The 72,089-nt window shown below is 36.1% G+C and overlaps 6 protein-coding genes and 1 non-coding gene across 7 annotated transcripts; 4 read left to right on the top strand and 3 right to left on the bottom strand.

Annotated features, from left to right (window-relative positions):
- The first annotated feature begins 4,646 nt into the window (after positions 1 to 4,646).
- On the top strand, positions 4,647 to 4,752 carry LOC133308617 (small nucleolar RNA R71). The gene has a single exon (XR_009751186.1). It is a non-coding gene; the product is annotated as a small nucleolar RNA R71 (small nucleolar RNA).
- Positions 4,753 to 9,729: 4,977 nt separating this feature from the next.
- On the top strand, positions 9,730 to 11,851 carry LOC133308613 (cytochrome P450 93A3-like). The gene is made up of 2 exons (XM_061509255.1): positions 9,730 to 10,653; positions 10,972 to 11,851. The coding sequence occupies exons 1-2, from the start codon at positions 9,730 to 9,732 to the stop codon at positions 11,599 to 11,601; spliced, it is 1,554 nt and encodes a 517-aa protein (XP_061365239.1). The 3' UTR covers positions 11,602 to 11,851.
- A 25,119-nt stretch (positions 11,852 to 36,970) lies between these two features.
- LOC133308607 (cell division control protein 48 homolog C) lies at positions 36,971 to 41,828 on the bottom strand. Its single transcript, XM_061509249.1, has 10 exons — positions 40,788 to 41,828; positions 40,059 to 40,669; positions 39,612 to 39,764; positions 38,750 to 38,866; positions 38,547 to 38,651; positions 38,108 to 38,170; positions 37,944 to 38,008; positions 37,657 to 37,858; positions 37,350 to 37,481; positions 36,971 to 37,252 (listed from the first exon to the last, which is right to left on the bottom strand). The coding sequence occupies exons 1-10, from the start codon at positions 41,707 to 41,709 to the stop codon at positions 37,202 to 37,204; spliced, it is 2,421 nt and encodes an 806-aa protein (XP_061365233.1). The 5' UTR covers positions 41,710 to 41,828; the 3' UTR covers positions 36,971 to 37,201.
- A 7,427-nt stretch (positions 41,829 to 49,255) lies between these two features.
- LOC133308602 (uncharacterized) lies at positions 49,256 to 52,437 on the top strand. Its single transcript, XM_061509244.1, has 4 exons — positions 49,256 to 49,743; positions 51,012 to 51,299; positions 51,621 to 51,843; positions 52,213 to 52,437. Exons 1-4 carry the CDS (start codon positions 49,262 to 49,264, stop codon positions 52,435 to 52,437), a joined length of 1,218 nt encoding a protein of 405 aa, XP_061365228.1. The 5' UTR covers positions 49,256 to 49,261.
- Positions 52,438 to 59,709: 7,272 nt separating this feature from the next.
- On the top strand, positions 59,710 to 61,862 carry LOC133308609 (pentatricopeptide repeat-containing protein At1g59720, chloroplastic/mitochondrial-like). Its single transcript, XM_061509250.1, is given in 2 exon segments — positions 59,710 to 61,440; positions 61,442 to 61,862. Coding segments are annotated over 2 exon segments (1,869 nt in total). The 5' UTR covers positions 59,710 to 59,791; the 3' UTR covers positions 61,662 to 61,862.
- A 1,679-nt stretch (positions 61,863 to 63,541) lies between these two features.
- Positions 63,542 to 66,752, bottom strand: LOC133308611 (uncharacterized). Its single transcript, XM_061509252.1, has 3 exons — positions 65,974 to 66,752; positions 65,482 to 65,773; positions 63,542 to 63,992 (listed from the first exon to the last, which is right to left on the bottom strand). The coding sequence occupies exons 1-3, from the start codon at positions 66,571 to 66,573 to the stop codon at positions 63,958 to 63,960; spliced, it is 927 nt and encodes a 308-aa protein (XP_061365236.1). The 5' UTR covers positions 66,574 to 66,752; the 3' UTR covers positions 63,542 to 63,957.
- A 3,816-nt stretch (positions 66,753 to 70,568) lies between these two features.
- Positions 70,569 to 71,174, bottom strand: LOC133308601 (uncharacterized). The gene has a single exon (XM_061509242.1). It carries the CDS (start codon positions 71,172 to 71,174, stop codon positions 70,569 to 70,571), a length of 606 nt encoding a protein of 201 aa, XP_061365226.1.
- Between the last annotated feature and the right edge of the window lie 915 nt (positions 71,175 to 72,089).

Below are 72,089 nucleotides of genomic sequence, written 5' to 3'. Positions count from 1 at the left end.
ACAGTTGTCGGATTGACTTCATTATTGTTGGGTTTTTCAGAAAACGCAGAGGGCTACGATTCTTATGCAGAGCTCGAAGCCCAATTCGGACTGGAAGCTGGTCGATTTCAGATGCCAAGTTGGACGCGTTTGGGTTTTGAATTTTGGGATCAAAGGATTTTCTCTGAAGCGTTCTTCGCGTTCTTCGTCTTTTTCTTCTTCTTATTTTTATTTTATTTTAATTTTTTAATCATGTTTATCCTAGCCATGCTAGGCTAAAACCCCTTTAATCAACCTAAGGGGAAGGGATTCCATGGATCTGCCTAGAGGATTTGTGATCATTCTCTAACCAGATTTGTTTCTTTTCCTTAACTCAGATCGATATCGTGCGATTGTGGATATTCGATCTGAGGTTCGCGATTACGATTATAGAAAAAGAATGATCATCAGATTTGATGATCAAATTGTTCTCAATTGAAAATAAGGATTCTGATTCAATTGAGATTAATCGCAAATTTGGTAATTTTTATCCAAGGAAGGATATCCTAGGAACCCTAACCTTAGGTTGGTTAATTTTTAATACCAATTTTTATATTCTGTCTTTTAATTATTCAACCGAAATCTAAAACCCCCCTTTTTATTTTCTGTTTTTATAAGCGATTTTTACCAAAACAATTTTCTTGAGAGACGACTTAGGGTTTCCACTTTACTGCAAATTTTCTGAACCCTAAATAAAAATAATTTTTAATTTGCGCAGTTCGACAGCTCACGTCAAATTTGGCGCAATTGCTGGGGAAATTGCATCGGTCTAAATTGTTCACTGTGATAACTCATTTTCTGTTTGTGTTTTGTGATTTTGCTGGTTTGCAGTTCGGGTTGCAGGATTCTGATTTCGCAGGCTTGCAGCTTGTCTGGTTGTTCGCGAGTTCTTAGAGAACTCTGCACGTCAAAGCGTTCTTTCTCTTTCCCTTTTCTGTTTTCTTGATCTTCTTCTTCTCCTTTAATTTTCGTTTCTGTCTCTGAAAAAAAAATGTCGTTTCTGTTTATTTTTTTGTTTTCGTTTTCATTTTCCATTTTCTTTTAATTTTCGTTTTCTGTTTCTGTTTAAAATTTTTTTTTTTGATTTATCTGTTTATGTTTTTCTGTATTCTTTTGCGTTTTGTGTTTCGTTTCTATTTCGTTATTTTCTGCATTTTTTTCTGTGCGTTTTTCTTGTTTCTGTGTTTGCACTCATTTGTGTTTCTGAATTCGATTTTTGCACCTTTGTTTCTACATTAGAATTTGCATCTGCATCTGCATCTGCATCTTGTCTCAGTTTTCAAAGTTTTTGCATTACGGTTTACGTTTTTGGGCAATTTGTCGAAATTTGGGGAAATCGGTAAAACTTCTGTTTGAGGGATTGGCTTCGGGAGTTCTATTTCCAAAGGAATTCAACCTTCTGAGCATAAGTCATGCCCTAAGAGGGCGTAAGGTGACCTTTATTTTTGCCAAATTCTGTCGTTTACTAACCCGTTTTAGTGTTTCTTTGTCGTTTCAGGACGTATCGGGTATTTTTGTACTTGTTCAACTTGCTCCGATTGACCTGAAAATTGGTGACGTGAAGGAGGAGGCCATCCCGGTCAAAAGTCATCAAGGCATAGCCTTTTATGTTGCAGGGCCAATTTTAGCCAAATTCAATCGTTTACTATTTTATTTTATATTTTGAAAAAAATTTATTTGATTTTTGAGTCCGTAGGGTCAATTAGAGTTTAGGAGAGTTGGTCCCATAGCATTCTGAGGTCATTTAGTATTTTTCGTAGATTTAATTTTGCTTCTCTTTGCTATTTTTTACAATTTTTGTGTTCTATTGTATGTTTTGCGACTTTACTGCTGTATGCCTATACCTATGATGCATGACTAGGAGTACTACCAGTGTTGACGATTTATATGCATATGACCCTGAGATAGAGAGATCATTGCATGCTGCTAGTAGAGCTCGTAGGTTGACTTACAATAGAGCTGTTCCTGAGCATACCTTAGAGTCTGAGTCTGTTGAGTCTGTTTGTTCGAGTCCTTACATAGTGTTTATTCGTTTGGTAATTTATTTGATTATGTGACCATGGATAATAGGACTCTTAAGTTATTGGCTGCACCTGATGCTAATAATGAGCAGCCGCTGTGTATTCGTTATGCTAACCCTGATATACCTTTTGAGCTTAAGTCTGGACTAATACACTTGCTTCCCAAATTTCATGGTCTTACAGGTGAGGATCCTCACAAACATCTGAAGGAGTTCCATGTAGTCTGCAGCACTATGAAGCCACCAGGGGTGGATGAGGAGCAAATCAAGCTGCGTGCCTTTCCCTTCTCTTTGGACAGTGGAGCTAAGGACTGGCTGTACTACTTGCCACCTTCCTCCATTGTAAGCTGGAATGACATGTCAAGATTGTTTCTGAAGAAATTTTTCCCTTCATCCAGGACCATCACAATCAGAAAAGAGATCAGTGGCATAAGGCAGGCTAATGGGGAGAACATGCATGAGTATTGGGAGTGGTTTAAAAGGCTTTGTGCAAGCTGTTCACATCATCAGATTCCAGACAATCTCCTGATTGTTTACTTCTAGGAAGGGTTGCTGCCTATGGATAGAAACCTTTTAGATGCAGCTAGTGGAGGAGTCTTGGGAAATAAAACACCTATTGTGGCAAAAGAGTTGATTGCTGAGATAGCGGCCAATGCTCAATAATTTGGCACTAGAGCCAACTGCAGTACAGTGTTCCAAGTGCAAGCTTCTCCAATGCAAAATCCAATAGTGGCAGTGATGTGCCTCTAGCAGATGTAGTTTCTTAAGTTAAAATTGATAAGAACTGAGTCATAAAAGAGCAATTTAAATACATATTTGCTTATTATATTGATTCTTTCTATGTTAATAATATTTCTCACCTATTGGTTGTGTTTATACAGGTAAAAGAAGTGAAAATTACAAAATTATAAAAAGCCTGTTGACGCGTCTCCACACGGTTGTAGCACGGTACAAATTCCAGCAACATGGCGCAAGTTGGCGCCACTACGGCTCCAACCCACACCATTTTATGAGTTTTCAGCGGTGTCTTTGAAGTGGCGCAAGTTGGCGCCACACCGGCGCCGGTTTGCAGGAAAGATGCACCGTGCTGTCCGAGGGCATTTTTCGAAGAAGGAAAAGAGGCGTATAAATAGTATGCCTTTTACAGAATTAGGGGGATCCTATTCTAAAGACCAGAGACGACGGTTGTGCTCAGAGAGAGTTATGAAGGATCTATTTGTTCTTCCATTCTTCCTCTTTTCATTTATCAAATATGTTGAATATTGAATTTTTAGTCATGATAATGATTGGCTAAGTTATTTTTATTGTAGTTAGGGTCACAAACCCTATGTGAACCTTTGTTACGACGGATTGGTTTACTTTTACTTGTTTATATAAATTATCTTTATCTATACCCTGTGCGTATTTTATATTTTCTTTATTAGAATTGATCAATCTGATAGTTGAGGATAGTTTGAGGGTTAGAACCCTAGATAGGAATATTGGGGTTTTGGTCTTGAAAGGGGGTAAGATAACAATTTATATGCATGCTAGAAATAGATGTATATTTAATTGCAGATGCTTAAATTATTGAGTTCATTGCTTAATGCCATGAGAAACATTGCAAGGAATTAGGGTTTCAATTGGGATTAAAGGGTTAACCTTGCAAGGAATTGAGGGTTAACTATTAATGTTTTTAGATAATAATTTATCTGAGGAATTATATAATTGAATATTGTAAATCAATCCAAAGTAAGAAGTGGGGATCATAAGGTGAGTGCACTCTAGCAACGATGTTTTCTCTTATTTACAAAAATCACTCTCTGTTCTTTTTCTCATAAACAAAAATTCAAAAAAAAAAATACGTTTTACTTTTAATTCTTATTATTCTCAAATCCACAACAATTTTCACACACCTATTTGAACTCTTCAGTCTTAAAAGGAACAATTATTTGATATACGATCACAATTCCTGTGGAGACGAACTTTTCTTATCATTATATTACTTGTGCGATCGGTACACTTGCCGGTGAGCATCAAGTTTTTGATTTGTCCTACTAACTTCTCCAACTCAGAAGGTTCCTTAGGCTGAACCGGTGGAGGTTGTAAATAGTTATTTGACTTGAAGTCCAGACCAGCTCCTTGCACCCTCCTCTGAAAATTATTACTCGCAGAAGGATAATTCTAATTCCTTGGAATATTTGGTGGCAAAGGTCTTTGGTCATACCAAATACCATTCACATACACTTGTTGAGGAGAATCCGAAGCCAGCAAAGAAGAACATTCATTAGATTCATGGTTGCCCTGGCAATGTTCATATACAGCAGCAACAATTTGAGTCTGAACACCAGCAAGCTGCATCTTGTTAAGCTTTGAGGTCAAGTTTGCTATCTGCTGAGATAACAATTTGTTTTCAGCCAGCACCACATCATTACCTTCCAGCTGAAGGATACCTCTCTTAGGCTTTGCAGACAACACTTCATTTTCATTCGTAGCCATCCTTTCGATCAACTTAAGAGTCTCATTTGCTCTTAGGGATTTGATCGTGCCACCTGCTGCACCATTCAACACCATCCTCACCTCAGGTTTGCAACCATTGAAGAAGATTCTAACTTGATTACCAGCAGTCAAGTTATAATGAGGACACCTCCTCATTAAATCCTTGAACCGGTTCCATGCTGCACACATTGATTCACCCTCGGATTGAGTGAAATTGGTGATATCATTCACCATCTGGTTGTATCTCTCCATTGAGAAGAAATCAGCAAAGAACTCAGCAAGTGAATGACATTTGGTATGATCAGAGACCTTAGCAGCAAAATGTTCAAAGAGGTCAAAATTTTGCTGCTGGAGGTAGTAATTATCAACGGAAGATTCAAGGCACAGGTCTTGATTTCAATTCAAACAACTACTTGCAACCTCCACCAATCCAAGCCAAGGAACCTTCTGATTTGGAGAGGTTAGTTGGACAAATGGCTCAACATTCTAGTGCTTTCATGGAGGAGACTAGGGTCAATACCAAAAATACAAATGAATCTATCAGAAATTTGGAGAATCAGATTGGCCAACTGGCTAAGCAAATTGCTGATAGAACTCTAGGTACCTTCCCTAGTAACACAATTACTAATCTGAGGGAAGATTGTATGGTCATCACAACCAGAAGTGGTAAAGTACTTCCATCACCAGAGGTTGAAGAGAAGCTGGATCCTACAGGCAAGCCTGAGAAAGAAATTAAGAAACCTGCTGAAGTGGTGAAGCCAGCTGAAAAAGCAAAAGCAAAAGAGAAGCATGAGTTGAAACCTAATACATGAGAGCCATGACACCTTATCCGGAAAGATTCAAGAAAGATGCTCAGAAGCAACATTATGAAAGGTTCCTGGATATATTCAGAAAACTCCACATTAATATTCCATTTGCTGAAGCCTTGGCTAATATGCCCAATTATGCCAAGTTTATGAAGGACCTTTTGTCAAGAAAACACAAGTTGTAGGAATGCCAAACGGTGACATTCACTGAGGAGTGTAGTGCTATTATTACAAAGAAGTTCCCGCCTAAGCGTCATGATCCAGGGAGCTTCAACATTCCAATTGCTATTGGTAATACTGATGTCGGCAAAGCCTTGTGTGATCTTGAGGCAAGTATAAATCTGATGCCCTTGTCCGTGTATAAATCGTTGGGCATATCTGAGCTTAAACCTACTATGTTTTCCTTGCAACTCGCTGACAAATCTTTAAGGAAACCTAGTGGTATAATTGAAGATGTTCTTGTGAAAGTGGACAAGTTCATCTTTCCGGTAGATTTTGTAGTGTTGGACATGGAAGGGGGAACTGAGATGCCTCTTTTGTTGGGTAGACCTTTCTTGGCCACTGCTCGGGCCATGATTGATGTTGAAAATGGAAAGCTTGAGTTAAGGATGAATGATGAGACAATTACCATCAACGTCTTTGACTCTATGAAACAATATTCTAACAAAGACGATTGTTTTAAACTTGGTGTTTTAGAGCAAGTGGGGAAAGAAGAAAAATCTTCTAGTCAAGAGATTGATGAAGAACTTGAGGCGCATAAGAGTGTTCCTGTTAAGGAAGGAAAGAATGTAGCGTTTGAAGTTCTTGAGGAAAAGAAAGATTCTGACAAAGAAGATGATGCCCCAAAAATAGAGTTGAAGGAGCTTCCTGAAACTCTGCAATATACCTTCTTGGGTAATAAGGAGGCGGTGATTGAAGTATTGAAGGAACATGGGACTACCATAGGGTGGTCTATTTCTGATTTGAAAGATAAAGATCCCTCTTCTCGTACCCACAAAATTCTTAATAAGGATGAGACAAAAATGTGAGGAAACCTCAAGGGAGGCATCATCTTACAATGAAGAAGGTAATGAGAAAGGAAGTGGTGACACTCTTTAATACTGGTTGGAGGATGTGTGCGGATCACCGGAGGATGAAGGCTGCCAAAAGGAGAATCTGTGAGAAGAGGCACCGAGACTCTGTCTCTCAAAGGAAACAATACTTCAAAGAGTTCCTCACATGGATTCACGGTTGGAATCAAATCTGGGAATGGTGGTCTCATCCACTGATGCATCTAGAACTACCAGATCCTCCATTTGCTGAGTCATCCCATGCTGTTGATGGGGATGACATGGAGGATTGATTAAATCTCCTTGCTGACGGAGATTTAGTGTATATTAGTTTATTTTTCTTTTTAGTACTTTGCTATTTTAAGTTGGTATATTTCCCAAACACTCTGATGCTTTATTGTGTGCATTATAGTTATCCTATATGCCACAATTTTTCCCATAGTGCAGGTTTATTATCCATCTTTTGGTTTGACTATTGCTGGGGATAGCAATTCTTTAAATCTGGGAATGGTGGGCTTTTCGAAATTCCCAGAATATCCCGATATATGTCGGGGCCATATCCGGATATCATATCCGAATATTTCACGACAGAATGCAGTTCTGCATTTTCGCGAAGATATCACTCAAAGGTTGCTCTTTTAACACTTATACCTGTTAAAGCATGCATATCTGTAGCTCACGAGGACTCTACCTTGCATCTCTATGCAAGTAGCTGAGTTGTGCTAGTCTTACTCGAGATCACCAATGCCCATTCTTGATATCTCTAAACTAGGAACATATTTCTGACAATGGACGTGTGGTGTCATTGAGCCCTCGTGATCGTAATCCCTATCACAAATTCTCAATGTAACACTCGTTTCATTCCAAGGGCTTTATCCAGTTGCTCATATTCAATATTTGAGACATGTAATATGAAATAAGATAAAAATACTTTTATTTATAACAATAAAAAAGTACATGGATCCATCTGACTTGCAGATTGTCTATAGGACACCTATATACTAACAAAAACATCATGCATAAACCTAGTCTATTTAAAACAAAATTTAACGTGACTATAATGTCCCGTTGCTGAGCCTAGTGTTGGTTTCTCTCTCTAACTTGCTAATGTACAAAATTTTGGTTACAAATTAAGCGTGAGTGCGCTCCCATCAGCATGTAAACGGTCTTGGATTGATCTCCCTAAGGCAAAGATAAGGAATAAGCCCCACAAAAGGCCAAGTTGAAGATTGAGATTACATAGTTAATCGATTTACAAATGAAAGAGGACAAATGGAGTAGAAGATTTGGTTCTCATTATTCATACAATAATATTTCCAGGTGATGCAACGTAACAAATAATTATTCGTACAAAGGAAATCTCTACATTACAAAATTCTCAATAAATTTGAAATATACCAAAGACTATGATTTAATATATAAATAATACAAAAGCACATCAACGAGGATTTCTTAGTCCCGGGACCAAGTAGATGGATGAGTATGTATTAAAAACAATAGAGACACACACATATATATATATAACCTTAAAAAACAAAAATAGTTTCTGTAGAATATTACCTATTATTGTACCCTCCTTACATGTATTATGTTGTCATCATTAAAGAAATAATAGTGATTGCTAATATGCAATATACCATAAGATTAATATGTATGTACATTTCTTTTAAGTGTAGGATTAAACCTTGCTCGCTCATGCCTCACTTGACGTCTTGGGCTCAATCACATGGACTCCGGTTAATAAAACAATATTTTTCTTTTTACAATGGGATTAAATTTTCTCAATAGGAGAAAATATTTTTCTTTTATTGACCCTTCAAACTTCATGCCTTGTCTTATGTTTTCTAAAAAAATGGTGGGCCCACCATTTTGTCCTCTCCGCAGGAAAATGGAAGTCTCTCCTATAAAAGAAGAGACATAAAGCATTTTTATAATTATATGATTGATTTTAATAATGATTACGTGTAATGACTTTTATAATGTTTTCTACTCAATTTGATTGAAACTATTCATCATTTGAAATTTAAAAAAATATTATTCAATATTCAGACGACTATCATAATGATAATTTCTGCAACATATTAGTTTTATTAACCAAAAATACTATTGCAGTTGCAGACAGAAAGGACCACATGAACGAACGAAAGAAACCAAAAGATTTTTCAACAAAAAAAAAAATCTACAAAAAAAGAAAGAAACCAAAAGACAAACTATTTAAGGACCACAAGCACGTAGGAACTAGGAAGGAAACCAAGAAGACAAACTACTTAAGGACCACTAGTACGTAGCTAGGAAAGAAACCAATAACGGGAAAAAAAAAAAAGAATAAAGGAAAAGATCTAAAAGGTACGGACCACAATTTTTTAAGACAAGTTGGTTTATATTATGTTTATTAATTAAATAACTCAATCTTATTGCAGTTAATTGGGGTTTGATTTATGAAATAATTTATCAACCTCTCGAATTCTATGTTATACAAATTTCTCTGAAAACTTACTTAACAAACATGTTATCTGGTTGTGCTTCAATAATTACTTGATAACTTATAGGTAAAGCAATCCGGTTCGACTTTATTACAGGATCACGCAATTTCATAAAGAAATTGGTTCTAATTTTTAGTAACAATTACGCTAACTGCTCCTAAGTCCTAAAGCTATACTAATTACACTTGTATCTTTTTACTTTTGTTTTGTTATTTTTAGAGAAACTTACTTTTTAGTAGGGATATATTTATTTCCTTTACTCAAACCGGATTAATCAAATAATTTATTTACCGGTGGAAAAAAAAAACTAAATTTGTCTGTGGTTCATTATATCATGAATAATAACACTACATAAAGTAGATACCAAAAAAAAAAAAAAAAAAAACACTACATAAAGTATAGTACGAGAGGTAGATATAATTTTTTAAACAAGAAGGGTGTTAGTATAATTAACACGAAATTCTTGAGAGGTTAATGTAGTTATCTCTTTTGATTAAGATTTTTTTTTTTTGGCTATCAAATATACCTAAAATTAATATTTTTTTTGGTAGGCATCAACTGCTGTCCAAAACTTAACTGCCCCACTAATTAATCTGATTTTATGTTTGAACTTATCTAATCTTTCAAAGTTGCGATTCTCGTGAATCGAACCAAGTATCTTTTGAAAAGGTCAAATCTTAAAGTCTAACTAGATTGACACTGGATCAACATTTTTTGGGTCTGAAAATTATTATTAATTAATGTATATAGCTAGCAGTATCATATCATAAAATATTTAAAAATAAAATAAAATGTAAAGCAAGTTGGCCACCCATATAAGAATAGTTGGAAGTTTAGTTTTGTTGTTCATAGTTAACAAAAAAATTTCAACATTAATGGCTGATTTTGGTCACTATTTTGTGCTACTTCTCATTTGGCTAGTGTCAATCTTCTTATTACGATTGATCTTAACCAAGTCTCGCATTAAATCACGTCTTCCACCAAGTCCTCGTGCTCTTCCGGTCCTCGGCCACCTCTACCTCCTCACCAAGCTCCCTCACCAAGCATTTCACAATATCTCAACACGTTATGGCCCTTTGGTTTATCTCTTGTTTGGTTCCAAACCATGTGTTCTTGTTTCCTCGCCAGAGATAGCAAGACAATGCCTCAAAACCCATGAAACTTGTTTCTTAAACCGACCAAAAAGAACCAACGTAGACTACATCACATATGGTTCTTCAGATTTTGTATTGGCACCCTATGGACCTTATTGGAGGTTCATGAAAAAGCTTTGCATGACTGAACTTCTTGGAGGTCGCATACTTCACCAGCACCTTCCTATTAGGAGTGAAGAAACAAAGCTTTTCTTGAAGAGTATGATGAAAAAAGCTGAATTGAGAGAAGAGGTGAATGTAGGGAAGGAGTTATCAATGCTTGCAAATAACATAATCACAAGGATGGCTTTGAGAAGAAGGTGTTCTGATGTTGAAGGAGAAGGGAACAAGTTGATTGAGTTGGTCAAAGAGATGACTGAACTTGGTGGGAAGTTCAACTTGGGAGATATGTTGTGGTTTGTTAAGAAGTTGGATTTGCAAGGGTTTGGTAAAAGGCTTGAGAGTGTTAGAAGTAGGTATGATGCTATAATGGAGAGGATCATGAAGGAACATGAAGATGCAAAGAGAAAAAAGAAGAAGGAAGAGGAAATTGGTAGTAATGGAGATGAAGCAGTGAGGGATTTACTTGATATTTTACTTGATATCTATTCTGATGAAAATTCTGAGATTAGATTAACAAGAGAAAATATCAAGGCATTCATTATGGTAATTAACAATTCCGCTCTGCATGTTTAATTTTTTTCATGCTTACTTTAGATATTTCTTATCTTTAAATCACAATCTTAACGAACATGGAGGAGAGAGAAAATATGAAAATTACTTGAGATTATAATGTAACTGTATTGGAAAAAAGTAGATAAAGTAGACATTAAAAAAGTAAGCATAATATCACATCCCTATCATGCACTATTTTTTCTATAATAGTTTATGCATGATTCTTTCCATACTAGTCAAATTTTTTTGTTGTTGATGTTTTTGAGGAAAAAGGAAACTAATTAAGTTTTTGGTCATGTAATTTTGTAGAACATGTTTGGTGCTGGAACTGAAACATCAGCTTATACAATAGAATGGGCTTTGGCTGAGTTAATAAACCATCCAGAAATGATGGGAAAAGCAAGGCAAGAGATTGATTCAGTAGTTGATAAGAGAAGATTGGTGGAGGAATCAGATATTCCAAACCTTCCCTATGTTCAATCAATAATTAAGGAAACAATGAGGCTTCACCCCACTGGACCCTTAATAGTGAGGCAATCAACTGAAGATTGTAATGTTAATGGGTACTACATTCCAGCAAGGACTACTGTGTTTGTAAATGTTTGGGCTATTGGTAGGGACCCAAACTATTGGAAAAACCCACTTGTGTTCCAACCAGAGAGGTTCATTGATAAAGAGGGGTTGAGCCCTTTGGATCTGAAGGGCCAGAATTTTGAACTTTTGTCATTTGGGGCTGGAAGAAGAAGTTGCCCTGGTGCTTCACTAGCTTTGCAAATTATTCCCACAACTTTGGCTAGTATGATTCAGTGTTTTGAATGGAAGGTTGGTGAAGGGAATGGAATAGTTGACTTGGAGGAGGGACCTGGAATGGCCCTTCCAAGGGCACATCCCCTTCTATGCATCCCTGTGGCTAGGCTCCTTCCTTTTGCATCACTATGATTTGAGTTGATTTAGGTTGAAAATGCATCCTCACATGTGAGATGGTCAACTGAAACGATCTCAACCGTTTTAAATAAATTAATGGTTATTATTTTCTCACCATCTATCCATCAGATTGTTTCACACGACCTCTCGTGTCTCACATGGGAGGATCTATTATTGTTTTAGGTCATCTATGCATCAAAACACTGTAAAAAGAAAAATCCCCCTTCTCTCCTTCTTGTGTGTAAAATTAGCATGAAATGTTGATCGTGGGTGTGTTCCTGTGTTTGTATTTGTTTTTTCTTTGTAATGTGTACGAAATGTTTGTTTTGCTAATAAGTATCTAGTGCTAATCAAAATTGCAGTTGAAAATGAGACCATGTTATTGATAGCAATAATACAAACATGGGAGGACAAGGAAGATCAAATATTACGTACTCCTTCGATCGCATGGACCACCAAGAAGGATTTCATCTGAATAATTAAAGCCTAAGTTGAAAACTAGTCAATAATATAAACTATTAAAAAAATCCTCATAACACCTTAAGATTCTGAATTGAATTGATTATTTACATGATATGAAAGTCATAAGTCAGGGATTCGATCTCCACCTCCCTTTCCACTTTCTAATGGAATTAAATAAGTAAAAAGTAAATCAAAAATTGGGCTTGTGCAATATTCATGCTTCAAGTGCAAAGGGTTCTTGCGTGAGGGGATATGTTAGAGAATAATATAAACCATTAAAAAAACTCTCATCCAACACCTTAAAATTTTGGGTTGAATTAATTCTTTACACAATTAAATAATTATTTCTGCGGGTGATAAAGTTATGTAATTACATTTAATCAATTTTCTAATGATATTATTTGATTGACGTACTTTAAAATATAAACTTAATCCATTATTATTTTAACATATAAACTTAATCCATCGAATATAATAGTTTTCAAATTATAATGGATTGATAAATAATTTTTAAAATTATATTATTTTAATGAATAAGCGTAAAAGTTCCCTCAACCTCTATTGTTCATTCTTGGGACTGCTTTATTCTCTGGAAATAATCCAAATCGATGCAAACCGCAAAAATCGAAAGAAAAAAAAAATCCAAAAACTAAATAAACTAAAAATGAAACAAAAAATAGTATTTGCTATAAAACTATAGGAAAAGATTTGAGGGAAATAGAAAAAGAAGAGAGAGTAGGATGCAAGAATCTTTTTATTCACCGATCATTTACATTCTAACAAGAGTCATGTCTTTATATAGCACTTTGAACATAATGAAAGAATAAATACATTGAATACACTACTGATGTTGCAGTTAAATAATACACCAAAAGACATTGGCAACTAATGAGTCATCCTCATATTAAACTATATATTTTACAACACTCCTCCTTAGATGACTATTCACTATGAATATACCTCATTAAAAATCTCTTCAATAAAAACCCAGGTGGATAAAAACCTAGTAAAGAAAAAAAGAGTGCAATGTTAATAACTCCCCCTCAATTAAGGGTGTGCATGACAATCTTCCCGGATTTTTTTTTTAATTCTTGTTCCCGTAAACAGAAATGGATAGAAAACTCGTTTGGTAAAAACAATTTATTTTTTTTTGTTCCCGGGATGAATTTAATTTTTGTTCTGAGAAACAAAAAAAGAATCAAAAAATTTCTTTCTTTTTTTTGTTTCCGAGCACAAAATGAGAAACAATAGTCTCTCTCAATCACTCTTCACAACTACCATCGTTCATCACCAGAACAACCACCATCCTGACACGACCACTGCTACCATCGGCGCCATACCAATAGTGCCGTAGTCACCACCATGCCACCGTCACCACCACCAGTACCATCATCATCACCACCATTATCATCGTAGCCACTGCCGTCACCATCACCACGTCATCGCCACCACCACCACCATCACTTCCATCCCCATGCCACCGCCACCACGCCACACCACCACTATCGCTATCACCACCACCACCACCACGACACTACCACCACTACCACAGTCGCAGCCACTACCATCACCACGCCATTGCCATGCCACCACCATCGCCACCACTACCACAACTGTCACCATCACCACTATCTTCGCAGCCACTGTCGTCGCCACCACAACCACCACTACGCCACCACCACTGTCGCCGCCACCACCACTGCCGCCGCCACCACCACTGGCTAAAACAATAAAACAAATAAAAAGAAGTAGAAGTCATGTAGAAGAAGAAGAAAAGAAATCAATGTTCCCAATTCTTCAAGTCTTCTCTCTCTCTGAAATTCTCTAATATCCAGCAAAAGCTCCTCTCTTTCTGAATGTTCCCGTCTTCTTTCGATTTCCAAGAGCTGCCTTTTTATAGTGATGAAACCATATCTTTAATTTTTCATAAGATCTTCAATGGAATCTTCACTAGAATCTCCTATCATATCTTTAATCAAATCCTTAAAATCTTCCTTTTTTTATTTAAAGGAAAACTTTTCTTAAAAATATTCAAGAGAATCTTTAATAATATCTTCACTCAATTATATGATTCAGAAATCTAAAACAAATATACTTGAGTTCTCCAATTTATCTATTTATTGAGTTGAAAATTATTGCAAAATAAAAGAATTTTTATGAGAATATTATTGAGTATAAAATAACACTTTAATTATAATTCTCAAAACTTTTAATTATTTTTAAATCAATTTCATGTTCTTATTAACCCTTAATACATAATAAATTGGAGACTCATCATAATTTTAAGTAAGTTAAAACTTGACAAAACTATGCCTAAACTTGAATTAGATGGCATAATTAAATTGTGTAGTAAATTTCATGGGTTCAAGGTGGTCTTATATTAATCTAATTATAGTTAGATTAATTATTAAAATTGAGTCAAAGTTCTAACTAAAATCAACTAATAAGAAGCCTTATAGGTAAAAGCGATGACTAGGTAACAAAGTAAGCTTAATGGTTAAGTTACTTAGATATTTTCATGAATCAAATCAATTTTTCCTCTTCAAAACATTCCTTGGCTGACCTACAACAAAAGTGGCTAGAAAGCTTTTATATGTTTATAAGTTGAATTGTCATCTTTCTTAACTCATCTTCCACGAAATTTTCTTCCTCTTTCTCCTTTCCATGACCAGCCACCATTGAAAACCTTTGAGAGCTCATTTCTCATAAGAAACCTCACAAAAACATCTTGACTATTTCACAAGAAATCTTCCTTACAACCTTAGGAATCTTTCTATGATTTTAGTTTCTTCTTTGAAACCTTCAATCCTTGGATTTCTCCTTTTGAAGTCCACGATCTAGGCACTATTCATGGGTCTAAAGTCGAGTGTTTTCATGGTTTGAAGCTTGGAGAATGATCTCTAATTTGTTTAGAGTTTATTGGTGCCAAGAAGCTCAAGTTTAAACGGTTAGTTTTGAAGTTATGATTTTAGGGTTTTCTTTTAAACATGGCCGAACATAGATGATGTTAAATCATGTTTATATGTTGTGTGTTGTGGATCTAGTAAGTGTACTAGTCGTACAAGTAATAAAATGATGAGTAAAGATCGTTCCCACAAGGATTTGTATCAAGCACTGACTAACCATATGTACTTGAGTTGAATCAAACAAAAGTTCATAGATTGCATAGATTTCTTGTCACCAGAAACTACACTGAATTGAATTAAAACTTGATAAATAAATAAAATGTAAATTATAATGTAAACAAGTAGTCAGATGTCATTTTCCCTCAAACATGAATTTATAGATGAACCAATTTCCATTATGAATTATCTACTATGTGATGTTGATCAACCTTTTTCTTATCATCTCAAGATGTAATCCCTTACTACCCTGATAGACACATTAATCAGAAACCCCAATCCCTTGGTGGTTCCTTTCTTAATACATGCATTAATTACTAAGGTCTTAAGATCACATCAGAATCCTAGCATCAATCCCTTGACTACTAAAACACTGATGATGAAGTTGTCAAAAATAGAGAAACAATGTAAACATGTATGTTCTACACTATTCCTCAACATGAAGAATTAATCAAGACAACTTCATACAATCACATAATAGATAAACAAAACATCTAATTAACCATTCATAAATTCAAACTTGAGTTCCATTGAATCAGACTACAAAGGACTCTCCTAAGACATAATTGAAATACAAACAAGAGAAGAAAGATCAAACTCCATTGACATGATAGTTGAGTCTTCAATCTCCAAGTGCAATTACATAGGAAATACTAACTATTACAAGAACTAATCCTAAGAATTTGGAAATTCAGAGAAAATGAGGAGTCAGATCAGATCTATGAAAGACCTGATCTGATCTCCCTTCTCCTAGTGTGATGAGAAAAGTCAGAATGAGATATGATGGATTGGATCTGATCTTTGAGTATGAAGGCCCCTTGTCCTTTTATAGTTTACAAATTACAACTGAAAACTGACTTGGGCGCTAAAACGTTCACTTATGGGCGTTTTAGCGTCCAACTTTGACGGATGCCCAACTGCTTTCAACTGTCTTGGGCGCTAAAATGTTCGATTTGGGCATTTTAGCGCTCACGACCAGAACCTTTTTGCACATCAGAGCGCTAAAACTCTGGACTTGGCCGTTTTAGCGCTCAGCACCAGCACTTTTTGGCTTCATTTTGCAGCAGGGCGCTAAAACGCTTGACTTTGGGCGTTTTAGCGCCCAACACTTAGAATTTTCCCATTCTTCAGAATCTTCTTCCTTCTCTCTTTTGCTTCTTGAGCTTCATTTCCCTACAAAAACAATGTAATTTTCAACATAAGCTTCAGAACTTGTATTTGAGAGATTTCCAGGACATTAACCTCTTTTCCATCCATTTAATCACACAAATTGATATTAATTCATGCTTAAAAACCTGATGAACTAAGGGTTCATCATTGTGTTTTAATGTAATTCATTTAATTGTTAGATAACAAGTTTATGATGTGATTGAAGCATTTTAAACGGATGAAAGACCTAAATAAGATTTAGGGTTAAGATATTTATGATATTAAGAAAGATTAGGGTTAATGTTTAAATAATGGGCTTTTTGACCACCGTAGCCTTTATTTAATAATTAATTACCGAATTGACCTTGATTAGAAACTATTTCGAAAAATTAACCCTACCAAAAAACATAACACCAATCTATCCCTGTTTGACCGTTGACCATGCAGCCTACCCGGGTATCCCCCTCCCTACCCGGGTATTTTTGAAAATTTTATCCTACCCGAGTAAAGAGGTTAATACCCGGGTAAATTACTTAAATCTAGGTTAATGCTTGAATTATTTACCCGGGTAGGGAGGCGGCTACCCGGGTAAATTTCGCGACAAGATGAGACAGAAACGAGACCGTCTTCAAACAGCTTCAAGGCTCAAGGCATGAACACACACCGAACAAAACGCAAGAAGGTCAAGCTTCAAGGCTTTCAAAGCCAGTGGATCAAACAAAGCTGGATAAACGGTGGAGCAAGCTTCAATCATCACAGACTTAGTATTCCAAACATTTTCACTGAAAATCAATTGATTAAAACCCAACAACCAATGAACAGAGAGCAAGCGAAACACCAAATAATGCTACAATTCTCTTGAAATCAATAAGAGCCTGCGGGAAACCTCTCCCTCTTGACCATCAAAAGCATCAAAGAGATGCAAATACATGATCAAAAAATCATGGCAGAAGATGGGGTTATAAGAACGAATAATTCCAAAAAGCTGCACCTTGAGCATGGATGGCTACAATGGAACGGAGGCATGTTGAAAGGAACCATTGGAACAGAGGTGTTGAGAATATAGACATTGAGTTTTCGATCCAAGATGTTGTGGATCACAGTGGTAAAGAGCAAGATGTAGCATTGCGAAGTGTGTGTTCATTCTGGCAAAATTTACCCAGGTAGCTCCCTCCCTACCCGGGTAAATAATTCAAGCATTTAAGAAATCTACCCGGGTATCCCCCTCTCTACCCGGGTAAGGTCAAATTTTCAAAAAATACCCGGGTAAGGAGGAGGATACCCGGGTAGGCTGTATGGTCCACGATCAAACATGAGCAGATTGGTGTTATGTTTTTTGGTAGGGTTAAATTTTCGAAATAGTTTCTAATCAAGGGCAATTCGGTAATTAATTATTAAATAAGGGCTACAGTGGTCAAAAAGCCTTAAATAATGTGTTGACTTGTTTGGTGTGGCATGGATTAACAAGTAAGCAAACATTGATAAAAGACTACAGTAATGAACTTCAACATATTTGTTGCATTGAATGAACCCTAATGTGTATTCATTGTTATTGATGGATAACTCAGGTTTGAATCAAGTGACATTGGACTTCCAGATCAGAGTTTAGAATGTTGTGCTTAGCTTTCTTGTATATCAAGTAAACGAGATATATAAGCTTCAAGAGGTAAGCTCTTGGTTTAGGAAGTTTCTCCTTCATTGTTGTTCCAACATAGCTCAGTATGGATAATGGTTCAGATGTGTGTTGTAACACCCCGTGTATACTCGGAATATTAACATTACATCGTATTAAGCGGTGCTTAATTAAAAATGCGGAATATTCTTTTTCTTTTCGATTATGACGTCATTATCAATTACCATCTTGGTTACATAAACAATTTCATAAAATATCGCCTGTATGTAAATTGCAATAAGACATCTACTGAAATACCTCAATATATAAATAAAGTGTGTATCTAAATCACGACATTACATCTCGTAATCCGGACAATATCCTGATACTTTATTACAACTCCCAAAAGACTCAAGACAAAACAATACTATGTGTCATGGACAATCCTCATGCTCAACAAATAAACAGCGTAAACAACAAGTCTTAACATAAAACTCCATAACATGAACTGAAGCTATAAGCATATAAGCAACATGCAAATCCAGCATCCAACATGTCAGCATAAATAACAGCAAAACTAACTCAGCTCCGGCCTCTCGCCGCCTGAGGTCTCAACATTACCTGACCCTGAAATAAGCATTCCCCAAACGTGGGGTGAGATCTCTAAACCAGAAATCTCAGTAAGACAAGGGGTCCTCAAGGATCTTCCACCCCAAGCTCACTTACATGTGCAATATAAGTTCTAAAAGCATTTATATCATTATCAGTTCCAAAACTATGTAGTGCAACAGATATCTATGGCATGTGTGTAATCACTATTCTACTGGCCAGAGAAATGCAAGAATACGTCTATACCTACATGTAGTACAAGGAACACCGCTTGCACCTCACCCACAACCTCACCATATTGTATGTTCTACATACTCAGGCTTACCGTATAGGTGGAACTCCTCCATGAATATCAACAAGGCACTAACATATAACAGCTCAACAACATTTCCAAAACATCAAAAGCATGTAACACAGCATGCATATACCATACCCCCATGGGACATGGTGGAACCACAACATGGCTAAACCGAGGACACGAAAGCTTACCTTGCAAGCTCACTATCCAAAGCCAAGAGTCCTCACAGCTCAAGTCCAACATACAGCAGATCACAATCTGATTTAGGACCAGCAAGTGTATCAACATACATAACTCAAAAGCATTAACATAAAAACTACATTCTCCTTTAACGATTTACGTCTTAAGGCTTCCAACAAAGCCACAAGCCCTTAATCACATGATTCTGACTTAGTTCATTAATTACAGAAGTTCAACTTCATCAATCTAGGGTCCACAAACCCCCAATAGCCTACTGTACACACAGCTCAGCTACTGTTCTTCAAAATCCCAGAATATCCGGATATTCCTCGGGGACATATCCGGATATGCAATATCCGGATATCTCACTGACCATATCCGGATATACAATATCCGGATATTCAGATTCCCATATCCGGATATCCAAATCCCATATCCGGATATCACATATCCGGATATTTCTCGGGCAGATATCCAGATATTTCACAACAGAATGCAGAAACTGCATTTCGTGAAGATATCCTTCCAAGGTTGGGTTTTTACCGATTATAAACACTTAAACATGCATTTCTAGGTGTGTTTGACATTACCCAACATTAAGTTATCATCTTTTAGCCTTAACATGCATCAAGCTTCCATTTTTAAGCATAAAACTCAAGATCAAAGGTTGGTACAACATACCAAGGCTCAAAACTCAGAACAAGGAGGCCCTTGGAGCTCACTAGACACTCCCAAGGTTCTGTCTCTCACTGTACACGAAAATGGTGTACAAAGATGGTTCTTTTACACAACAAGGAAGCTCCTTGAAGCTTCACAACACCTAAGGAAAGCTCCCTCCTTCCCAAAACGTGAAAACAACAAGCTCACCCTCTCAAAACAGAAGCCAAACTCAGAAATGAAGTCTCTTTCTCACGCACAAGGATTGCTCACACTCACCCAATGTGTTTACAAGAGAAAAGGTTAAGAATCAAGAAGGAAATGGCCTAGAACCTTAAGAAAAGGAAGAAGAACAGCAAAGGGCTGAGTTTCTGGTCAGCCACCAACACTATTCACGCAGGGATTTCTGTTATCTAGGGCAATGTGCCCTTAATAAGGGTATATATAGCCCACTCAAAGATTAACACGCAGTATTAGCTTTAATTTCTACGCTTAGCATTTTGATCCCAAACTTTAGAACCTGAAACTACACATTTTTTCAAGAATTATCATATTTTTATAATATTTTTCTGAGCACCATTTCGATACGCGCTTTTCATAGCCAGTATTAGTTTTTGGAACCAGTTCTCATTATTTGGACTTGAAACTCGTTTTACAAGTCCTACAAGTCATTTTAGTAATTATCATGCAGTTATTATAATTTTTCGGGATACTTTTTCGGTACGCATTTATACCGACTAGTAGAATCGGTATCTGCAATTTTCTTCCGAAAAGCGACTTTCAGCATTCTTAATCACTTATCATAATTATTAGAGCCTTATAATAATTATTAGGGTCAATTATGGAATCATTTCCTAATTTTGCATAATTAATTAATTAAAATACCTTAATTAACGGTGCGGGTTCTTACATTCATCCCACCTTTTTAGGATTTTGACCTCAAAATCAGAAACATACCTGGTCGAAACTCGGGGTACTGCCGCAGAAGCTCGTCCTCACGCTCCCAAGTACACTCCTCAGGAGTTCTTCCGGTCCATTGCACCTTGACCATGGGAATGATCTTGCTCCTCAGCTGCTTCTCGCCACGATCGAGAATCTTTAGTGGTCTGACGCGAGTCTTCAGGTTCTTCCGAACCTCCACATCATCAGGTTGCACCACGTGCGACGGATCTGCTACGTACTTCCGAAGCTGAGACACGTGAAACACGTCGTGGATGTTAGCCAAGTTCGGAGGCAAGGCAAGCCGGTAGGCAACAGGTCCTACTCTACCAAGAATCTGGTATGGCCCAATATATCGCGGGCTCAGCTTCCTCACTCCGAGTGCCCCACCAACACCGGTGACAAGTGATAGTCTCACAAACACGTGCTCACCCTCACTGACCTCCAGTGGACGATGCTTGACATCGTAGTAGCTCTTCTGGCGATTCTGCGCCTGCTTCAACTTTTCACGGATCATCTGGATCTGCAAGGTGGTATCTTGGACAAAGTGCAAGCCAAAAAGCTCTTTGTCCCCAACCTCAGACCAACAAGTAGGAGTCCGACACCTCCTACCATACAGTGCTTCGTAGGGCGCCATGCCCAGGCTAGCATGAAAGCTGTTGTTGTAAGAAAATTCAACAAACAGAAGGTACCTATCCCATGCCGAGACCTGCTCCAACGTGCAAGCTCGCAACATGTCCTCCAAGGTCTGGATGGTCCTCTCAGTTTGTCCATCAGTCTGAGGATGATAGGCGATACTCAATCTCAACTGCGTACCAAAAGCCTCCTGCAGCGCCTCCCAGAACCGAGATGTGAACTTCGGGTCCCTATCACTGATGATACTCTCGGGCACCCCGTGAAGCCTCACAATCTCGCGAACATAAAGCTTGGCCAACTGCTCTGTAGTGAAGCTCACCTTCACTGGAAGAAAATGGGTAGACTTCGTCAGTCTGTCCACAATGACCCAAATAGAGTGACAACCCGCCTGAGTCTTCGGCAAACCCACCACGAAATCCATGGAAATACCTTCCCACTTCCACTGTGGTACTTCAAGAGGTTGAAGTTCACCAGACGGTCTCTGATGTTCAATCTTCACCTTCTGGCAAACCAAACACTTGGACACAAAGACAGCAACATCTTTCTTCATGCCCGGCCACCAGAAGTTCTTCTTCAGGTCTTGATACATTTTAGTAGCACCAGGGTGGATAGAAAATTGTCCCTTATGGCCCTCTGCCATAACCTCCTCTGTCAATGGACCTCGAGGAACCACAATCCTTTGCTGAAACAAAAGCAATCCATCATCATTCCAAGACACACCGTCTTGGTTCTTCACATAATCCAGGCACTCTCTCTGAACTTGTGCCTCTTTGATCTTTTCTAACAGCTCGTTCACGCCATCTGCTGCTTCCATCTTGAGAAGTACACCCTCACACGGAGCGGTCACTGCCAAGTTTCGAAACTTCTCAACCACATCAAAGTTACCAAGTAACAAACTGGATGAGCTACTGGATTTCCGACTCAAAGCATCAGCTACCACATTGGCCTTGCCAGGATGATACCTCAGCTCGAAGTCGTAGTCCTTTATGAACTCCATCCATCTCCTCTGCATCATGTTCAACTCCTTCTGGTCGAACACGTACTTCAAACTCTTGTGGTCTCTGAACACCACAAACCTCAAACCAAAAAGATAATGCCTCCAAATCTTGAAAACAAACACAATAGCAGCCAACTCCAAGTCATGAGTAGGGTAGTTCTCCTCATGAGGTTTCAACTGCCTCGAAGCATAGGCAATCACTTTGCCCAACTACATCAGCACACAACCTAGCCCTTCCCGGAGGCGTCGGTGTAAAGCTCAAACTCAAGCGCAGGATCAGGAAGGACCAACACAGGTGCAGTAGTCAGTCACTCTTTCAACTCCTGAAAACAGACCTCACACTCGTGAGTCCACACAAATGGAGTCTCCTTTCGAGTAAGGCGTGTCAATGGCAAAACCATGGTGGAGAATCCCTTGATGAACCTCCGATAGTAACCTGCCAAACCCAGAAAGCTCCTCACTTCCGTAACTGTCTTGGGTCTCTCCCAATCCAGTACGGCCTCGATCTTGTTCGGATCCACTGCAACTCCTTCAGCAGAAATAACATGCCCAAGAAACTTCACAGACTTGAGCCAAAACTCACACTTTGAAGGCTTCGCATACAGCTTCTTCTCCTTCAGCACTTGCAGAACAATGCTCCATATGCTCTTCCTCCGTCTTGGAGTAAATCGAAATGTCGTCAATGAAGACGATCACAAACTGATCCAAGTACGGCTGAAAAATCCGGCTCATGTAATCCATGAACACAGCAGGTGCATTGGTGAGACCGAACGGAATCACCAAGTACTCAAAATGACCGTATCTCGAGCGAAATGCAGTCTTCGGGACATCCTCCGGCTTCACCCGAATCTGATGGTATCCGGACTGGAGATCAATCTTGGAATACACACAAGCACCCCTGAGCTGATCCAACAAATCATCAATTCGAGGGAGGGGATACTTGTTCTTGATTGTCACCTTGTTCAGCTGTCTGTAGTCGGTGCACAATCGCATTGTCCCGTTTTTTTCTTCACAAAGATAACTGGTGCTCCCCAAGAAGACACACTCGGTCTAATGAAATCTTTCGCTGAAAGATCCTCAATATGCTTCTTCAGCTCTGCCAACTCCAGTGGCGACATCCGGTATGGAGCTAAAAAAATCGGCCTCACACCATGCAACAGATCAATGGAGAACTCTATCTCCCTCTGTGGCGGAAACTCAGGAATCTCCTCTAGAAACACCTCGAGGAATTCCCTCACCACATGAATGCCCGTGATATCCTCCTGTGTCCCACTCACCAAACCTCCCAACTTGACATAACTAAATGCCCCTGCTCTCAAGGCTCTCCTAGCCTGCAACAACGAAATGTACGGCGAGGAACTGGCTGTGGAATTACACAGAGACAACACTACACGCTTGGCACAATAGTCAATCATCACACAATTTCTGGACAGCCAATCCATGCCCAGAATAACCTCCAAGTTGGCCATCGGTAATCCTATCAGATCTACCGAGAACTAAGGTCGTCCCACTGAAATGCCACTTAGTGATGAACAGTGGTAGCATCACATCTTTCTCCATTGGCGGTGGTCACCCGCAGCGGTGGAGAAAGCACAGACATGGGCAACTCAAGCCCCACATCAATCGGGGTAGCAACAAAAGAATGCGTAGCCCCAGAGTAAAACAAAACATCAACAGCTAATGTACCAATCGTAACAGTACCTCTGACAAGATTCGGAGCTCGATCCGACTGCTGACGATCCAGAGTATAAACTCTCCCAGAAGATGGTGGCACTGCCTGTGCCGAAGTAGGTGGAATGGGAACCATCTGAAGTGGCATTGCCTGCACTGCAGTAGCCCTCGCCGTCGCCGACGGACAGTCTCTGGAGAAGTGGCCCTCCTTGCCACACTGAAAGCAAATCAACTGGCCGGTAGAACACGGCCCAAAATGAGTCTTCCCGCATCCCGAACACCTGGGAGCAGGAGGTCTCGCTGCACTCCCCTGAGCAGAAGTCCTCTTGAACTGATTCGGCGCCTGTCGAGTTGCCATCTGTTTACCTTTACCCTTGTTCCCAAACTTCCTGTCTCTCCAAGAAGTGGAACTACCAGCTACAACCTTCGTCGCCTCAACAACCTTGGCCTTCTTGGCCTTACTCGTGCTGTAGAAATCCTCAATATCACGACACTGCTGAACCAGTGTCCCAAAGTCTCTAGAAGCAGAACCAACTAGGTAACCAGCGATATCCTCACTAAGTCCCCTGCGGAACTTAGCAGCCAGAAATGTAGGAGTAGGCCTCGCCATCCTGAAGTGTGCAAACTTCACCAACTGGTTGAACTTAGCCAGGTACTCGTCCACAGACAACGAGCCCTGAACCAATATGTCAAACTCTCCCCACTGCCTCTCCTGAGCGTCATACGGAAAGTACTGACCCAAGAAGAAATCCTCGAACAAAGGCCACGTCATCACATGACCCTGCATCTCGTAGACATGAGAAAGGTTTATCCACCACTCATGGGCATCGCCTTCCAGCATATAAGTAGCGAACATCAACTTCTGCGGATATGTGCACTGCATGACCCGAAATATCTTGTCCAACGCCTGTAGCCAACGCGCCGCAGCAACAGGGTCAAAGGATCCATCAAAGGCAGGTGGCTTATGCTTACGGAAAGCATTCAGCCGGCGATCTATCTCATCTCGATCCTCAACAAAAACAGGGACGGTCTGCATGGCCCCCGTAAGGTGACTGCCATCACCCATCTGACTCTGAGAGTCATCCTGCAGACTGGGTGGAGGTGGAGGTGGTGGCGGAGGAACATGGCCAATAGCAGGACCATTCCTCATCTCCTCCATCATGAGTCTAAACATCGTCATGTTCGCCAGACGGTTGGCCTCCAACACGTCATCAGTGGCCTTCCTGTTCGCCTCTCTGACGGCGTCCAGCATGGCCTGGTTTGCCATTCTCATGGCCTCCTGGTCGGTTTGTCAGGCCGCCTGCATCTCAGCCAATGCAGCCTGGACAGGATCGGGCTGATCCTCCGAAGTCTCGCGGTTTCTCCCGGGTCTTACCATGACTCTGCACAAGTTACACAAATTATGAGTTGATCAGGCCCACGCAATGTGATCACATATGCATTATCATAATAATACTCGACGGAGCAAACACATAAAACAGACACAACTAAACATCCTAATCATTGCAATACATACAGGCTTCTCCCTTGAACCGTTGCTCTAATACCATAAAATGTAACACCCTGTGTATACCCGGAATATTAACATTACATCGTATTAAGCAGTGTTTAATTAAAAATGCGGAATATTCTTTTTCTTTTCAATTATGACGTCATTATCAATTACAATCTTGGTTACTTAAACAATTTCATAAAATAACGCCTGTATGTAAATTGCAATAAGACATCTACTGAAATACCTCAATATATAAATAAAGTGTGTTTCTAAATCACAGCATTACATCTCGTAATCCGGACAATATCCTGATACTTTATTACAATTCCCAAAAGACTCAAGACAAAAAAATACTATGTGTCATGGAAAATCCCCATGCTCACCAAACAAACAGCGTAAACAACAAGTCTTAACATAAAACTCCATAACATGAACTGAAGCTATAAGCATATAAGCAGCATGCAAATCCAGCATCCAACATGTCAGCATAAATAACAGCAAATCTAACTCAGCTCCGGCCTCCCGTCGCCTGAGGTCTCAACATTACCTGACCCTGAAATAAGCATTCCCCAAACGTGGGGTGAGATCTCTAAACCAGAAATCTCAGTAAGACAAGGGGCCCTCAAGGATCTTCCACCCCAAGCTCACTTACATGTGCAATATAAGTTATAAAAGCATTTATATCATTATCAGTTCCAAAACTATGTAGTGCAACAGATATCTATAGCATGTGTGTAATCACTATTCTACTGGCCAGAGAAATGTAAGAATACATCTATACCTACATGTAGTACAAGGAACACCGCTTGCACCTCACCCACAGTCTCACCATATTGTATGTTCTACATACTCAGGCTTACCGTATAGGTGGAACACCTCCATGCATATCAACAAGGCACTAACATATAACAGCTCAACAGCATTTCCAAAACATCAAAAACATGTAACACAGCATGCATATAACCATATCCCCATTGAACATGGTGGAACCACAACATGGCTAAACCGAGGACACGAAAGCTTACCTTGCAAGCTCACTATCCGATGCCAAGAGTCCTTACAGCTCAAGTCCAACACATAGCAGATCACAATCTGATTTAGGACCAGCAAGTGTATCAACATACATAACTCAAAAGCATTAACATAAAGACTACGTTCTTCTTTAACGATTTACGTCTTAAGGCTTCCAACAAAGCCACAAGCTCTTAATCACATGATTCTGACTTAGTTCCTTGATTACAGAAGTTCAACTTCATCGATCTAGGGTCCACAAACCCCCAATAGCCTACTGTACACATAACACAGCTACTGTTCTACCTAATCCCAGAATATCCGGATATTCCTCGGGACCATATCCGGATATGCAATATCCGGATATCCCACTGTGCATATCCGGATATCCAGATCCCTATATCCAGATATCCCATATCCGGATATCATATCCGGATATCCAATATCCGGATATTCCACGGGCAGATATCCGAATATTTAACGACAGAATGCAGGAACTGCATTTCGTGAAGATGTCCTTCCAAGGTTGGGTTTTTACCGATTATAAACACTTAAACATGCATTTCTAGGTGTGTTTGACATTACCCAACGTTAAGTTATCATCTTTTAGCCTTAACATGCATCAAGCTTCCTTTTTTAAGCATAAAACTCAAGATCAAAGGTTTGTACAACATACCAAGGCTCAAAACCCAAAACAAAGAGGCCCTTGGAGCTCACTAGACACTCCCAAGGTTCTGTCTCTCACTGTACACGAAAATGGTGCACAAAGGTGGTTCTTTTACACAACAAGGAAGCTCCTTGAAGCTTCACAACACCTAAGGAAAGCTCCCTCCTTCCCAAAACGTGAAAACAGCAAGCTCACCCTCTCAAGACAGAAGCCAAAATCAGAAATGAAGTCTCTTTCTCACTCACAAGGATTGTTCACACTCACCCAATGTGTTTACAAGAGAAAAAGTTAAGAATCAAGAAGGAAATGGCCTAGAACCTTAAGAAAAGGAAGAAGAACACCAAAGGGCTGAGTTTTCGGTCAGCCACCAACACTATTCACGCAGGGATTTCTGTTATCTAGGGCAATATGCCCTTAATGAGGGTATATATAGCCGACTTAAAGATTAACACGCAGTATTAGCTTTAATTGCTTCGCTTAGCATTTTGATCCCAAACTTTGGAACCTTAAACTACACATTTTTCCAAGAATTATCATATTTTTATAATATTTTTCCGAGCACCTTTCCGGTACGCGTTTTTCATAGCCAGTATCAGTTTCTGGCACCATTTCTCATTATTTGGACTTGAAACTCGTTTTACAACTCCTACATGTCATTCGAGTAATTATCATGCAATTATTATAATTTTTCGGGATACTTTTTCGGAACGCATTTATACTGACTAGCAGAACTGGTATCTTCACTTTTCTTCTGAAAAGCGACTTTCAGTATTCTTAATCACTTATCATAATTATTAGAGCCTCATAATAATTATTAGGGTCAATTATGGAATCATTTCCTAATTTTGCATAATTAATTAATTAAATACCTTATTTAATGGTGCGGGTTCTTACATTGTACAAAGTGCGTGGTGATGTCTCCGTGTGATTCCACAACTAGTTCCTTGCTGTACATTTCTTTGTTGCAGGCTAGGAAGGCCTTGAGAGCAGGGGCATTTGGCTATGTCATCTTGGGAGGTTTGGTGAGTGGGAGACAAGAGGATATCACTGGCATTCCTGTGGTGGGGGAATTCCTCGAGGTGTTTCCTGAGGAGATTCCTGAGTTTCCGGCACAGAGGGAGATAGAGTTCTCCATTGACTTGTTGCCGGGTGTGGGGCCTATTTCATTAGTTCTATATCGGATGTCGCCACCGGAGTTGGCTGAGCTGAAGAAGCATATTGAGGATCTTTCAGCGAAAGATTTCATTCGACCGAGTGTGTCTCCTTGGGGAGCACCGGTCATCTTTGTGAAGAAGAAGGACAGGACAATGCGATTGTGCACCGACTACAGGCTGTTGAACAAGGTGACGATCAAGAACAAGTATCCCCTTCCTCGGATTAATGATTTGTTGGATCAACTCAGGGGTGTTTGCGTGTATTCAAAGATTGATCTCCGATCTGGATACCATCAGATTCGGGTGAAGCCGGAGGATGTCCCTAAGACCACATTTTGTTCGAGATACGGTCACTTTGAGTATTTGGTGATTCCGTTTGGACTCACTAATGCGCCGGCAGTGTTCATGGATTACATGAACAGGATTTTCCAGCCATATCTTGATCAGTTTGTGATAGTCTTCATTGACGACATTCTGATTTACTCCAAGACTGAGGAGGAGCATGCAGAGCATCCGAGGATTGTTCTGCAAGTGCTGAAGGAGAAGAAGCTTTACGCTAAGCCTTCTAAGTGTGAGTTTTGGCTCAAATCAATCAAATTCCTTGGGCATGTGATTTCAGCAGATGGAGTTGCAGTGGATCCCAACAAGATCGAGGTCGTGCTGGATAGGGAGAAGCCCAAGACAGTTACGAAAGTGAGGAGCTTTCTGGGTTTGGCAGGTTACTATCGGAGGTTCATCACGGGTTTCTCCTTGATGGTTCTCCCTTTGACTCGCCTTACCCGAAAGGAGACACCATTTGTGTGAACTCACGAGTGTGAGGAATGCCTTCAGGAGTTGAAGGAGAGATTGACGACTTCACCTGTGTTGATCCTTCCTGATCCTGAGGAGCAGTTTGAGCTTTACTGTGATGCTTCTAGAAAGGGGCTGGGCTGTGTTTTGATGCAGTCTGATAGAGCTGTTGCTTTTGCTTCGAGGCAGTTGAAACCTTATGAGGAGAACTACCCGACTCATGATTTGGAGTTGGCTGCGATTGTTTTAGCTTTCAAGTTTTGGAGGCATTATCTGTTCGGTATGCAGTTTGCTGTGTTCAGTGACCACAAGAGCTTGAAATATTTGTTTAATCAGAAGGAGCTGAACATGAGACAAAGAAGATGGATGGAGTTTCTGAAGGACTACGACTTTGAGTTGAAGTACCATCCTGGCAAGGCCAATGTGGTAGAAATCCGTGAGTCTATCCAGTTTGATGATGGGTGACTTTGACATCATAGAAACGTTTCGAGACCTGAAGGTGACTTCCTTGTTTGGAGGTTCACTTCTCGAGATAGAGACTGTGAGAGTCAGGAACGAGCTTATAGAGAAGATCCAAGAGGCGCAAGTGCAGAGAGAGTGTCTCGATTACGTGAAGAACCAATATGGTGTGTCTTGGAATGAGGATGGACTTCTGTTGTTTCAGAAGCGGATCATGATTCCTCGAGGTCCTTTGACCGAAGAGGTTATGGCAAAGGCCCATAAGGGACAGTTTACTATTCATCCTGGTGCTACAAAGATGTATCAAGACCTGAAGAGAAATTTCTGGTGGCCAAGAATGAAGAAGGACATAGCTGTGTATGTGTCCAAGTGTTTGATTTGCCAGAAGGTGAAGATAGGACACCAGAAGTCGTCTGGTAAACTTCAACCTCTTGAGATTCCGGAATGGAAATGGGAGAGCATTTCCATGGACTTTGTTGTGGGTTTGCCGAAGACTCAGGTTGGCTGTGACTCTATATGGGTCATTGTGGACATACTGACGAAGTCTGCCCATTTTCTTCCAGTGAAGGTGAGCTTCACTACAGAGCAGTTGGCCAAACTGTATGTTCGCGAGATCATGAGGCTTCACGGGGTGCCCGAGAGTATCATTAGTAATAGGGACCCGAAGTTCACATCTCGGTTCTGGACGGCGTTGCAGGAAGCTTTTGGAACTCAGTTGAGACTGAGTACAGCCTATCACCCTCAGACTGATGGACAGACTGAGCGGACTATCCAGACCTTGGAGGACATGTTGCGGGCTTGCACGTTGGAGCAGGGCACGGCATGGGATAGGTACCTTCCGTTGGTTGAGTTTTCGTATAACAACAGTTTCCATGCTAGCCTGGGCATGGCACCCTACGAAGCATTGTACGATAGGAGGTGTCGTACACCTACCTGCTGGTCTGAGGTTGGGGATCGTGAGGTGCCGTACACCACCCTGCAGATCCAGATGATCAGGGAAAAGTCGAAGCAGACGCAGAATCGCCAGAAGAGTTACTACGATGTCAAGCATCGCCCACTGGAGTTCAGTGAGGGTGAGCACGTGTTTGTAAAACTTTCACATGTCACTGGTGTTGGACGGGCACTCAGAGTGAGGAAGCTGAGCCCGCGGTATATTGGGCCATACCAGATCCATGGTAGAGTAGGACCAGTTGCCTACCGGCTTGCCTTGCCTCCGAACTTGGCCAACATCCACGACGTGTTTCACGTGTCTCAGCTTCGCAAGTATGTAGCGGATCCTTCGCACGTGGTGCAACCGCATGATGTGGAAGTTCAGGAGAACTTAAAGACTCCCGTCGGACCACTCAAGATTCTCGATCGTGGCGAGAAGCAGCTGAGGAGCAAGATCATTCCGATTGTCAAAGTGCAATGGTCCGGAAGGACTCCTGAGGAGTGTACCTGGGAGCGAGAGGACGAGCTTCTCCGGCAGTATCCCGATTTCCGAGACATGTATATTCTTATTTTGAGGACAAAATCCTAAAATGGTGGGGTGAATGTAAGAACCCGCACCGTTAATTAAGGAAGTTAATTAATTAATTATGTGAAATTAGAAAACATTTCCATAATTGACCCTAATAATTATTATGAGGCTCTAATAATTATAGTAAGTGAGTAATGATGCTGAAAGTCGCTTTTCTGACGAAAAGTGCAGATACCGGTTCTGCTAGTCGGTATAAATGCGTACCGATAAAGTATCCCAGAAAATTATAATAAGTGCATGAATATTCCTAGAATAATATATAGGACTTGTAAAACAAGTTTCAAGTTAAAATAATGAGAACTGGTGCCAGAAATGATACTGGCTATGGAAAAGCGCGTACCGGAAAGGTGCTGCGAAAAATATAAGAAAAATATGATAAATCTTGTAAAATTGAGTAGGTTAAGAATCCTGAGTTTGGGATTAAAATGCTAAGCGTAGCTATTTATGATAATATTGTGTGTTTAATTGTTACGTGACTATATATACATTAGTTTGGCACTAAACCTCAGGCCATACACTCTTCATACGTGACTCTTGAGGGGCTGGTTAGCTGGTGCTTGGTTCTATTGTCTTCCTTCACCATTTTCTTGACCAAGTTGTCACCTTTGCTTAAGTTCTTCACCTTTGAGCTTGTATACACTTGAGAGCTATCATTGTGAGGGGGTGAGGGTGCATATTCTGAGTTCTTGCCACTGTGTGAAGTCAGTTTTGAGAGCTGAGTTTGAGAGTTGGGTTGTGGGAACCTTGGTGATGGCATTTTGAGCTTCAAAGTGTCACCTTTGTGAAGAAATAACTCATCTTGTGTGCCATTTTCGTGCACCTTCTTAGTCTGCATCTTTGGGAGCTTCAAGTGAGCTCCAAGAGCCTTCTTTTCTAAGTTTGAAGCCTTGGGTAAGTGTTAAACCTTTGATCATGAGTTTTAATGATTAAAAGAGGTGTCTCGGCATGTTTAATGAGTTAAATAAGTAACCAAGTGGTATGCGGACTTAAAATAGAATAAAAATGCATGCTTTAACATTGGAATGGGTTAAAAACCCAACCTTTGGATGGATATCTCGCGAAATGCAAAAACTGCATTCTGTCGCGAAATATCCGGATATGGATATCCGGATATGGGGTCTTGTGATATCCAAATATGGATATCCGGATATGCATATCCGAATATTGATATCTGAATATGTACCCGACCAATATCCGGATATTCTGGGTTTTCGAGGAACAGTAGCTTACTGTTCATCCAGAACTGATGTTTGGGGTTTGTGGACCCTAGTTTGAGGAAGTTGAACTTCTGTAATAATTGAATTAAGTCAGAATCAAGTGATTAATGGCTTGTGGCTTTGTGTGAAGCCTTAAGACGTAAAACGTAAAAGAGAAACGTTGTCTTTATGTTTAAGCTTATGTGCTATTATTATTGATGATGAATTATGATACAAACAGATTGTGATTGTGCTGTTTGTGGGCCTTGAGCGGTGTGTGAACTCTTGGCTTGGATTGTTAGCTTGCAAGGTAAGCTTTCGTGTCCTCGGTTTAGCCATGTTGTGGTTCCACCATACCCCATGGGGGAATGGTTTATATGCATGTTGTGTTATATGCTTTGGATATTTGGAAATGCTTTTGAGCTGGTATGTGCAATGGGTTATAATATGTATGTGTTTTTTCCACTTAGTCGGTAAGCCTGAGTATGTAGTGTCATACAAGATGGTGAGTCTGTGGGTGGGTGCACGCAGCGTCTTGCATATTGTGTGGGTAATAGATGTATTCTTGAATTTCTCTGATCAGTATAATAAAATTGACACACATGACATGATTATCTGTTGCATTGCACTATTTTAGAACTTATGCTGATAAACTGCTTTTGAACTTATATTGCACATGTAAGTGAGCTTGGGGTGGAAGATCCTGGAGGACCCCTTGTCTTACTGAAATTTCTTGTTTAAAGATCTCACCCCACGTTTGGGGGTGCTTATTTCAGGTTCAGGTAATTTGGGGGCTGATGTCTCTGGCGGCAGCAGGCCGGAGCTTAGTTGATGATTATTGTTATATTTATGCTGACATGACTGGATTGGATGCTGTTTATGTTTTCCGTCTTATTATTATGTTGTTGATGTTGAGACTTATGTTGGGTTTGATGCCTTATTTTGGTGAGCATGAGATTTGTCCATGCCACTTTGATTCTGTTATGTTTAAGTTTAACTGGGTTGTATAAACTATCAGGGTTGTCCGGTCTACGTGTTGCAGTTCCGTGACTAGAGACATACTTATGTTATTTATGTTATGAGGTATTTCAGTTAGCTGTCTTTTGCAATTTACATACAGGCAATGTTTTGAAAATGAATTAAGTATTCAACTTGGCTAAGTATAATGACGTCATAATTGAAAAGAAAAAGATATTTCGCAATTTTAATTAAGTGCAGCTTAATACGATGATATGATAACATTACCGGATATATACGGGGTGTTACAGTGTTAGAGGGGGTACATCTGAGGACTTCTTGACCAAAATATTGTGAACTTCTTGTATGCATATGTGCAGATGAAGATTGACCACAATCAATTTCAACATATATCTTAATAAAATTTTGAAATTTTCAGTCAACAATTGCATCTATGAGGCATTCCACATCTTCATCATCACATATATCGTTCCTAATGTAGTATATAACATCCTTACCCACTGTAGACTTTATCTTGGCTATCATCCGATGAATGCATTGGTTGCTTTGTAGCCCCAATTTTGGGTAATTCTCTCCTTGAGCTCGTTGTATGTAGTGCCTCTTTTGATTTTCAACATTTTCGTTTTTCCTTCAAATTGAACACCATTGGAACTTTCAAAATGCCTTCCATCGTGGTAGATCACTGTAACATACATGTTTGAAATTGAGCTCATCTTTCATACGAATTTGGGACTAGGGTTTGGATTTTTGGGTTCGAATTTTTCCAACAATAAAGGAATATGTAAATGCAATGACAATGATTTCACAAGATTAAGGCTTTCGAGATGGTGGGATGAAATACCCTCTTGATAGGTTGGATTACATATGAGAAACAAGAGAGATTTTGGTATAAAAAATGGATATAGGTCAAATAAGATCGAGAAATGTAAATATAGGGTTTCTGGCGTGATTTAATCGATTAAATCACGGATCAACGTTTTATGCATTTTTTAACCGTTTAATCGATTAACTTATGAACTTAATCGATTAAAGAGAGGCATGTTGGTGAATAGTTTTGGGTAAGGGGAAAAATGATTATTATTTAATTAATGAAGGGCAAAAGGGTCAAAAAACCCTTTGAATTTCAAAAAGTAAATTCAAAGTAACTACACATTAATTATCTATTCAACTATTTAATATTTATTTTAAAGAATTTAAACTATTATTATTATTATTGAAAAAAATATTTATCCTTTTAAAGGATATAACTTTGTGTCATTTTAGATCCTAATCGTTAATTAATTAGTAATACACAATAAACTACAATCATTGATTGATGAAAATTAACGGTTATGATCTAAAATAACACAAAGTTATATCCTTTAAAATGACAAATATTTTTTTCTTATTATTATTATTGGTATAAATGTGTTTAGGTAGCATTTATAAAGAGAATAATCACGAGAAGACAAACCTGAGATAAAATTGAAACGAATTTAGTCAATGGTTTTAGTGAATAAAATAGAATGATAATGTAGATGAACGGGTAAAATTTGCTTAAAATGTGCCTTATATCAAGCCATCATTTCAGAATCTTAAAAACTTTGGCTGCATTTTGTTTTATTTATGTGCCAAATGTAAAAAGAGACAAGCTAGATGAAAAATCAGAAGGGTGAATTGGATTAGCTTAAATGTAAATCCCTAAAAGCTACTAAAGTTGGTCTGGTGCTGAGGGGTTTGGGTGGTTTATACTAGATTATGTGTTCAATTTCTATCAATAATTTCAAATAAAAAAAAATATAAATCCCAAAAAAGATAGAGCTGAATTTTTTAGATAGGATTAGTTAACCCCGTAAACATAGAAATGTAGAGTCTTACAGCTAAGATCTAACCTACCTTAGTATTTTTTCTGGATACGCATTTAGGCCTACCAAGATTGGACCCCATGTTACTAAGCTCACAATCTAAAACCTTCTAGAGGGCTCTCATGGCAAGCCATAGAGGCTCATCATTAGGACATTCTCTTTCCTTGTACTGCTGCCCCTGTACATTACAGTGGGCAGCATACCTTGTCTCAAGACAAGACATGGTTTGATGAGACAACTCATGCAATTGACCAGTTTGCTCTCCCATACTGGAAAAGACTTTCCTCTCTAAATACACCCCTCACACACGAAGGGAGATCCTCTCTTAGACTCTCTGCCTATGTTATTACTCTGCCCCTCTACAAAGTCATCTTTTCCATACACACCCCCTCTCTTTATGCACATCATGGAAAGCATCTACAGTGCTTTGGTCTCTACTATTGTTACTATAGATACCCTTATATTAATATACTTCACCATCTTTGGGACACATCTACATACCACCAAAAGTACAATATTGATAAAAATATCTTTCGGTTCATATATTTTAGTCACTGAAAAAAAAAAGGGAAAACTTCAAAAACCCCCCCTACAAGTTTTCTCAAAATCACTTAACCCCCTCCCCGAAATTTTTAATCATTTACCCTTTTACTCAAAAAAAATTTATCACTTACCCCCCTAATTTGGTTTTCCATCCAAAATTTTGTTAAATTTTTTAAAATGTACCAAAATTACCCTTAATAGAAAAAAGAAAAACATAATTTCCTCACAAACTACTTTGTAACTAGTTTAATATGTCTTTTTAATTTAAGGGATGATTGCTTAATTTTAAACTTGCAAACAATTGGTACCTTTTAAAAAACTTTATGTTTTATCATAGCTAATTCTCAAACAACAAGGTGATTTAAGGGGACTAAGTGAGAATATCTCCTTGTTATAATAATGATAACAAATGATTTGATATAAAACTTAAAATTAAGCAATTGTTTGCAAGCTTAAAATTAAGCAATCATCCCTTAAATTAAAAAGACATATTAAACTAGTTACAAAGTAGTTTGTAAGGAAATTATGTTTTTCTTTTTTCTATTAAGGGTAATTTTGGTACCTTTTAAAAAATTTAACAAAATTTTGGATGGAAAATCAAATTAGGGGGGTAAGTGATAAAAAAATTTTGAGTAGGGGGGTAAATGATTAAAATTTTTGGGGAGGGGGTTAAGTGATTTTGAGAAAACTTGTAGGGGGTTTTTTGAAGTTTTTCCAAAAAAAAAAACAGGTAATATTAATTTTGTTATTAAAAAAAAAAACTGACATTAATTTTGTCTATTGATCAGGAAAATTAACATTAAATTATGTTTATGCATATGAATCGTGAAAACATCACTAAGAGTTTGAGTTAGAGATCAAATTCCTTTCAGCATTAGTTCTAATTTTAGTACCATATCAAGCATGAACTTAAAAAGTGCAACAAACCTGTGTATAAATAGAAAATATGAAATATACATCCGCTAAAGCTCACGAATAAATCAAAAAACTGAATCTGTGAATTAAAGAACAAAAAATTGACCAAGAAAATTAATAGGATAACCACACAGGCCTTGCCCGTAACTTGAGAGCTTAGTAATGATAAGACGTTAGTTAAAATTATATAATTTGTTATAATTGTGTTAATGAATTTCAAGTTTGTCAAACATGTCGATTTTGATTTTCCTGGCATTGAACCTTCATTTATGTAAAGTTTTACGTCAGTATGTAGATGGACAACTGAAAATAGCATGAAGTGACATTTGAACCAAAAAGAGCTAAAATTAACATTAAATTATGTTTTATGCATATGAAGCAAAAAGCATCACAATACTTGTTTTCCTTATTTCCGATTTCAGAATGGTATAAGCAGCCGTAAAAAATGCATTTGTTTTAACTCGGCATCCAACTTATGCCATCACTCTTATTGATATTCAAGTAACATTGACTACAACAAATTCTAACCAATATGAAATGATAAAAAGAACCATAAATTACAACCATTCACCAAAAATTATATCCTGATAGCAGGAATCATGTCCATCTCATACAGAAGCAAATACACTCCATACTTCACCATAATAGAAATGGTTTCTTCCACCATATCCTGGAAGCAATGCGATCACCTACTATAAAAAGGTCATTGACAATTACCGCTTCCACTCCTTCCTCATTGACAATTGCTGGTAGTACTTATTTTGCTGCAAAAATACGAAATAAATTCCACTGTAAATTTTTAAAATTAATTTATCCACAGTAAGAAAATGTGTAAAAGAAATACAACAAAACGGGTTATACCATGTCTGACACAGAGGGAGAGACTTTACTCAGTGCTACCTCAAAATGACTTGTCTTGATAGTATCTCCATCACTAATTGTCTTAGTTGAGATCAATATCTCTTCAAGGGCGGCCATTGCTGCTTGGTGCATCTGTACAGTCAAGAAAATAAGCAAAAGTTCTTTAAATTTACTCCCCATTTTTTCTTATAATCCTATCCAGTATCCACATTCCCTCCTATATTCAAACATGTATCGAAGAACATACACATGACATGCACTATTGGTAAAGTAAGGGATGAAACAGACAACATAAGCAAAGACAAACCAATGCGGCAAGATCAGCTCCGCTTAAATTATCACAGGCTTCCATCCTTCCTATTGCACCGAGATCCACACTGGCATCAACAGGCTTCTTCCTTGCAAGAGCTTTCAATATCAAAACTCGCTCCTCCGGGCTTGGAAGAGGAACATAAAGACGTCTACCAAACCTACCAGGTCGGAGGATAGAATCATCTATCGCCTCGGGCCTGCAAAATGAGAAACCGACTTGAATACAACGTGATGTGATGTTAAATAACTAATAAGAGAATGGAGGTAATGAACAGAATTTACCTATTTGTAGCACCAATCACAAAAACACCTTGCCGCGGCTCTGCACCGTCTAACTCGGTAAGCAACTGCAATTTCATATAATTTACATCATTTTATCCAAGTTATTGAGGGTATGAAGTCAGCATAAGTATTTTTTTCATTCTACAAACTAGTAATTGTTTGACCTGTTTCAATAGTCGCTCAGTAACCCATCCACCTTCTTTACCCTTGGTTGTCAAAGCATCCACCTTAAAATGGCAAAAAATAAATCTCACAAATAATGAAAGTACTAAATGACTGGTTGTAGGGAACTCCAATCCTTCATGAACCAAGGAAATTAATATGGGATAACCACACAGGCCTTGCGCATAACTTGTTCATTAAGAAAAAAGTAACTTTTCCAAACACACAATTATCAATGCACATACGTTAGAGATTAAGAGAGCGAGAGAGATTTAACAATTAATAAACACAACAAAATCGACTTGGTACATGATATTTCCTTCATAGAAAGAAAGTTTTAGATAATAATCTTTGCCTCAGGTCACAAATTTGAAATCAAATGATTATGCGATGATAAAGTATTTGCTTATAGTTAACCAACATTCTTAGAGAACCACATACCTCATCAAAAAAAACTATACAAGGAGCACAAGTCCTTGCACGACTAAACAATGTCCGAACTGCAAGCTCACTTTCTCCAACATATTTATTTAAAAGTTCAGGTCCCTAACAATAAAAAAAGAAGCTTAAATCATTTAAAAAATGGCTTATTCAAAAAGGATAAACAAAAACTAATGAGAAAATGACGGAGTATTTCGACAGACCTTAATATGAATGAAATTAGCTCCAGCCTCATTTGCAACGGCTTTTGCAATCAGTGTTTTACCACAACCTGGAGGTCCATAGAGCAAAAATCCAGTCTCATGATCTATCCCTAATCTCTGAAATAGATAAATCCAAGAACACTGATCAGTGATCATCCTGTAATATACAACTTCCAATAATTTTTCATGGAATAGTGAAGACAAAAATCAATTGATCAATTTCTAGAACAAGAAATTTAGTATGAGAAATGGAGAATACAGTTACTAAATTATTGATCATCTATTTTGCAAATACTATTACGCAGACAAGGAAGCTCAACTAACTGTAAGTTGCTCGACAAAAACAGGCTCATAAAAGTAATAGATACAGAGGATCTTCACTCCAATTATGACAACTATTTTGACCTATGAATTTGAAGAAAGAAAAATGGCTGAAATGAATATTGTTTTAAGAAAAAACAGAATTCAAATTGATTATGGTGCAGTTTGCAATATTCTTTTTTGTAAAGCTGTAACAGCAGCAAAACAAATAAAATATACAGGATCCTAACTCAAGTCTTCCCCAACTCGTTCTCTAGAATTATATCCCAGGAAAGAAGTAGACTGCCTTGATGTTTTCCTTTTTACAAAATACAAGCAATGCGTTGTAAATATCATGCATCACCTATTTTATTACAGCTACATCTCTCTATTTAATTACAAGAAAGAAAAACTCAACTGAATCATGAGGCTCAACAACAGAAAGGATCATAAATATATTAAAGTCAGATCAACTGAATATTTTCTAAATTGCTTGATCCATGAGTTCGCTTTAACACAACAGAAATCACAATTTTTAAAAAGTGTATTATTTAAACATTACCTCATAGTTCATGGGCTGTTTTATACGCCCTATAATTTCGCGTTCAAACTCCTGTCTTAAAAGATCAAGCCCACCAACATCTTCCCATTTTACATTAGGAATGGAAGAGAACCCTTCTCGTTTTGATGAAGGTTGCACCATTTTGACTGCTTCCTGCATAAAGATCCAGATAAATATAATTATTATCATCTTTTATGCAGACATATTTTCAAGGTAAATCTAAGACTAGAATATAAGACCTGTAACAACAATTTTTTTCTCTTTTATAGAATAAGAATTCATATTAGAGAATAAAAGGTGGAGGTTAAGATCTCCTTCTAAACATAGGATAGTAAAAATTGGCATTAACAAATAGATGTAATGGTATGTGATACAAATCTAGAAAAAGGCTCCCGAGGATTACAAATAATAATAATAAAGGTAATCAAAGACAAAAATCTAGAGCACCTCAAAATCAGACATTTTGATGGCAAGCTTATCCATTTCTTCAGACAACCAAGGTTCCCTCCACCAGTCTTCAGTATGCTCATGCTCACTCGTGAGATCTTGAGATAATTTATGTTTCCTTTCGTCAATTATTCTCTTCATCGCCAGATTACCAGCCTTGTTAGCCAGAGCTGCCAAATCAGCACCAACAAATCCAGGCGTAGACTTGGCTATTTTTCGTAGATCAAATGAACCATCAAGTTTAAGATTGCGAGTAAGCACAGAAAGGATCTCCTCCCTTGCAGATTCATCAGGAAAACCAACCATAATCTCACGATCAAACCGACCAGGCCTTCTCAAGGCAGGGTCAACAGCATCAGGTCTATTCGTAGCTCCAATTACAAGAACATACCCAGGACAATCATGTGAACTCTCAGAACCATCAGCCGGTTGCAGAAGCCTGTTTGATTGATCCATGCAAGTCATCAACTGCGTCACAATTCGTTTCTCCATCTCCCGCTGTAAATTCTCTCTCTTTGAACCAATTGCATCAATCTCATCAATGAAGACAATTGATGGAGCAGTCTTGTGTGCTTTAGAGAAAAGCTCTCTAATATTTTCTTCAGATGCACCTAATTAAGAAAGACACAGCTATCTATTGAATCTGATAAAATACTAGACTAATCTAAACCTAAAAGTAACAAAATGCAACTAACTAAAAGTTGAACCATGTGATTGATTTCATAATACCTGATACTCCAGAAATCACCTCAGTAGCTGAAATCTGATAAAATGGAAGACCAGTCTCATTAGCTATAGCATGAGCCAGTTTAGTCTTTCCACAGCCAGGTGGTCCATGCAATAAAATTCCAGTTATTGGCCTCACCCCTAACTCTCTAGGCAATTGTGGATGAAACAATGGCACAATCACTTCCATCTTCAATTCCTTCAAAACCTCCTTCATTCCACCTAAATCACTAAACTTCGGTCCATCTTTCCCCTTCACCTCAACATCACTGCCCCTACCGCCGCTGCGTGCGTCGGAAACAGACCCCCTCGATTGCTTCCTCGTCGACTTGGCCTCACCTCCACCCCCATTCACAAGAGTAGCGACCCTACTACTATTAGGAACCTCCAATTCAACGTTCTTTTCCTCCATCACAACCTTCGTTCCAGCATACGAATTCCGCAACATCGTTTTCATCAAATCAAAAGCAGGTTCCACCTTCTCCGCGTAAACTGCATCCTCCTCCGACGTCGACACAGAAACAGCCTCATCTTCTTCGCTCTCCGAAGCTGAAGCAGAGGATGTCGATGGAGGGCCATGAATCTGATTGATCCGCATCCTACTTCTGATGTGTAATGCTTCCATCTTTTGCAATCTGTCTTCGTCTTCATCGATTTTCTTCCTTCTCTTTCGAGACGCACTTCGATCCTCATTGTCATCATCTTCGTCATGCTTCAGTTTAGAAGTATCACTGGGCTTTTTGCTCGATTGAAGAGCTTCCTGAACAAATCGAGTTAAAGTTTGGTGCTTCGTTCGCTGGTAATCAGGGTAAGTTGAGCGAAGATGGGTGACGAGTTCATCAACGGTAGAATACTTTAACTTGCAAGAATCCAATCGACGACGAAGGGTGTCTTGCAATGACCTTCCACCGTTTCTTCTTCCCATCTTCTCAACCCTTCTTCCCTCTCTAATTTCTCACCTCTGTTATTCAGCTCATAAACCCTAGCAAAACCGTTGTGTTTAGTGAACCTTTCGTTCTTAACTTCTTATTGACTTGGGCTCATTATTTGTTAGATTGTTAGATTGTGTTGGGCTAGTTTGCTACCTGTGGTTATAAAATTAGCGATGATTGTAACAGTTAATTAGGTTACTGGTATTATCAATCAATTTCAATTGTTACTTACTTTATATTGATCTAACGCTTATATTTATTTTTATTTTTATTTTTATTTCAGTATGATTATAATTCTTTATATTTTATATTTATTTCTATTTTTGTATAGTTATGATTTTTCATATTTGATAAAAAGAAAAAGTTCACCAATATTTCTGTGGTTTACTTCAGAATCACTTATACCCCTGTGGTTTTTTTCTTATCACATATGCCCCTGTGGTTTGTAAAAGGGTATATTTTTTTATCACATATACCCCTATGGTTTCTTATTTTTTACAAAGCACAGGGACATATGTGATAGGAAAAAAATCACAGGAGCATAAGTGATTCTGAAGCAAACCACAGGGACATTGGTGAACTTTTCCCTTGATAAAATTGATTGATAATAATCCTAATTAGTTGTTACAATATTATACTCCATAAAATTATAAGAAAAAAATTCAAAAACTATATAATTTATCTTTAACTTTTTTTATTACTTATTTCATATGTAATTTATTTTATCCAAATTCATTTTAATTATATTAGAAATTGGGTTATTTCATCCAATTAGCCTCTGCGAAACATAAAATATCCAGGGAGAAAATAGGTGATTGAGAAAATAAAGCATAGGGTTAGTAAGTAATTTCAGAATAAATTACATGGACATGTTGATTGTGTTCTACTTTTTTTATTTTTTTCTTAAAAATATTTTATCGAATAATTAATGAAATATTTATTTTCTGTGTTTTTTATTTTTAAAGTTAAAAATTAAAATTTAAAACAAAAATAACTTAAATATGTTTTCTAAATTTGATTCTAAAAATTAAAAACAATTATAAATTTTAGAATTATTTTTACAAAACAGACATTACCAAATAGGTTTTTTTATTTTTTTTGTTCAGAAATTTTAGAACTATTTTTTTTGAGAACTGAATTCAAACGGACCTGGTTTTGAGTTTTCCATTTCTCAATAATTAAAAAATATTCAAACGTAATGCAAGAAAGTACTAACTTAATATTGTATCACACAATCTTATCAAACTCGAATCGATTATCAATTCTGTTGGGGTACTTAGTCAATAGATCACTGGTTCAATTAGTGGTTGTTGGTCCAACTGCATGAATGAAATATATATTAAAATTAATAAATATAAAATTAGAAGCATTTTCGCTAATAAATAAAGTTAGATCAGTGATAAGTACTATAAATTATAATCCACGTGGTCTAGGTTTGAATCTTATTAGTGGTATTTTTCATTCATTTTGTCTAAAATTTTACAAAAATAATTTTTTTTAAAAATTGATGCCTATTTATTACCAGTTTGAACCTTGTCGAGGATCGGTTCAACGGTTACATACCGGGTCAAAAGCATAATAGGTAAAATAAAAGAAACACACAGCTAAACTGAATATATATATATATATATATATATATATATATATATATATATATATATATATATATATATTCATTGGAACTACAATTCACAACTACAAAATATAAGAACGTTCCACATTCATTATGGGACAAACAAAATACATCATCCACTGAATAAACATAGTCTCGTCTTTATCTGAACTGCTACGGCTTTTTTACCCTTATAACTTTTAATTAATAATTAATTATCAATTTGACCTTCATTTGAAACTAATTCGAAAATTTAACCCCTTCAGAAAACATAACATCAATCTGCCCATGTTTGACCGTTGACCATGAAGCCTACCCGGGTACACCCCTCCCTACCCTGGTATTTTTTGAAATTTTTTATCTACCCGGGTAGAGAGGGGTGTACCCGAGTAGAGTTCTTGAATCTGGAAAAATGGTTGAATTAGTTACCCGGTTAAGAAGGGTTGTACCCGGGTAAACATCCAGAGTAGGGTTTTTATATAAATGAAAAAAACTGTGACAGACATGGTTCATGGACGATAGCAACGAAGATCCAAGGCTTCCTTACCATGGCAGCCCTAATGAATTTGTTTCCATCAACCAATTAGCAGGTCATTACTCTCTCTCTCTCTCTATCTATAGTTTTACTTAGTTGTGACGTTGCAGAAAAATGGTGAGTTTTGCAGAATTGGGACTCTTATACTGGAAGCTGAATCCAAATAATTATGAGAACGATGAAGAGTTGAGGAAGATTAGAGAAACTAGGGGATACAATTACATGGTAATGTTGTATTAATTTTTTACTAATTTCATTTTGTTTTCTGTAATCAGAAGGTGCTTCAATTTTTTGCGTTTTCATTAACCTGATAGAAATATAAATCCGAGGAGAATATGAATTGGAAAAAGAAACTTTTTAGCATCTCGGTTATATAAAAACGCTACTCTGGATGTTTACCCGGGTACAACCCTTCTTACCCGGATAACTAATTCAACCATTTTTTCAGATTCAAGAACTCTACCCGGGTACACCCCTCTCTACCCGGGTAGATAAAAAATTTCAAAAAATATCAGGGTAGGAGGGGTGTACCCGGGTAGGCTTTATGGTCAACAGTCAAACAGGGGCAGATTGGTGTTATGTTTTCTGAAGGGGTTAAATTTTCGAATTAGTTTCAAATGAAGGTCAAATTGATAATTAATTATTAATTAAAGGTTATAAGGGTCAAAAAGCCGAACTGCTACCCTTGCTAGAATTTTCTGAAATGAAATCCCCAACAGAAGTGAGATGCAAATTCCAGTAAATTATAAAACTACTAATAGGTAATGAAACAAAACAGATGATGACTACATATTTACTTGCATTCATAATTAATCTCTATATGTTGATCCCGTGAAACAAGTACCTTTGCTGAGCTCCTCGCTAAAGTGGGCTTCATCAGTGAGGAAAACCCGAGGAGAAGCAATCCATAGGGGATGCTCGCTGGACCGCTCACTAGTGCGAGGAAGCCCAGCAAAAAATGGCAGAGAGCATTCCTTTCGGGCTACTCATTGAAGCGAGCAAGCTTAGTCAGCTACAGTAGATGGCGAATTCCAGTTTTGCACCATGCTATAACCCAACCTTCACATCTATTCAACCCTACCCAACAGATTACCATGTCTAAGCAAAGGAAACATACGTGCATTACCATTTTTATGTTAATTAGTATGCAAAGCATGCATAATACACATACAAGGTCTCAAATCATAAATAATCTCATATGCATTAATCTTAAAGCACCGACTAGAATTTAGAACAGAGGAAAGAAGGTAGTTTTGATAACTTACTTGGTTGAAGGGCTTAAGCTTTCAAAATCTCTTCAAATCGGTGTTGATATTTGCTTTCTTGATACGACCCTTTTTTCTTTTTCAGCAACAAGTACTCCCAAAATCAGCTTTCTCAAAAAAGGGAGGAACTTTTAGGAGGTGGAGTAGGTTTTTGATACTCTTTCCTTCTTCCTTTTCAGAAATGGGGTCTTACAAACACCTGAATCGGAATGATTCGGGGTCTGATTTACGGGTTAACCAATCGAATTAATTGGGTCGGGTCAATTTTTAGAACACTGGTATCACATTCTAATTAAGTGTCTTCACTTTTATTTAATGTTTCGATTCAATGGTAATTTGGTAAGTGTCTTAATATAGGTTAGTATTAGAGAAATATAAAATTATTAATGTAACCTAATCTAACAACTTAAGCTTTTAGGTTGAATTGGTGTTTTACATGATATTTGAGCCTTGATGTCCCAAGTTCAATCTTCACTCCCTCCATTTAATTAATAATTAATTACGTCTTGTGGACTTTATTAGAACAGGTAGTAAGCCTATTCACTATCCACTCTTCAATTTCAGTTGGCTTTTGTGTGAGGGGGTGTTGTTAGTTGTTTATTTTCTCAAAACAGAAAATTAAAATTGCTATGTTCTTGTGCTAACAATCATAATGGTAGTATATGCATTCAAAGATGAGGATCATCCCACCAAGAACACTAGTTTCAATTTTCTTTATCTAACTTGTCCTAGTTTCTTGAATTGCAAGTAATTAACTTTCAAATAACAAAATTCAGCAATTGAATTGCAAATCAAGTTTTTACCAAACAAATGACTCTACTCACTTACAAACAATTAAGATGTAATTATCTGGAATATCAAATTTCATGATTTTCCCTTAAATTTTGCATCCCTGCATTTTACATGTTGTAGCACCAAACTTGATCAAAATTGAGTGTTGTAGCACCTAGTTGAATTTTTCCAAACCCAGTAACGAACGACTCAAATTAGTCCATTAATCTTGAATCTAATTCATTTATGACGTATCCCAAATTTCTACTCCAGATTATCCCTAATCTTGGATTGTTCAACTAACAAAATCACAAACCTTTAATTTCCCAATTGAAGATTCATGCAAATAAATGTTCAAGACCATTCCCATGGCTCTTAACAAGAAGACGATGCTAATTAAAAGTCAAGAAACATGCACAACAAGTAATGTGATTAAAAGGTACTCATCACTACATTCAATATACCAGAAAGAAATTTAGAAGCTCTTGTTACCCGAAAATTAACAAAGAAAATCTTGAAGAGAAATGACATGTTCGTTTCTTACCAATATCAAAATGCAGAAAACAGTAGAGGGAAAGTAAAGATACATACCAGGTTCTTGAATTGCAAAACTAAAAACTAGAAATATAAGCAAAGTTACAATCGACACTTGAAGAAAACTTGATCTTGACTCCCACCAAGAACTTCGTCTCGCATGTGCCAATTATAACAAAATGAAAACTTCAGATAAACTAAAACTCTCAACAACTTTTAACAAAAAAATAAAATTGATAAGTGTCTCTACTAAACTGAATTTTTTTATTCTTGAACCATTTCAACCAAAAATCTTAAGGTGTTGGAAGGGGCCTTTTAGATGATTTATATTATTCTCTGACAACTATCACTCCCAAAACATTATTGTCCGTCCATCCAAAATGCTCATTCAGGGCCAAGATCCTCCACTAACAATATAAAAAGCATATGATTAGAAAAATCATAAATTAAAGTTAGAAATTTTTTTTTACAAATCAAATGAGTTTCCTTTTTTTTTCTTTGAAAATATGTTTTCAAAATAAAATTGTCAAACAGATTTTTTTCTTTAACTTTCAAAATATTTTTAAAAAAAAAAAGATTTCAAAAAGATTTTTTTCTTCTTTTATTTTAAAAATTGGTTTTTATAAACTAGTCTACAAAATATTTTTGAAAACAAATAAAATAAAAGCACAATCGAACATGACCTCAATTTTATTTTATTTTAACAAAAAACAAAGTCAAATAAAAAAAGAAGAAGAAAAAAACAACAATCAAAGAATAACATGTATTTAATATATATTTAAAAATCTTAGATAGAAAGTATAACTTTTTTGTTAGGAAAATTAATTTTAAATACTTTTTTTTCTGTTTTAAATCATTATTAAACTACTCCGAAGACCGAGAGATAATATTTTCCTACAACAAGTTAAATGAGCTTAACTTTATTTTATTGCAAATGTAAGATTATTCGTATTCTTAGTATTATTATTGTTGTTGTATGATTTAAACAGGCTTTTTTTTAATTTTCAATTACTTGTCAAACATGAGACATGATATAATTAATTAATAACATAACAATGACATGAATTAAAATGAATCATATATTTAACTTTTGTTCGGTTTTCTGATGAGTCTCCTGTCATTCAAGATAACAGGTCTTTGAAGATGAATGGACAAGGGTGAGTTTTATGAAAGCCTTTGTGTCTTCAAGACTCATCAAGCAACCTCAATCCACACTATTGCCTTTGTTCTTTTTTGTAATTCCATTAGTGAAACGTATCTTCAGTAAGTTATTTGCAGTGAAAATGAAGTATTGCTTTACGTTGGATTATTAAGAGAAAACTTTGTTCTTCTGCATATCCTAGCTTAGCTAATATTTTAATTAAGCATTAAGAGATTAGCACGTACATTTTCATTACGAAGCATTGCATGATATGCAAAATAATGAACTTGTTCTATATATGCCTACTATCTAAGTAACTCTCGATGCAGATGAATTATGTCATCAAGGAAAGTAATCTAGAGCATCATTTCTAGTCATCAAAGCTTGGAGAGCCGTTGAAAAATTCTAGCTTCTGCACACTGATTTTTGAGACCCGATTATAACTTTGTTACTAAATGGAAATAATGATTTTAGGATAATGTACTATATATGTTTATTTTCATAAACAAGTCTGAACTATGGTAGTTTGGAAACACAAAATCTAGATAAAAAATAAAAGTGAGAAAAAGATAAAGGTGATAAGATTTAAGAAGGGGACTGAGTATTTCTCTGACAAATTTAATTCTGGTATTGACGACCAGCTAGCAGCAACTTACACCACACAACAAAATGGTTTAAGTGAATAGAATAGAATAGAATAATAACGGAGATGAAATGGATATCTTTTGTTTAAAATGTGGCTTATTTTCAAGCCATCGTTTTAGATTGAGGAATAGTTTTCTCCTGCAAGTGACTCAAAATCCATGATTTTCTCCAACAATCGGAGAAAACTATTCCCTTTTCAAAATAGGGTGAAAAAAAATTCATAGTGAAACCCATATATTATTGTCTCTACAAGAAGAGATAATATTTTCCTAAAACTATTCCCTTTTCAGGATCTCAAAAACTTTGGCTGCATTTTGTTTTATTCATGTGCCAAATGTAGAAAAGACAAGCTAGATGAAAAAACAGAAGGGTGAATTTGGATCAGCTTAAACGCAGATCCCTAAAAAAAATAGACATGTGCATTATTCAAGTAAGGAATGTTAAAAACATTAATATAAAAAAAAATCATTAATGTATATATTATTTATGAATTTAAGCTTTTAGGTGACATGTTGCTGATCAGTTTCGTGGAATATCATGATTATACAAGGGTTGATTCCATATATCCAGTGTGAAAGCTTTGAACGAGAAGCAAATTTTGTTTTTCTTCTGAGGTTTTAATGGCACATCCCTTTCTTAAAGTCAGCAAGATAAATAGGTAATTGATATTATTATTGACTACACCAACCATATATGTTTGTTCTTTTGGGTACAACCCATATATGTCAATGTTACAGTAAATTCAGGTCTTAGAAAGTTTTATTAAAATAGTCATTGTAAATGAGATTTTTTAACACGAACAACAATGGCGCCTTCTATGATGTGAAGATGAACTTATAAAATAACACTAAACTGCTTCCTTCTATTTGTCTTATCTATAAAACTTTTATCAATTGTACTTAATTCAATCCCGGGAAGGTACATAGGAAATAACCAAACCAAATGCTTTCTTTTAATAAGGCCATTAGTTAACCTAGAAATTCAAGCATCCTCCCATTAATTAACCTAGCAGAGCACACAACATTTTGTAATATCATATAAGATGGCATCATCATCATCATCAAGTAATCCTCAAGAAAAGCACGAAGTGTTCCTTAGTTTCAGAGGGGAAGATACACGAAAGACATTCACGAGCCATCTTTATGCTGCTTTTAAAAGGGCAGAGATCAAAACCTACATAGACTACAATCTTGAGAGAGGGGATGAAATATCAGGGACACTTCTTAGGGCCATAGAGGATGCAAAGCTCTCTGTGATTGTGTTCTCCAAAAACTTTGGAACATCAAAATGGTGTTTGGAAGAAGTGAAGAAAATAATTGAGTGTAAAAAAACAAGAGGGCAAATTGTAGTGCCTGTGTTTTATGATACAGAACCAACCCATGTACGAAACCAAACAGGAAGCTTTGAAAGTGCATTCGCAAGACATGAACAAAATTTTCAGGGTAGACTAAACAAGGTTCAAAAATGGAGGGATGCTCTGAGAGAAGCAGCCAATCTCTCTGGCTGGGATTGCTCTGTCGACAGGTACCTAACTATATATATTGCATGGATTTTTCAAACCATTCCTCTAACATTTGAGGCTAATATAAGGTTATTAATGTTTAATTTTTAAGATTTGACGATGATTGCTTTTCAATGTATCATATATATTCTTTAGGAGGCGTTTGGTATAAGAAATATTTTTTCTATTGGGAAAACAATATTTCTAAGAATATGGTAGGAAAATATTTTACACGGAAAAGTATTAAAAAAATATTTGGTAGGTCAAAATATTATCAGAAAAGTAGGGTTAATTTTACTGATGTTATGTTTGGTTGACGATAAAATATTGATGAGAATGTTAATTGAATTTACCAAATTACCCCTCCTTTTGTGAATTTTATACGTCTACTATGAAACGTTCATTTTGATGGAAATTTTGTACGTCTATTACCCATCTCTATACGTCTATTATTATGAAAGGATGTCCTTTTTATCTGCAAAATGCTTTTTAGGGTGTTTTAATACAAAAAAATTTCACTCATAATCTGAAATCAACGGAAAAAATAAATACCATATGTAAAGAAGCATTTTTTTTCCAGTCCTTAGTGAAAAACTCAAATGCTGGGGATGTTTTTTACCTAGAAATTTCTTACATATCTTCGTACAAACATGGTAAAAAGTTATTACCAAAGCTATTTACCCATCATTTCAATCAAAAAACCCATACCAAACACACCCTGAATTATAAAATCAAACTTATATTATGTAGATCATTTGGATGAGACTAATCACTTTCACGACGGGCAAAGATTTTTGTCATCAACTCCAAGTTGTTTTGTCTCTTATTCAAAACAAAGACCTTTCGACTTCCTTAAACACAACTCGCCTATGAATTGTGCCACTCCCTGGGTTATGCATTTTTAGATATCATACTAAATAAATATTTTCAAAACAAAATTACTGAAAATGTTGAATATCTAAAGTTATTTTTTTATCAAGAAAATAAAAAATTATGATAAGATACTTGCTGTTATAAATCAAATTTCATTTTGAAGCCAAATACACATACATATTGAATATTTCAATAAATTTCAAAATTTGAATTTTAAACTTGGTATATCAAACAACTGCGAGTTTGAAACTAATTAAAAGTAATTATGAGCAATGATTTGATGTTGGAATGGTCTTTTTAATTTAGAGTTTTGTGTACGTATTCGATGAATATGGATAATATGCAGCAACTTATAATTTGGTAATTTATTGTCATTTACCTTCTTTTTATGTTGCTGATGTATCTAACTATATGATAGGTTGGAATCTGAAATGGTTGAGGAGATTGCTATGGATGTGTTGCAAAAATTAAATCGTGGATATGTTGGAGATCTAGATCAACAAATTGCGAAGTATGAAAAACTTGCGAAGCATCAAATACAGTATTTTCAAGGTACACCTCATGCAACTCATTGGAAAAATTATGAAGCAACGGTCCAACACATCAGAAAACTTCAAATGGAAAGACATCATCGTTTGCTTCGCATACCACCAAACATGTACTCACAAGCCGATGATTCAAATTCCAACGATGATTTCTACAATATGTTCTCTGACATAATGAGATTATAATATCGTTAATTAGGATCGTCCACACCTCATCCTTGCTAGTCAATATTTAATGGGGTGTGATTTTATAGTTATTTCGATTAAAACTAAATTTGTACTCCTGATGTGTATTGCACTCCATGTCATGTATTGGTAGATATTTCTTTGTCAAATGTCAATGGCTTGCATATTTTATTTTTAGAAATATTATGAAAGTTTCTATAAGACATTAATTTTACAAAATGGATTTTCCAAAGGAAAGGCGACAGGATTATTATGGTTAAGCTTGTAGAGAGTGATTTAATCTTGAATATCCTCAGTGTGTATGCACCCCAAGTTGGATTGCAACCAAATGATAAGAGCCAATTTTGGGAAGACTTGGAGGAGGTTTTGAGGGGGATACCACGAGAGGAGAAGAATTTCTTAGGAGGAGATCTAAATGATCATGTTGGTATAAGGAATGGAAGTTTTGATAGAATTCATGGAGGTTTTGGCTATGGGACAAGAAACGAGACTGGAGAAGATATCTTGAATGTTGCACTAGTCTATGATTTGATGCTAACGAACACATTTTTTCGAAAAAGGGAATCACATCTAATCACATATCATAGTGGCCAAAATCTTAGTCAGATTGATTTTTTTATGGCTAAAAGAGAAGATAGAACTTCTTGTGTCGACTGTAAGGTCTATCCTGGAGAGTGTGTCGCTACGCAACATAAGCTGATTGTCCTGAAGGTTCGGTTCAACAAAGTACTTACAATGAAGAAGAGGGCCCAAAACCCAAGGATAAGATGATGGAAGCTTAAGGAGGAAAAAGAAAGAGAGTTCAATGAAAGAATATTACATGAAGAACCTTGGGAGTTTGATGAAGGAGCAAATGCAATATGAAATGAGATGGCTATGTGTATTCAGTATATGGGAAAGAGGGTGTTGGGAGAAAGCAAAGGAAATAGATTTCATACAAAGAAATCATGGTGGTGGAATGGAGAGGTGCAAGAGGCAATTAAGCAGAAGAAGAAATACTTTATATCTTTGCATAAAAGTCCCAATGAAGAGAACTTGCAAAATTTTAGAATGGCGAGAATAAATGCAAAGGAAGCAGTGCGAGAAGCTAGGGGCAATATTTTCACTGATTAATATAAAAATCTTGGGAGCAAGGATGGTGAAAAAGGTATATACAAACTTGCAAAAATAAGGGATAAGAAAAGTAAAGACCTCACCCAAGTTAGATGCATCAAGAATAAAAATCAAAAACTTTTGATGAGAGATAAAGATGTAAATGAAAGATGGATGAACTACTTCAACAAGCTATTTAACGGGGATAACGATAAAACGAGATGGACTTGGACGACGCTTATGATGATTTGAATAGAAGATTTGTGCGTATAATTAATACATATAAAGTTAAGGAGGCTTTAAAGAGGATGAAGACTAATAAAACCTTGGGACCTGATGGTGTCCCTATTGAAGTGTGGAGAGGCATGGGGGATGTGGCAATAAAATGGTTGACCAATCTTTTCAATAAGATTCTTCAGACAAATAAGATGTCTGATGCATGGAGGAAAAGTATGCTTATGCCTATTTATAAAAACAAGGGAGATATTAAGAATTGTTCTAACTATAGAGACATTAAGCTAATGAGCTATACTATGAAGTTGTGGGAAAGAGTTATTGAACATCACTTGAGGAGAGATACCAAGATTTCTGTAAATCAATTTGGATTTATGCCAGGAAGATGTACCATGGAAGCCATTTCTTGATGCGACAGTTAATGGAAAGATATCGAGAAAAGAAGAAGGACTTACATATGGTGTTCATAAATCTTGAGAAAGCATATGATAGAGTTCCAAGAAAAGTTTTATAGTGGGTTCTTGAGAGAGAGAAAAAGGTACCAATCAAAGTATGTAAAGGCAATCAAGGATATGTATGACGGGGCTACTATATGTGTGAAAGGTTGTAATGGAACACCAAAGTTCGACTCTAAGTCCTTATCTCTTTACCTTAGTTATAGATGAACTAACAAAAGATTTTCAAGAGAAAGTGCCACGATGTTTGCTTTGGCAAATGATATTGTGCTTATTAATAAGAACAAAGATAGTGTTAATAGAAAACATGAATTGTGGAGAAGAACATTGAAATCTAAAGGATTCATGTTAAGTCGGAGCAAGACTAAGTATTTGAAGTGTGAGTTTTATCTGGGAAGAGATGTTGAACAAGATCTCGTGCATCTACTTGGTTAAGAGGTACACAAGAAAGATGCTTTTAATACCTGGGTTCTATTTTGCAAAAAGGTGGAGAGATTGATGAGGATGTAACTCATAGAATCAGAACAGGGTGGATGAAATGACGCAGTGCATCTGGTTTTTTGTGTGATCGCAAAATCCCCCTTAAGTTAAAAGGAAAATTCTATAGAACAACAGTAAGGCCTGCAATGCTATATGGAGCTGAATGTTCGCCAGCATATAGGCAACATGAGCATAAAATGGGAGTGCAGAGATGAGGATGTTAAGGTGGATGTGTGGTTATACGAGGATGGATAAGATAAGAAATGAAGATATTCGATGAAAGGTAGGAGTACTACCGGTGGCTGAAAAGATGAGAGAACATAGATTGGGGTGGTTTGGGCACGTAAATAAGAAAGTCCTTGAATTCTCCCGAAAGAGCAAAAGTTTGTTACCAAGAGCTCAATACAAAGAAAGGTAGAGGTAGACATGAACTTGCTTGAGGGAAGGTAGTAAAACAAGACTTAATGGAGTGAGATATAGATTAGTAGACGGTGTGCCTTAGAACGGAATAGAGAAAAGTTATAAGCATGATGGAGGGTTAGACCCGTTGTTATTCCTATGTTCCAAATGGTCCTTTTTTAGTTCTTTTCCTCTTCGTCTCCCCCTCTTCTTCTTTTTCCCTTTTTTTATTACTTATATATATATATATATATATTACTATTTTATGTATTCATTTTTATTCATTTTTATCTTTTTTCAACCCTTTCGTATCTTTTATTTGGGTTCATTTACCACCGACCCCAATTAATTTGGGATAAAGGTATTGTTGATGTTGATGTTGTTGATTTTCCAAACATGATCTACTGGTTCTTTGCCAAACATTCCAAGTTCATTATCAAGAAATTTTTTGCTTAGATGTTTTAATATTTGCTGCTACTTCAAATTTCTCCAAATTTTGTGATGCATCTTATTGAATATCATATCTCTGCTCGCAACTACAATTCTATTGAAGGTTGATAATTTCGTATCCTTTTATGGTATTGTTGTAGCCAATCGAAATTCCCACTTCTGGCTTTTCATCTAAACCCGGCACATTATGCTAAAATCATCATTGAAAGCAATACAATTGTTATTTCCATTTAGTAACTAAGTTTCTATTGGGTCTCAAATATCAGTGTGCAGAAGCTGGAATTTTTCACCAGTTCTCCATGCTTTGTTGGTTACAAACTCTAGATTGCTTTTTTAGTTGACAAACTTCACGTCAACAAGAGTTGCTTAGATAGAAGGCATATTTAGAACAAGTTCATCATTTAGCAAATAAAGCAATGCCGAGTAATGAAAATATCCTAATATCTTATGCCTTAATTCAAAAAATGAGTAGCTAAGCTAGAATATACAGAACAACAATTTTTCTCTTAATCCAATGTAAATCATGTATCCTCCTTTTTTCCTTGTGAACAACTTACTACTAGCAGGATCATGTATTATGCAAGATTCATCTTTTAAAGTCACTGCATATTTCTTTTTTAGCAACTGGCCAACACTTGGAATATTTTGGTCAATACAAGTACAAATAATACATTTAAAATTAATTTGATACCTAAAGGAGTTTTGACTAACACATCTCTTTTCCTTTAACTTCAATGCAATCTCTCTTTCTAATCCTGACCTTTGAAATGCATGTTCAATCTAGCTCTTTGAACATGTTCTCATTAGAGGTCATATGATGATATGTACAACCAAAATTACTAAGTTGTGCTTCTAATGTCTTTGCTGCATGACAACTGCAGAGGCTGCAGAAAAACGATACTAGGATTTTGCAACTTAAGGTGAAAACATAGGTCGGGCATTGAAAATTCACTCTAGGTTGATCCTATTATAACTTAATTACTAAGTAGAAGACTGATATGATGCCTGAACATACAAAGAAAAATGCAAAACAGAATGTGACTATGCTAAAATTCATGCAGGACAGGATGTGAACTGGTACTAGCACAAACTCAACCCAACATTGAGGGGGAGTTTTATGATTTCCAAATACTAATTATAGAATCAAAGTTGATAAAATTCAATAATCAAGACAACCAATCTAAGAAAGCTATCTGAACTTGCAACAAATTTGTTATATAGACGATAAAGCTTGCATGAAACTTCAATTGAATGATCAACCTTCATCCATTTGAAATCTTTGCTATGAATCATGAATTCTCTACTAAAAAATAACCTACAAATCAACTAAAAAGTGACACACAAATCTGCAAACGCATGATTTGTAACACCCAGTTCTAGAACCAATTTGTTATCATTACATATGATATTAAGCGCAATTACAATCACGATAGTTGATTAAAACAGATAGATTTTTTTCTTTTTAAACAATTATCTTTTACTACTTAAAACATTTTCCGTATTTATAAACAATTCAAACTGTAATTATAACTCAGAAACATCTAATCTCGCTTAAACATATTATACCACCATAAAGTTCTCATAAACAACATGACTTCACATGACAATGAAGATAGTTAATCATACAAGATGATAATCTCCTACCAACATCGCCTAAACAAAATGGACAGAGCTTCGTTTGTTTTTTGGACATCTAGGGATAACTCCCACAGGATATCTCAACTTGATAAATAGTTCAATAAATACTGACATCATCTCAGTCTATCCAATAAGCGTACAAGTCCTTTCATCATAATTGTATCAAAATACATAAATGTCCACAACTTACATAAATGAGAACTTAACAATACAAAACATGTGATCAAAGTCTTTTACATGCATCAACAACATGAAAGATATCCAATAACTTTGATCATAGGCTAACTCCCTCCTCTATGCATCAATAGTATATATTCTCAAAATAAGACTACATAAACATATGATTCTACACTCATCCAAAATAACATGTCATATGCAAGTCCATAAGATACAAATGTAGTCTACTATGGCCTCCTGCCAACGGGTGCTCCTGCATCGTCTATGCCTGAAAGGAGGTTCCCACAACACGGGTGAGATATACATATATATCTCAGTAAACCAGGGGTGTTTGGAGATTCCTCCACCCTCCAAGTTCACTTCAACGTAAAAGAAATAAATAATATGATACCAATATACATATCCATACTATGAAAATAATGCTCATCCAAACATTCCTCCAGAATGCTCATGTCGTCGCAATAACAATAAATCATACTGGCTAGAGAACCTACACTATGAATTACACAAGGAAATCTCCTTGATACATACCAAGTGCAAAAACATAGCATACACATACATATATCCAATGCAACATATCAAATCTATGCAATTACATATACCACATAAACCACTACCCCTCCAGGGCATGTGGAACAAGTACGAGATAAATCCCAAGGTCCAAAAGCTTACCTGCAATAGCTTTCCGTCCAAAGATTTCCTTTGCACCAATGGTATTCACAACTAGTCAAAAGATCAACACCATTAGATTATACTAGATTTACCTATGAAAGGCACAAGTGTGATCAACAAACATTCCATACTAGAATATTAATCCCATTATATGAATATATTCATATCACAAAGATAGAAAACTTACCAACACTTGTTTCCACCCACGTTTCAACCAAGTTTCCTTGGCACCTCCAAGGCTTGATCTACAACCACTTGTTCACCTAATCCACTCCTAGGATTCAAAGGAATAATAAACCAAATCAACCACAACAACCCATTACTTGCATTACAAGAAATAAGCTATATGCACATGAGATTTTCGAAAATCTCCAACATTGCCTAAATGATGGTTTGATTACATTTCTAACGATTATTTAGGTTCCTTAGCATATATTCCTACGTGAACTAAGGCTAATTAACCCTCCAACCTTATCATCCATCAAAATATATCCTTATATTAACCTAAAATGAACAATTATCAAAACTTTATGGAAATGAGATTTCCTTACCTCAAATGGCTCCACAAAGACACAAGGAGTAGATTCCAACCTTTGGGTGAGATCAAACCACTCTCCTTTGCTCACAAACTCAAGAAAACTGCCACTTTCCCAATGAGTTTTCTCTCCATACATTCACTTTCAAGGATATTTGAATTAGGGGTTAGGTTTGTGTTGTGATTCTAAGTAATTCTCTAGTTGAAACTTTGCTGATTGGATGACTGCACAAAGAGTTAGGAAACCAAGCTCTTCTCCAATGGCTATCAGACTCTCACACACGATGGAGGAAGAAGTGAAAATGATTTTTGTCTTCTAACTTACATTTTAACATACTTAAAGTCAAATCAACTTTAAGCGATACACCCATCGCGTCCTCTCATCCATTTTACTCATCTAACTTGATCTTAGATTTTCACTAAAATTATTTTATTATATTCCATTCAATTATTTTTAAGTTCCGGTAACTTTTGACTACTAGCAATTATAACCCAAAACATTCACTTTTTGCACTTTTTCCAAAATTGTATTATTTTTACATGATTAGATTTTTAACCTAATTAGACCCTTAATTTCACGATTAAATAGTTAATCAATTCTTAAATCCATATTACCTAGGTTAGGGTTATTATATGATTCATGTTTATATCTATGTTAGCTTACAAGTAAGAATTTGGTCAAGGAATTTGATCAAAGATCTTTAATGCAAAACCTATTATCTATATATCCTCAATATCAAACTCATAATTATATCAATCCAAGCAAAAATCACTACTCATGCAATTTTAGATCAAGAGTCCAACAAAGAAGAGAAATTCAATTCAAAGACTCCTTAGATTAATTACAAAGTTCTATTCTTCCATGACTATCACCACACATAAGCTTAGGGAAGGATAAAGAAAATGGAGAATGATGTAAGAGAAGCTAAGAAGAATGTGTAGAATAAAAGTCTTATATTTCGTGCTTTCTGATCTTCTCTCTAAATTAATTGCCTCTCAAATTCAAAATTCAAGAATACCCATATTAGAGAATTAATCGTCTGTCCCTCCCCTCTAATTTCAAACTTCATTCATATTGTACTAAGTTACGCCCGAAATATAATACACTATTAATAATCCAATTATATTAAAAATTGAAATCAAGGCCAAAGTAATCAATTAAGAACATATGAGGTGAAAATATTTTATATACTCTTGTAGTATTGAAGATTGAGAACATCTTTAAATAAAATTGAAAAAAAAAAGTAAACAATTATTTTACTCAATTACCCGTCCTTTTATGATTATTATTAGATTTTAAGTCTCAATTTTTTTTTTCTATTTTTAATAAAGGAATACTTACTCTTGGAGTAGGTAACATATACTGATTGGAGGTATAAGAGACTAAATATGTGGGCTAATTAATAACAAATGATTGTTTATTGTTTATTGGTCTTTGAAGTGATTAGAAAATTATTAGCCTTCAATCAGGACTAGTTGAATTTCCCATAAAAACAGTAGTTTTACTCATCTTTCTATAGAAATTCTGCGCAGTCCTTGATAATATGAACTTTTATGTTTCTTGAGATTAAATATTGCTTAATAATTAAAATTAATTTCTCTTTTATATCTTTTTAATATGACAATAGGAGAAGGTTATACTTACTACCTCTTTTTCTTATTATCTCTTACTATCAAATCTTAACCGTTGATTTCTGTCAATCTAACATCTCAATAAATTACAACTGTTAGATTAAGATTTGATAGTAAGAAAAAGATGTAGTAACTATAACCTCTCACATGGCAATAATATCAAAAATGAAAAATTCAATAATATAACAATATTAGTTCTTTAACAAAGTACAATTTAAAAAATAAAAATAAAAGGATAACATGAAAAGGCAAGAAGAAAATCTTTTCCTTTTGCTAATTATATATATAAAATGAACTTTGACAACATTTATTATGTCAAAATCACTTAAAAAGAATAAGTTTTTAAATTGACACACTAAATGGTTCGATTTTATAACCAAACTAAACATAAAGCGTTCAACACCAAGATACTTTAGGCACATTGATTCAATTGTACTTTTATTTGAGAATGATGGATGCGAACTACTACTACTACTACTACCCCTTACAATTATAGAAGATGTGATATTTTTAAAAGAGAAAGGGGAATTGCTTGCAAGTGAAAAGACACATTCATGACCTTAAAACATTCCACCTTATCCTCATCTAGGACACCTCGAACAAGGTCTGCTATAACCTCTCCTCACTCAAATGAGAGCGGAGTAACATAGAATGTGAAGATGACGATTAATATGAATTCCTAAAGAAATTCCTCATACATATAATGGCTTTAACCATGGCTACAACTACAACCCCTCCTCTGCTTTTCTCCACAGCCACCACCGCCAACAACAACAACAACAACAACAACCATGCCCAACCCTTTAGCCATAACAGCCACACAAACCTTATCCACTTGTTGAACGAACCTATTGCTATGCCTCAACTCAAGCAAATTCACGCTCAAATGATACGCACCATTGAGACCAACCATCCACAAGCTCTCTTTCTCTATGGCAAAATTCTTCTTTACTCCTCTTTGGTTGATCTTAACTATGCTACTCGGGTGTTTCATCACTTTGGGAAGCCCAATTCCTTCATGTGGAACACTCTCATAAGATCCTACGCACGAAGCAACAACCGCAAAGACAAGGCCATGGAGCTTTACAAAGCAATGATGGTGGTTGAAGAAGAAAGTGTGGTTCCTGATAACCACACATTCCCATTTGTTCTCAAGGCGTGTGCTTACATGTTTTCTCTTTGTGAAGGAAAACAGGTTCATGCTCAACTTTTGAAACTTGGGTTTGACTCAGATACTCATATTTGTAACAGTTTGATTCATTTTTATGCCACCTGCGGGTACCTAGACTTGGCAGAGAAAATATTTAGGAACATGCCTGAAAGAAGTAAGGTTTCGTGGAATATCATGATTGATTCTTATGCAAGGGATGGAGAGTTTGACACTGCATTGAAAGTTTTTGGTGAAATGCAGAAGGTACATGACTCTGATGGTTATACAATGCAGAGTGTTATTAATGCTTGTGCTGGTTTGGGGGCTTTGTCTTTGGGTTTGTGGGCTCATGCTTATATTTTGAAAAAGTGTGACAATAATATGGCTGGTGATGTTTTTGTCAACACTTGCTTGGTGGATATGTATTGCAAATGTGGAACCTTAGAATTTGCTCAACAAGTCTTTGAAAGCATGCCTTATAGAGATGTAAATTCATGGAATTCAATAATCTTGGGTTTTGCCATGCATGGCAAGGCTGAAGCAGCATTTGACCATTTTGTCCGAATGGTGAAGATAGAGAAATTGGTGCCCAATTCTATCACTTTTATTGGCGTCTTGAGTGCATTTAATAGAAGGGGCATGGTTAACGAGGGTATTAGCTATTTTGACATGATGACTAAGGAGTATAATTTTGAACCACAATTAGAGCATTATGGATGTCTAGTTGATCTTTATGCTCGAGCTGGGCGCATAGAAGAGGCTATAAACTTGGTTTCTGAAATGCCAATAAAACCAGATTCTGTAATCTGGAGGAGTATTCTGGATGCATGTTGCAAGCAACATGCAAGTGTTGAGCTAAGTGAAGAAATGGCAAAACAAGTTTTTGAATCAGAGGGGAGTGTTAATAGTAGTGGTGTTTATGTGCTTTTGTCAAAAGTCTATGCTTCAGCTAGCAGGTGGAATGATGTAGGATTGCTTAGAAAACTAATGACTGATAAGGGTGTGACTAAAGAGCCTGGCTGTAGTTTAATAGAGATAGATGGAGTGGCTCATGAATTTTTTGCTGGGGACAGCACTCATCCACAAAGTATAGATATATACAAGTTTGTGAGTGAAATTGAGGAGAAGCTACAATCAATAGGGTATATACCTGATTACTCAGGGGCACCTTTGGTTGATGAGGTTAATGATGGAAAACAAAATACTGAGGTTGCACAGTGAGAGACTGGCCATAGCTTTTGGGCTCTTAAACAGAAGACCAGGCATGCCAATAAGAGTGTTTAAGAATCTTGGAGTGTGTAATGATTGTCACAAGGTAACTAAATTAATCTCCAGAATTTACAATGTGGAGATAATTGTAAGAGATCGTATTCGATTCCATCACTTTAAAGATGGAACCTGTTCCTGTATGGATTGTTGGTGATTGATGCTCTTGTGTCAGGGGTTATGATATGAATGTAGTTATAACTTATAAGTCACCTATGGACCAATTGGAAAAAAAGAAAATAGGTTTTTTTTTTAACCTAATAGCAAAGAAAAAATGGGACGAACCGAAGCAGTGGTAAAATTGTTCCTTTATGACTGGAAATCTTGTACAACATTGCATATTGATTATTGATTTCCATCAAAGTCTGAATTCTGAAAATTTCTAATCAAAGCAGGTGTTATTTTCATGGCCATCAATTCATTGGCCAAGGTTTGTTGCTATTCATTTCTCAATTTCCATGGACATTAAAAAACACACGTTATTTTTGTAGGTTACCAATATAAACGCAAGAAGCATGCTACTTTCTTGCTCTTCCCCAAGCTTAAAAGTTATCACTTTGAAACTACGAAGCACCGACACTTCAAAAATCCTGACTGTGTCGTGTCCGACAATTTTTGACACTCCGACACTCCCCGACACTCCAACACGAGTTATAAAAATTCAAAAAAAGATTCAAAAGTTGCATTCGTTGAATTTTTCATTCCAACTATTAAATTCGTTGGAGTACGATTATCGTTTTATTGAGTTTACTATAAATATTTGGGATATCTTATGTTTCTTTGCAAAATTGATGAATATTACAAGTTTAGTTTCATTTTTTTATTTTATTATTGAATATTAAATATAATATACACTTTATAAATTAAAAAAATTATTTAATATCAAAACGTGTCCTAACATGTCGAAATCTAACATTTTTTAGAATTAACATGTCGGAGTGTCGTGTCGTGTCACATGTCTCGTGTCAGTATCGGTGGTACATAGCTTTGAAATGGCCACGAGTCAATTCGAACATTTCAGAAAGATTTAGGCCAATTACTTAATACAATTGAAACATAATCCACTGCTGATCGCATGCACCTCGACACACATTCAACGAAGGAACAGAACATGAGTTGGTTTTATATTGATTTTAATAGAGTATTGTTTTTTAAATTACTTATGTCAACATAAGTGGTCATCATGGCTTGTAATGCTAATGCACATGACCCTTTTGCATCCTTTTCAATCTTCATGTATCCTATGAGTTGAGTTGTATCAACTTTCCTACCCATCCAACGATAATCACGGAGGTAATGGTCCCACGAACCTGCGTTTTGGTGATTATCATAAAATTGAACCATTCTATATTATACTGAAGAAATTTTCTAATAATTCTGAGATTTTGTTAGTCGGTGCACCTACATGCACTAGACCAATAAATAATTAATTGATTATGATAATTCAAACAAAAAAAAGTCAATCATTTATTAATGGAATGTTATTTTGTCTATTTTTTTTTCCCTCTCTGCCTTATCCACTGCTCTCTAATATATCAGGAAAAGAGAGAAATGATTAAAATTAATTGAGATTATGATCTAACAATGATGGAGAAAAAATAGGTAACATAATTTATTAACAGAATAATTTATCCCTTTATTAACATATTATACTTAAGTGCATCATGTTCGTACAAATAACAAAGCTTTTTGCGTCAATATTATAAGATAGATTATTTTACCTTTTTTTTTATGTCTATTTTACTTACTACTCTTCAATACCGTTAGATCATAATCTTAACTAACCTTTATCATTTCTTTTTCCTTTTGAAATTCTAATCTAATTGTGTTAATATCGGTGTTAGAGAATGATAAATAAGATAAAGATGAAAAAAAAAATAGAATAATTTATCCCGGACTGGAAAGGTCTCATAGGGTTTATTTTTTCTCCTCTGAATCAGAATCTCATTCCAAACAGCAAACACAAACAACTAAGGTTAAAAATAATTTTTTTTATTAAAAAATGAATCTATCTGATTAAAAAAATATCTATCCCTCTAGTTTTATAATAAAAGTTATATGTATACAATTCTTACACCTATAAAATAGCATGAAATACAAAACGTTACCAAGAGAGAAAAGAACAACAAAACACCTGAATCCACATGAGTAACAAACGCTATGTTCAAAACTAGCGCTAACAAAAAGGAAGCCTAACAAAGACTACCATCCGAATAGTCTACAAGCCACTGAAGAACGTACATTGCTGATATGACCCTGACCAGGGCAACTTTAAGGTACCTATGTTGAACCTTGATGAATTCTTCCTTATATAAATGCACTGGCTTCACTTGAGCAAGGTGGAGTTTTGCAACTTATTCTTAAATGATATCACACAACTTGAAACACGCTTGGATCATTATGTACATAGGCCTTTCGTTTGAATAGATTCAAGACTCCAATAATCTAGATTCTCACAGTAAACCTTGTTCCTCAAATTCTCTTGCCACTGAAACACCAGAACAGAAAGCAAATGTTAGGGCAACTTGATAGCATACAAGATAAACCCAACCATAATAGGGAGAGGAAGAAGAATGAGAAGGAAAAATGAAAAGTAATTTAAGTTTAATGTGCAATTTGAGAAAATGAGCCATCATCGCCAGATTGTGACAATTTCTTCTCTGTGTTTTCTTAAACAAGCTATGTGAAAGCTAGGATGCAACTTCCTTACTTCTCAGCCATAAAAAGTTTATAATGAGAATTGCTAATATTTGTTGCACAACTTTATTACATATGAAGAACCATAGCTGAATTAGTCCACCATAACATTAACTCTTCCTTCAAAGTTCAAATTACTTCTTTTGTAACAGTTATACAATTTCACCTCTAAAAACAAATATGATACAATGAGAAGTCCTCCAGACTTCATTGATTTTTCTATGAATTAAGTAAAAGCAACATATATAAAGCTGAACAAATGCTTGAATGCCTCATATAAAAGATCATATAGAATTTCTGTTTTATGAGAGTTATTTATGAAATCATCAATATAACCCCTGACTCTTCCACTTGAATACTTTATAATTCAGTTCAACATCCATTACTAGACCAGTTTGATTATGGACGCAAGAGGGAGAGCTTATGACCCATCTTAGCTAAGGTTAGATCAACATGCCTTAATCTCAAACTAATTGGGATAGGCAATCAATGAACCCATGTAAAGCAAGAACATATTAAGAAAAATGAATAATAAATAAGAAAAAATTTATATATATATATACAAACAGAGAAAAAAATTATAATTAATTTTTTTTCAGAGATTGAAAAGAGAGATAGAGGGAGAAGAAAGAAAAGTTAATAGCACAAATACTGCATCTTCACAACATTAACAGCTTTCCTCCACTTCACTTCGTGCTTAGACAAAGTGCAAGCATATTTATTTATCATTTCATCAAGTCTTATTTTATTACCTCCCCAACTAATTTTCAGCTAACATCTTCCTTTCTTTATGTTATGCTCTCGGTGACAAACATCTTTTCTTATCATAGCATCTAAGGGTCTTCCTAAGAAGATGCTTAAACCATCCCAATCTAGGTTTTCCCAATTGTTTTTTCCACCCATGCTTCTCCAACTTATCATCGAATTTTTTCATTTTGTAACTTAGCTATCTTTTGTATGATCATACATCCAGCTTACGACTTAATCTGTACTTTAGACTAAATTGACAAACAAATTTTCACAACTTTAACCCACATGGGCAGCTTCCATAGCCCAGGCCTGACACACCTAAAGCACAAATCTAGGAATATCAGTTTGCTATTTTTACATCCTCAATTTCAGCACAAACAGATTTATCAATTTTGCATAAAATTAATTCTTCAACCTCTGGGAACAGATAGTACATACAAATTCCAGTAATATAACAAATAGAAGTAATATGACGCATGAAAATTAGTAGAATCAGCATCCACAAGAACATTTGACAAGTGCAAACTCACCTTTTGACGAGGAAAGAACCAAAACGACCTGCATCGTCACATTGTTGGGAGGAAGCTGCAGGCGAAGAGGATAAAGTTTTCCATTCAAAGGACTTCGAGTGCACACAATAACCCCCTCAAGCCCTGTCTCTTCCTCAAACTTACGAGTCAACTGCTCAACCCCATTCCCTTTGAAGTTCAAAGAATAACCCTGCACATTCTCATCATCCACATCCCCATTATCCTCAGCAACATGATAGTATATAGTTCTTCCCTCCATCTTCGGTGGTGACCCCACATTCGAATCCGTTGACTACAAACTCAACCAAACAAAAAAAAAATCAAAAATCAAAGCAAATCTCCACCATAATTAAAGTAGTAAATGTCCATCTCTAACATCAAATTAGTCCTCCCTTTACTAGAACCAATTCAAAGTCACTATTGATGGCATAAATTAGCTACAAATCAAAGCAACCCAGATGAAAAAATCGAAACTTTTCCATGAATCCATACCTCCTGCCTCGAAAAGGTGGAAGCTTTGCTGGAAACAGCAGATGGGGTGGTGGATTCAAAGTCAAGAGAATCAGAATGAGGAACAGGTGGAGCAGCAGGAGGCTCAACATGGATCTCCAAAACATCAACATCCCACAAGATCCAATCCTGTGTGGCGGTCCTATGGGGAATATCATGGGTAACAGAGTTCCTCCAAGGTGGCAAGCCCCCATTGGCTCTCAAAAAGTTACCATAGCGAGTCTTGAGCTTGACCTGAGTACCATCCCTAATGGGTTCCCACTCCACAGAGGAATCGAGCCTCCTCGGAACACTCTGAACCACCTTGCGCCCCGTCACGCCAAGCAACAAGGGCTGGTTCGACGCCGTGAGGTACTTGCCGTAGCAGCTCTTGAGTCGTACGATGTTGTCGTATTCCGGCACGTGCTCCACGCTCCATTTCGCGTTCTTGGAGGATCCGTTTCGGTCTTGGGTCACTGACTCCTCGTCTTCCTCCGCGTGCAGGTACTTGTCGTGGTGGCTCCGGAGGCGGACCGCCTTCGCTCGGTGGAACAAGTCCATGCCGGACCGAAAGTTGTTGTTGCTGTTGGAACTTGTCTGCATCAAGTCAAGGGGTGGGTTAGTTAGTTAGTTAATGAGATAGTTAAGACAGTGATTTTTTATTTTTTGTGTGAAGCTGAGGTTAGTTCGATTTGGAACGAGGTCTGAGACTTTGAGATTGAAGGAGGAGGAAGAGAGTAGAGAGAGAAGTTAATTAATTCGGAGTGTTGAGAATTGAGATCATAAACGAATGGAATGGAATGGATGGGACTTGGCATTTCTTTGTATGTAAGAAGAAAGAGACCAATTGGTGCCAGGTGGAAAACTAGAGGACCCAGTCAGCACAGCTCACAACGCGCCAACGCGGTTGGTTGGTGCATCATGTTTTAAGTTCCGTATGGGCTGTGGTGAGAATGGGCGACATGAAGATGAACGGCCCAGATTGTAGGTGTTCACACTTCACAACCACGGATGGATATACTTGTATTATGTATATTTTTAGTGTTATTTAATATGATTATATTAAAGTATTAAAATATAAAATATAAAATAAAGAAAAAACTATTCTTATGTTATTTGAGATAATTTTTTTTTCCTATATACCTTTTGATAATTGTATCATCTTTTTTTTTTTCTGAGTGATGAAGCCCATAAATTTATCACTATGATATGGTATAATTTATTTCTTTTAATATGATATTAATAAAATTTTAATATGATATTAATAAAATTCAAAAAAAATAATCATTGATTGGATCATGAATCATTAAAAATAACTCACGTTACCTATTCACATTAAATTCTGCATCAATGCAATAGGATATTAGTATAGCAAAACAAGAAAGAGAATCAAAAGAGTATCACGGATCAAGATGGGACTTATGCCATGGTGACATCATTCCGGAAAAGAGAGAAAGTAACTACGAGAGCCTTAAATATCTCACATCGGAATAAAATACTAGTTAACATTTAGCCCGTGAACTCGTTCACAATACTCGTGTAAAATTCTCAAAATTAATATATTGTCTGTAACTAACTGTTATGATATTATTATTATGAGTTTTATAAGAGTTATGTTGTAAAAAAATTGATTGCGTAATGTTATAGAGATTCGTTTTGCGAGCCGTAATTTTTTTTTTTTTTTTTTTGCTTTACAAAGTGTGGGCTCCACAAAATGTTGTATGTGTAGGAACATTTTTTGTGTCATGTTAAATGATAGATACAAATCCTTATTATGATATGTCATTAACGAAAATGTTTGAACTGATAGTTATGACATTTTTATTTATTTATAGGGAAAAGTGTCTGTACTTTTAAATTACACAACTTACATCCTTTCACTCTCACAAAGAGGTGGGACCCACAACTTTATTTTTTTTTGTCAACTCTCTCTCCTCTTTATCTATCTCTTTCTCTCTCTTAAAATGACACAACTTTACATCCTTCAAAATTATACACACTTTTCCCTTATTTATATGTACTATTTTTAGGTTGTATTTGATAGCACAATACAAACAGAATAACCTTATAAAAGTGGTTTAGTCAATATTTTTTAGAGGATTATATTATTGTTTAAGTTTATTTTTATCCAGGAGAAGGAATATTTTTACTACCAAAATTTTTCACTACCAACTTATTATCTATCTAATCACCATTGAATTGATATTTTCTCTCTCTTCAAAAACTTTTTAGTATTTTCTCTTTGATCCAATGGTGATTAGATAAGTAGTAAGTTAGTAATAAAAAATTATGGTAATAAGAATATCCTCCCTCTTTATCCAGTACTTGTGTTATTTGAGCAATTAAATAAAATATAATTTTTTCAACGTACTGTTTCTTATTTTTTTAGCAAATTGAACGAACCTGGAGTCTAACAGATTAATCTAGATTTTTATCAAGATATATACTATTATCTATGTTTATTCATTAAAAGCTAATATCCATATTCGTCTCTGTTGCTTCTTTTTTCTTCAGCTTCTCATAATCTTTGTTTTCTTTTTAGCTTCTTTGCAATAGTAGGTTGTCGTTGTTCTCCTCTAATAACAGCCTTGACTATCTCTCTTTATGTTTTGTATTTTTCTTTTCAATAAATCGCCTTCTTTTCAGAAAAATTTGAGTTGTTTCTATCCACATCTATCTTCTTTCAAGGTAAATCTTGTCTTTTTGTTTGTTCTTAATTTTTAGATGCTTCTTGTCTCCCTATTTAAGTAGTGTCTATGAGTCAGGATTGGTACTCATCAATGTCACTTGATCACTTTATTAAAAGAGATGCAACAAATATAAAGAATGTTATTATTTATTTATAAAAGAATGAAAAGTTTTATCTATAATTTTTTATCTGATTTTAATGTAAAACAACAACAACAAAAAATCAGTTACATTTTAATAATGGATATTCTGATATTAGATCATTTACTTCTTCTTTTTTTCGGTAAACAGATTCATTTACTTCTACGAAACATATATGATACGAGATACATTTTTGCATAATTAACTTGTTTAATTAAAAGCCTTTAGGAAGTGCTCCTTGTTTGTTTTAAATTTCATACAACGTCAATTGAAGGTAATTAGTAAAAGGGAAATAATTATCTCATGTTGCATGAGATAATTTAGAGACAAAGTAGTGGGGTCTACATTATTTTTTATTTTTTATTTTTTTTTTACAAATGGTGGACCTCACTATCTTGTCTCTGACATGAGATTAATAGATCCCTAGTAAAAAGTAGTTTTATTTTTTCTTTTTAGAAAACGCTATTGAAAAGTGTGTGAACGTCAGTGATGCAGTGTGTGAATGCCATTTTATTGTTAAGAAAATAAAATTAAAACAACATTATTAATTAGTCATCATGGCGATTAAATTGTCATAATAAATTGATATCTATAATTGGAAGGTTTCAAAATGTTCTGCTGCGCATGCAGTTTTAAGTTGTTTACACTGAAAACTAAAATGTTCTTCTTAGCAAGATATATATGACATATTTTGATATAATTAAAAGACATACAAAACGATTAATTTATTTGTAAATAGCAACGACAAGGTGTTTTATTCTGAATTCATTTAAATTTTCATCATCAGTGATCGTAATATGCATCTATTCAACTTTTTGTCAACAATAATCATCTTAGTTTAGTTCAAATACATTATTAGCATTTGACATAGTTTTGGTGACTATTTATTGTAGAGTTTCGACCTGCAGGTCAACAGAATCAAAACTAATCAATAAATGATTTATTTATGAATCTTTGCTCGAAAAATCTCTAAATCTATTAAATCATAACTTTCAATCAAATAAATATCTGGAGTAGGCTACCACTTACCGGTGAAGGATTTAGATAATTTGCATTATCCTTATAGATAACAATTTTCAACATGATACAAAAAATTCATGTTCAAACAAAAAACCGACACGAAAAAATTCGTATCTCGTGTTAACACGCAAACACAAAATTAATCTGCGCTAATCTTTTTACATATTATTCGTGCTATTTCGTTTCATTTCGTATCGTGTCAACCTATATAATAAATAGTACATTTTGAGAGATTGAAGAGTTATTTATGTTGTGTCATTCAACTCGCAAAAAATAAGCGGATTGTATTCTTATCAACAATTTTGACATGCTTTTAAATTATTGTATTGTGTTGTACCTCCTAATTATACTAATTAACTATAAATATTTGTTATTAATAGTTGATTAATTCTAGAGTGCATATGAACCATTAAATGCAATGAGAGTTGTTATTTGGTGAGAAATGATCATCTCATGTTTAATTTAACATAATCAAGACATAGGAGGTAATTATATAATTATTTTTGAACAAATCAAAGGTGATAAAAGTTGAGAGACAAAAAAAAATATTAGAATAATAAGTAATACAAAAATAATTGTCAATTTGTTCATAAATTATTAAAATTCTTCCCAATAACATGATTATAATAACATATGAGACAATGCATTCCCTAATCCCGTTCATCCTCCAATCAATAAAATAATTAATTGAGTAAATTCTCCCAACAACATGCAAAATCAAGTTGACAAGTAAAAACAACCAAGTACAGTCAAACATGAACACGCACCTTCAACTTTGAATTGTGACTCAGCAACGAAGACTCCACAGAAGAAACCGACATGGGAGATGGAGGTTCAGAGCCAAGAATCTCATCAGAATCAGAGGAAGACACAACACTCTCCGCAAAGAAACCCTTCTTCTCTGAGAACTCCACAGCCTCCACACCCCACAGGATCCAATTATGTGTCTTAGAGCTATAAGGATCATCGTGAGTGATCGAGTTCCTCCATGGTGGCGTGCCACCATTACCCCTAAGGTACTTCCCACACCAGCTCCTCAGCTTCACCTGCAACCCTTCTCTTATTGGTTCCCACTCGTATTTCCAATCCAAACCCGCGTCTAATTCCGCCTGAACCACTTTGTCTCCGGTCATGCCGAGGAGAAACGGCATGTCCGTCGCCGTGAGGTACCGGCCATGGCAGCTCCTCAGCCGCACACGGTGGCTCTTCCCTTCGACTAGTTCCACCACCCATATTGCCTTTTTCGTGGACCCTTTTCTGCTCTGATGAATCTTGTCTTGGTCTTCATCTCCAACTAGATACTTTCCAAGGTGACTACGCAGCTTCACGGCCTTGGCTTTGTTGAAATACTCCATTGGAGTGTGTGTGGATAGTTAGATGATATAACTGTTTGATGATGTCCTCAGAGAGTGTTTTTATTTATATTGGTAACGTGGGGGAATAAATTGGTTTGGGGCTTTGAATATGTATAGGGGAAATTGGGATTGGACCTGATTGGAAAATAGGAGGGTTGTTTCTAGATTTTTGGTTAGGAGAAGGGGTTATGTGTTAATCAAAGAAAGTAATAACGGAATTGAAAATTGGTGTGTAACCTTGTTTATATTGTGTATAGTTAATGGTGATTGTACGGTTTTCTTGCGTAGTGGGCAAGATTATGGACGGGAAGAAAGACTCTATTATATATGTTGACAGAACATTAACGTGTTGAAATTAAACATAAGTTTGGAAAAAGAAACAAGAAATAGAATGGAAGTTTACTAGAGGAAAAAAAAAAAACGAATTTTGAGACGAAAATTTTTTAGTGAAGGTGACGGCGGATTGGGAATGGAGGCTACTATTCGCATAAGTCCTTAATTATGTTATAAACTTGAGTTTGTATAAGGATTATGTTACTTGCATGTCAATAGCAATACATCAACTCTACACTTTCTTTTATTGGGAAATTAAAGTTATAGAGTATATCTTAGAATTATGTTTTTCTCATCTCATTACTTTTAAGAATATTTATTACTTAAAATTGATATAATTTACTTTTTGGTATACAAATATCATATTATTATTTTTATAAATAAATGATTATATGACTAGCTATACGTGAGTTCATACAAAATCATTGTAACAAAAGAAATAACTTCAAAGGATTGGGTTAGCTAGCGATAGACAAATGAGTGATGTATCTGATGAATCCAAATTATACTAGTTACTTAGAGTTAGGTTATTAGAAATTATATTATTTTTATTTTTATTTTTTTGATACAATAATAAGAATT

This window comes from Gastrolobium bilobum, unplaced genomic scaffold (genome assembly GCF_033153095.1).
Source record: "Gastrolobium bilobum isolate Gb01-03AN ecotype WA unplaced genomic scaffold, APGP_CSIRO_Gbil_v1 utg26554, whole genome shotgun sequence".
NCBI classification, from domain to species: Eukaryota; Viridiplantae; Streptophyta; class Magnoliopsida; order Fabales; family Fabaceae; genus Gastrolobium; species Gastrolobium bilobum.
The sequence above is the reverse complement of the archived record's forward strand: the minus strand, read 5'-3'. Positions and strand labels throughout refer to the sequence as shown.

What these genes read in the sequence shown, in the direction of transcription:
- LOC133308613 (XM_061509255.1), top strand. Translation starts at nt 9,730, where the DNA reads ATGGCTGATTTTGGTCACTATTTTGTGCTACTTCTCATTTGGCTAGTG. An exon ending in ATATCAAGGCATTCATTATG is followed by an intron (nt 10,654 to 10,971) that starts GTAATTAACAAT and finishes GTAATTTTGTAG; the next exon opens with AACATGTTTGGTGCTGGAAC.
- LOC133308607 (XM_061509249.1), bottom strand. Translation starts at nt 41,709, where the DNA reads ATGGGAAGAAGAAACGGTGGAAGGTCATTGCAAGACACCCTTCGTCGT. An exon ending in TCAAAATGTCTGATTTTGAG is followed by an intron (nt 39,765 to 40,058) that starts GTGCTCTAGATT and finishes ATCTTTATGCAG; the next exon opens with GAAGCAGTCAAAATGGTGCA. An exon ending in CTAATTTCATTCATATTAAG is followed by an intron (nt 38,652 to 38,749) that starts GTCTGTCGAAAT and finishes TTTTATTGTTAG; the next exon opens with GGACCTGAACTTTTAAATAA.
- LOC133308602 (XM_061509244.1), top strand. Translation starts at nt 49,262, where the DNA reads ATGGCATCATCATCATCATCAAGTAATCCTCAAGAAAAGCACGAAGTG. An exon ending in AACGATGATTTCTACAATAT is followed by an intron (nt 51,300 to 51,620) that starts GTTCTCTGACAT and finishes GAATATCCTCAG; the next exon opens with TGTGTATGCACCCCAAGTTG. An exon ending in ATATCTTGAATGTTGCACTA is followed by an intron (nt 51,844 to 52,212) that starts GTCTATGATTTG and finishes ATGTGTATTCAG; the next exon opens with TATATGGGAAAGAGGGTGTT.
- LOC133308611 (XM_061509252.1), bottom strand. Translation starts at nt 66,573, where the DNA reads ATGCAGACAAGTTCCAACAGCAACAACAACTTTCGGTCCGGCATGGAC. An exon ending in CCACCTTTTCGAGGCAGGAG is followed by an intron (nt 65,774 to 65,973) that starts GTATGGATTCAT and finishes TTGAGTTTGTAG; the next exon opens with TCAACGGATTCGAATGTGGG. An exon ending in GGTTCTTTCCTCGTCAAAAG is followed by an intron (nt 63,993 to 65,481) that starts GTGAGTTTGCAC and finishes CTGGTGTTTCAG; the next exon opens with TGGCAAGAGAATTTGAGGAA.
- LOC133308601 (XM_061509242.1), bottom strand. Translation starts at nt 71,174, where the DNA reads ATGGAGTATTTCAACAAAGCCAAGGCCGTGAAGCTGCGTAGTCACCTT.